The sequence below is a fragment of the Harpia harpyja genome, chromosome 10, assembly GCF_026419915.1.
Source record: "Harpia harpyja isolate bHarHar1 chromosome 10, bHarHar1 primary haplotype, whole genome shotgun sequence".
Taxonomy (NCBI): domain Eukaryota; kingdom Metazoa; phylum Chordata; class Aves; order Accipitriformes; family Accipitridae; genus Harpia; species Harpia harpyja.
Genome location: NC_068949.1, coordinates 27,582,008 through 27,654,096, shown reverse-complemented (window position 1 = coordinate 27,654,096; position 72,089 = coordinate 27,582,008). Strand labels below are relative to the sequence as shown.

The 72,089-nt window shown below is 38.3% G+C and overlaps 1 protein-coding gene across 11 annotated transcripts; it reads right to left on the bottom strand.

The window, feature by feature from the left end:
- Positions 1 to 29,337: 29,337 nt before the first annotated feature.
- On the bottom strand, positions 29,338 to 71,667 carry HECTD2 (HECT domain E3 ubiquitin protein ligase 2). 11 transcript variants are annotated; one of them, XM_052799356.1, is made up of 21 exons: positions 71,078 to 71,665; positions 65,670 to 65,799; positions 59,287 to 59,425; positions 56,704 to 56,806; positions 55,713 to 55,802; positions 55,050 to 55,114; positions 53,914 to 53,959; positions 52,695 to 52,804; positions 51,188 to 51,336; positions 49,520 to 49,643; positions 47,052 to 47,148; positions 46,040 to 46,147; positions 44,049 to 44,181; positions 39,703 to 39,791; positions 38,434 to 38,592; positions 37,905 to 37,979; positions 36,815 to 36,902; positions 36,452 to 36,558; positions 35,134 to 35,249; positions 34,354 to 34,497; positions 29,338 to 31,915 (listed from the first exon to the last, which is right to left on the bottom strand). In XM_052799356.1, exons 1-21 carry the CDS (start codon positions 71,303 to 71,305, stop codon positions 31,795 to 31,797), a joined length of 2,421 nt encoding a protein of 806 aa, XP_052655316.1. In that variant the 5' UTR covers positions 71,306 to 71,665; the 3' UTR covers positions 29,338 to 31,794. The 11 variants fall into 11 exon arrangements, 6 of the variants coding, with proteins under 6 accessions (XP_052655316.1, XP_052655317.1, XP_052655320.1 ...); XR_008236931.1 differs by lacking the exons at positions 29,338 to 31,915; positions 34,354 to 34,497; positions 35,134 to 35,249; ... (1 more) ...; positions 38,434 to 38,592; positions 39,703 to 39,791 and having other exon boundaries at positions 71,078 to 71,666; XR_008236933.1 differs by lacking the exons at positions 29,338 to 31,915; positions 34,354 to 34,497; positions 35,134 to 35,249; ... (1 more) ...; positions 38,434 to 38,592; positions 39,703 to 39,791 and having other exon boundaries at positions 36,848 to 36,902; positions 44,049 to 44,177; positions 71,078 to 71,666.
- Between the last annotated feature and the right edge of the window lie 422 nt (positions 71,668 to 72,089).

Sequence of the window (72,089 nt, the reverse complement as noted above, 5' to 3'; positions counted from 1 at the left end):
GAAAGGACCAGTGAGAGCAGCATTCAGGGAAGTACTTTTGTAGGACCCTGTGCTAGCCTCATTGCTTCTTGAGAAACGTCTTTTGGGGTAGTTCTCTGAAGAATTAATTATTCCACCCAGTGACTTGAATTTATCCCATATAGAGCAGATGTATTCAGAAAAAGTTGCAGTCAAAACCATAAGATGCCATCATTGATTTATGTGCAGAGCAGCAACAAATGAGCAATAAAGTTAAAAAGTAATAAGAGAGGTTTTAGCAGACGGGCAAAATGCCAAAATAAACATTCTGATAAAAACACAGATTCAGCAAACCACCAAACCCAGCACGTTCTTGGAAGTTTGGCTTTAGTTGGGTTAACTAAGTAAATTTGCTAAGAATGTTGTTAAACTATTATAATACTAAGGCACAGAACACGACCAAGGACAGTTCAACATAATCTGGATATCAGAATATCAGGATATCAGAGAGAAAATGCAGATCTTATTGTGGCTCAGTTACACTTTGCCCCCATCATGCAAGCTTAAAAATCCTTCTAGAAAAGCTGCCCTTTCCCACAATCTGTGTCACTAAAACTAGATGCAGCAATGGTATTTGTGCACCCAGAGCCCTCAGCTGCTGCTCCTCACATAGTGCCTTCATATTTTGTATGAAATTACTTTCATTTCAGGAAACTGGGCTCAAACTTGGGAAAAAAGTACAGTGCAAGTGTATAAAATACTGTGCTGTCTTAATGGGACATGGCAACTTGGCAAATAACTTCTCATTAACAAGGTTTTTGGTCAACTTGGTTCCCATTTTCTGCTGCAGGATAGGAAATGTTAGATAAATAATACTTTTGTTTTGGGGAATGTGGCCTCATTATAACTGGGGAATCCAGTGCCATTACTGCTAGTGGCTTGGGTGCAGATTCTGAAACTCAGCTGCTCCCTTATTTCCCATACCCCAGCTTTGAACCTGCTCACAGATGAGGGGAGTGGGTAACCCCTCCTTTTGATCAGAAAAGGACAGTCACAGGCTCTACTCTGTGGTAATAAAAAAAACTATTTTAAGGGGACAACACTGCTGCACAACCCATTGCAATCTGGAAATGAAATAGAAGGATTTTCAGCAGCATGTTTTTCTTGTATATACAGCCTGCGTACAGAAGTAACATTTAATTATATCTTTTTGGGTTAAGAACATCTGAAAATAGCCTCCAACTGCAATTATAACTCGTGGGTGGCAGATGTATTTCCAGAGATAATAATCTGTTCTGGGCAGAAAATGAGACTTACATGGCTCGAGACGAAGGTCAAATTTTAAAAACACTTCTAGAGAAATCATTTCTAGGATGATGGTTTCTCAACAGCTCTAAGTCAATACAAGTGCAAGGTGCCACCAAAAAATTCACCCCGCCCTCCTTCTTCACCTGTATGTTTCCTCCCTTCTCTTGGGCCTGTGTGACTGGACAGTGATAGGAGCAGGACACTCATCCAGTTGCAAAACAGACTCATTCGTTGCTGGGTTCAATTTTCAGCAGTCCAGGTTGGGATAATCCCAGACCAACAGTCTTAGTTACCAAAGTGCTTTCGAACCATGTATAATTCAAATACTTTTCTACTGCTGCAAATAAATAATTTGGTTTATATTGCAGCAGCAGCTCAGGAGGGTGGGAGCTCCGGTGTGTGAGCCACAAAACCGTGCGTGGTCTCTGTTGCCTACAGTTTGCAGCCTGAAGCCCTGTGCCCGCCGAGGGACTCTTGGTCTTGTGCAGAAACCCTCTGCATGATCGGGAGCAGGGCTGAAAGGACCTGTCTGTAGGCTTCCAGCTGTAATGCCTGGGCCTGAGCAAACTTTCCAGCATTAGAACTCAGGATGAATAGATAGTTATAAAAAAAATACGGCAGGCAACTCTTATGAGTAGCTTGAATCAGAAACAAAAGCTGAATGCTGTACGAACGGGGAAACTTTGGTCACAGGAAACCGTATAAGCGGTTTTCTCAAGTATATGTTTGTCGGCTATGGCTGCCTCAGTCTATCAAATCAATATTTTTTTAGTTAAGAGGGACTTATATAAACAGAGTGTAGTCTCTAAGGTGCTGTTTATGGTCTGTCTGGTATAAATATTTATGATCATTCTAAAATTAGTGATTTTTCTAAAGTGTGCTTTTGTTTAATATAGCTCATGACAGTTTCTATGGCAAATATACAGTTTTGTTTTTTTCGGACAGAAACAGAGGTAACATAGAAACCCACAGTAAACAGTGCTACAATGGTGGCTAATCAATGCAGGGTTGTTCTCGTTTAATACTAAGCCTGCTCCTTGAGCGCAGTCTATTCGCATTCAACCATAACTGGGAAGGCTTGAGCTTGGATATGGTGAGTGCTCCAAAATGCTTGGAGAAACAATAAACTTCCATGTGACATATTCTAGTTAAAGAGCTGCTGTTATGGCATAACTGTGTATGAAAATAAGATAAATAAACTAAATAATATACTTACGTGGAAACGGTTTTCCTGCGTGGAACCCTCTTTAGGCCGAGTGATCAGCTCTGTCTGTCTGTTTAAAAAAAAAGAGAAAAAAAATCTTAAAATTAATCATTCTGTGATGAGATGGTTAAAACTGGGCTGTCCTGAGACAGCTCTTAATGGGATTTAGGACTGGGTTTAATGTTAAGAGGTGCGCTGGCAGGGTAGGTGCTTCTGCAGCTGCAATTGTTGGGATTTTCCCCGGGCATTCTCAGTTCTGGCAGTCCAGGGTCCTGGCATTAGCATTATAGGGATAAAACAAAGCAGATATTCCATTTCCCTCAGAATTAAAAAGTTTTCATGTAATATGTCCACAGAATATACTCCAGCAAACACCCCCTCGACACAGGCTCTTTCCTTCCAGCTGTATATACTATACTTTGCTTCTCAGGTCTTTTTCATGACCATGTAATGCAAAAGGAACAGTAGCAGCTCTCTTAACAGGGACAAGAGGGACACAGGTTTTCCCTGAAGGATTTTGAAATATGGAGTTCATTTTGCATCTCCCTCTGCTTTAACACATTGCTGCTTTGTGCAGTTCTGGATCTTTCTGCATTTGTTTTTTTTGGATAGCAGTCCACACTGCTTAGTGAGCTGTAGGCTGGCTGAAATGATTGTCCGTCCTTAATAACTGCTCAGGTCAGAACATTTAAAAGCACCGTAGTTTGGTTTTCTTTCTAGTCTGTTTTTAAATGTCTTGGTAAAAACACACTCCAAATACTCTGACAGCAATAGCTTACATGTCCTTATGTACAAATCTAAAGGTACACCTAAATATCAATTAGAACCCAGAAATAGGGAATTTGCTGCCATATGTATGTGGGACTCGCAGACTGTACAATTCAGCACTTGTGTGGTAAAATTATATTGAAATTTCACCTGTTTCTTCTGTTCAATAGCGTCACCAATGTGTAAATACACCATTTGCAGGCTCATAGGTTTCACTATTTGGAAAACAGGCCCTTCTTTATTCTCTGTTTATTAACTATACATTCATAAAGCACCCTATAACTGTTTGAAAGTATATGTAACTCCTGACAAGCTGTGGTGGGTAAGATGCTTCCAGGTAACATAAGCATTGCAGTTTCTACTGCCAAAGTCAACAGCCATATCTCAAATGTGCTGAGAAGCAGCTCTTACCATTGGCTGTAGGGTTCCAGGTTAGGGTTTCAGTTCGCTGCAATAGAGAACATACCTTGCTCTAACGTTCAGCTGTGGCCGGAGTGCCTGGTTCTTAAAAGGTAACGCAGGATTGCTAAAATTAGTCGTGCAAATTTTTTTCTTGTCTTTCAGCCTGGTAGATTTTTTTTTTTCCCCCAAATAAATTACTGTTGGCATTGTTATTCTTACCTCCATCACAGTAGCAATGGAAAACTAGCTATAGATCCTAACTTTGCTTGAAATTTTACTGGTGACATGTACAATTGGTTTTCACAAGTCCATTTCTTAGTACTTTTCTCATTATTGCTGAATAAATTTTGTTACAGGATGTTTGGAAAAACTGGCAAATGTTTGCCAAACTGTCTGTAACAGACTATGAAATCTGTTGGGAGCTTTGCTGAAGTCATTAGAAAAGTTTATCTTTAATTACAATTCAAACATTGTAGATTGAACTATTTGACTATAAATAAACCACCTCGCAGCTTCCCAGCCTGATCTCAGCAATTGACCATCTGTCCCAAAGCCAAATGAATCACTTACGCTTTAGGTAATTGAGATTCATCTTGGGCCATTTTCTGCAGATAGCAATTACTAGATCATACAGACAAAGTTGCTGAGCTTATGGAAGCTCGGCTATAAAATGAATTCCCGCTCCCATCACCTTGTATTCTCTTTGCAGCTACTGGATCTAGTCCAGATTTTTTTTTTTTTATCCATGTGTGCTGCCGCAATACCATGCTGGACTGACTCTGGCCAGAAAGAACATTGCATTCTGCTCTTTTCCTCCTCTGGCAGATGCCTTGTGTACACAGCTAATTCAGTCCACCTTTTGCTAATTTGCTGGTTTTTTCATGCTGCCTTTTCCCTTCCTCGCCTTCCTTTTTAAAGCTCTTTCTCATTTTAATAACATCTGTACAATTTTCAAGTGTCTCTGAGTATAGTCATCTTCATCTCTTTCTTTTCCCTCTCATCTCTTGCAGCTATTCTTTTGCCATGAGCTGCATTTCCAATGTTTCTCTCTCCTTGCTTGTTAGCAAGCCCTGTCAACAGTGGCTGTTGCCACTGCGCTGCTGCTCAGCTCGTTCTGCAAAGGCTACTTGTTATTATGTGGATATTAGTCAGCCCTGGAGAGAAGGGCTGCATTGTGCTACGGGTAAGGTTGAACCCTGACCAAATAAATCAAGCTCCATTTTGCTTCCTTTTAGAGATCAATTTATTTTGCCGCAGCCTGCAGCAGAACCAAAGGAATCGAGTCTCAAGGCCATCAGAAGACATGGACATTTCTGGAGTTTGTCTGCATAAACTGGCTCAGATTATTTTCTTAAAATGGGGCAAACATCAGGAAGCCTCTTACAAACAGCAGCAAAAAATTATGCAAGTACAGAGAAAGCCCAGTTGAGAATTAGCTTTTACAGATTTGACTAGATGAGGATTGACTGTTGCCCAAAATCTTGAGAAATGGCTGGAACTGACAGCAGAATTGAAATCTCCCTCCTGGGACATCACAAAAGAAGCTGTGAAAGAAAAAGCTAGCAGCTACTCAGGGAGGTGGTAAGAAAGACATAGAAGTCATTCAGGCTTGAACAAAACACACTTCTTTTTTGGAGATGAGCTCTTGCTTTTTTAGACGCAGCTCTCACACCTGGCCATGTTCAGTGACTACCATTCAACGATCCTGGATGCTGTGCACTTCCCCTTTGCCCTTCTTTCATTTTATCCCTGGTACTGAATGTCACTGGGGAGGTTACCCAGGGAAATTATGTGTCAGTGGTTCTGCAAGCTCTGGGGAAAGAAATCGGGGAGGTAAGATGAAGAGTATTGGGCATCTCCTAAGAGCACCTAGGACTTCTGCCCCTGTTCCAGGCCTGAACCCTAAGAGCTGAAACATCGTTCCCTGTTACCACACTACTTTCCTTACCTTCTGAGTTGCCAGCCTTCCGATATTAGCATATAAAGCAATCGTTTATGTTACTTCTTGCATGCCTGGGTAAAACCTAGCTGCAAGAGCTGCCCTGGTAAGTCGTGGGAACAAGCCCTGCAGTCTGAAGACCACTCCTCTTGCTAAGCTGAGTTTCTAAATGAAGTACATCCCATCTGACAGTAAGGGCTTTCCTGACAGCTGACTAAATGAGCAGCATTGCAGCAGTTTCTATTAGGCTTTATAATGACTTCCAAGAAAGTTTCAGTTCCTTCATTTCCTCAAGATACAGGGACCACCACAGAAGCAAGTCTCATACTGAGGCTTTCAGGAGGGGAGAAAGAGTTGCCCCTTTCCTTCCCTTCCGATTCTGCTGTGGAATGAAAACCAAGGCACCAACTGCTCAGCGCCAGCCCAAATCCTAGTGAGCAGGCTCCTCAGCTGCCAGTGGATCCTTCTTGGCATGAAGGCAACATGGGGAGAGCGAAGCCCCTGGACTTGGGGAACCAAGATCAGAGTCTCACGCAAGTTTGGAGAAGGGCTGGAAACAGTATCAGTCCACTATTTACATGTGAGAGTGAGATTCCTGTCTGTAAAATCTGCCCTTCCTTTATGCCTGAATAAAAATATTGGGTGTTTTTGGGACCCAATATCCTTTTTGTTGTTACTGCAGGTATCATAAGAGACTGTATGCAACTCATGCAATTTTTTTTCAGCTAAGGCCTGCCAGCTTTGCTCAACTGTGAACTCCCAGGGACTCTTTTCTCTCTATTTGAGAATAATTCACTCCTACACACTTTTTCTCAAGCTACACGATCCTTTTCCCACATGACCATGTAAGCATATCCATGCCACGCAGCATTATATATAGGAACAGAGTACTAAGAGGAAGCACTGGAGTCTGCTGCTGCCTCCTGCAATAGAAAGAATGTGATCACATGGAGCGCATCTACTTACTCAGATCTGGTGTCAGAAGGATAATTCGTGTCCTCTCTGCAGAAGTAAAAATAAATAGGGTTCAGGCTGAGTTCAACAACCTAAGGTGGCATATTAGCAGCTCACAGTTTTCCTGGGAGATAAGGCTCTTTTCGAGTTCCCACTAACAGGAAAGCAGTCAGATAAAAGCCCAATGCATGGATGAGGGCACAGTGCTCACACTGAAGTGACTCATATTTTTTGGTCGTGACTTTTGTGTGCTTTTGTGAGCCATGACTACAGCATCTTTTAGCAGGATTGCCTTGAGTCACTGGCCTGTCTATTCAAGATATATAGATCTGTGGAACCTGAGCAAGTTTATAGAATAGACTGTTACTGGTCATGCGCTGCATTATGAATTGTAAAGTGCAACTGTGTGTAGAGTGTCAATTAATTTCTATTTTAATCTCTTTTTTAAATAACAAAGCTGTATTAATAAGTAGTAACCATCCCTTTGCCAGATCTGGCAAGTAAAATCTACTCTTAGTGTAGGAATACCAAATAAGAGTAGTAAACAACTGCAGATTATTATGAATTTCCAAATCCCTGACCAAATTAGGTCATCCAAACAGCGTCCCTTCATCCTCTGCCTCTTTTCCATTCCCACTCTTTTCCCTTGTTACACTGCGTAGGAACACAGGCTTCAGAGCAAAAGCAAGTTCGCTATGGTCCTCCACTCAAACCACTTTAGCAAATCTCAAACACAGAAACAATTTAAATTAATGTATGACAATTTATCATGAAGATGGAGAGCTGGCAACCCACTGCTACGATTCAATCTGCATGAGCTGACAAGCTGAATGATTAATGTACATTTGCAAATGGGAATGAATTTGTCCAAAATGGAAGAAGCCAGGTGGTAGTCACTGAAGGGGGAAGAAACAGATTCTAAAAAGAATTTGAGATCACAGGGAGTAATTAACTGAACATCATATCATTGTTTATAAATACCTGATGGTTGTGGTGAGGAGCAAAGAAGAATGAGCCAGACTCTTCTCTGTGCTGACAGGACTGTGACAGGACAACAGGCGGTAGGCAAAACCTGAAACACAGGAAATTCCCCTTAAACATAAGAAAAAACTTTTTCACCGTGGGGTAATCAAACGCTGGGACAGGTCACCCAGAGAGGTTTTGGAGTCTCCGTCCTTGGAGATATTCAAAGCCAGACTGGACAGAGTCCTGGGCAACCGGCCCTAGGTGGCCCTGCTTTGAGCAGGGAGCCTGGACAAGGTGACCTGCAGTGGTCCCTGCCAACATCCACCTCTCCGTGAGTCTGTGGGAAGTTGACTGTGGCTTTTCAGAACCTACATGGAGATCGCAAATGTGAGAATAGAAGGACCAGAAACTTACCCATGTGGCAAGATTCAAGAACTAGGAGCTGATACTAAATAATTTAAGTAAACTGCAAAGTTTTGACCACCTGACTTGCTGGAGGAAGTATAAGTGTAACCATGATGCCAAAGTTCAGTAATACTTGTAAATTTATGGGAAACATGCCCTCCTCTTTCCGACTACAGAGGATGATCAGGTGTCGTGGGCACAGAACTGAAGCTTACAAAGATCTTTTGGATTTTAAGGTAGCTTGAAACACGAGGGCACGTGCATGTGAGCGGTGCATTTCCTAGTTCGCTGTGTCACTGGGACAGCAGTAAGTGTATGTAACACGTTGCACATGAACAGAGTGCCTTAAGAGGCCTGCTTCACTTCAAATATTTATCTAGTAGATTGTATATCAATTAGGTCTATGCAGCCTTTTTGTCCATCTATAGTGTGCTGCAATCATTCATGTTACAGCACCCAGTTTGCTGCGTGTCCTGCTTCTGTGAAAAGCAGAATATCCTTCTCATCCCTCCCTTTGACTCTGGCAAATCTCAGAAGTGAAGGTGGTGCAGCTTGTCAGCATCTTCCATGGGATACCTGGGGGGTGACAGCCTGGGCTCCACACTGGCGTGCCGCAGACCAAGAGAGAGCTGGGGGATGTTTTTCGCAGCCTTCTGTCAGGCAGCCAGACCAAATCCCTTTAGACACAAAGAGGACATTTTTAGAATAACTAATGTTCAATCAGTGACAGGCCAGACAAAGTGATGTGTTTCAGAAAATTGCTGCTCAGGAAAGAAGACTGGAGATATCAGGGAAAGAAGATTCTCAGCTCTACAGAGCCATGTTAAATACATACTAAATCTTTCCAGAAAGAAAAGAAGTAAAACCAAGTTGGCTAAACCCACCAAGTACGTTTGACCTTTTTTCCCTATAAGCAAAATCTTAGACATGAGCTGAGGTCTCCCTCATGTGAAAAGAACAGAAAAGAACTTGTTTCCTCTGGTACATCATTCCTTTTGAGAGGTGGGGAAGATGATGTTTGTAACGTACATGATTCCAGCCTTCCATGCTCATCGATGTGGCCAGAGACCTGCCCCCAGATGGCAGATCCACCTCCCCACAGATGAAAACCTCTGCATTGCTAATGCTTTGGAGCACCCTGGAACAGACCTTTGAATCTGCAAGAATCAGGGCTCAGGAATGGCCAAATGCAGCTTACTTACCAGCCTCTCCCGCAACCTTTCACTCAATTTTCACTAACAGAAAACCAAACAAAAGTATCACACACACACACACACACACACACACACACACAAAAAGAGGAATATAAAGAACATTTCTCACTGTTACAATTGCCAAGAAAGTCTCAGATCCCCTCTTCCCAGCCCCCAAGCAGAAGTAACTGGGGAGGTTGCAGAAACCCCAGCGTGAGAGTGCAGAAAGGGTACAACTCACTCTCTCACATAAGCAAATTTCTAAATACCCAGTGAGGGTAAATTAAATGCCAACATTATTTGCTGGGACCGGTGCTTTGTTTATGTGATTCACCCGCAAAGTTCATTTTGTAAAAGAAGTGCAAACACCGCCATTTCTTTTTTTAAATCTGAGTCTGATGACTGGCAGAGGTCTGTACCAGCTTCTCAGGCTGCTGAACGGTGGGCCTGCCCAACACAGAGTTAAAAGAGTAGTTCACAACTTGTGAAACCCCCCCCCCTTTTTTTTTTTTTTTTTAAATTTTCATTCCTCCCATTTGTGGGCAAATAGAAGAAAAGAAAAGAAAGTAAAAAATATTGCTAATTTTTAAAGTTTGCTGATTTTCTAAAATGAACCAGCATAATGCTTAGCTAGCAATGGAGAAAAAAATCTTACAATCCATTAAAGATGAAACCACTCCAATTTTTTACTAAAAAAGCTGCTTTCAAAACCCAGGGGAGCGGAACTTTATTGATCAGCCTCCACGTGTTTACTAACATGCAGATGTCTAAAAATATGTATTTACCAATGACAGGTTACCCAAGTTTAATAGATCAGAAAGAAACTGTAATGTCAGTTAAAATTTAACAGTTGTCTTCTAACTTGTGTGGCTGCAGACTTTAAAGCCATGCCCAGAATAAAGTAGGAGTTCTCTATGGGACTAACCTGATTTGAGCGTGGTTAGAGGGTAACCTTTGAAGGACTGCCAATACAAATGATCCTTCTTGATAACGTCTGCCTTGAGCATGGTGAAATGTTTCTTGGATCCGCTTCACTAAATGTTTCTGTCCTCTTTGAGCACCTTTCATGTTAAAAAAAAAAAAACAAAACACAGAATTTTAGCAAAAAGTTTACCCTAATGATAAGTCTAGACTGTTGACCTAAAATGGGGATTGCCCAAGCCCTTTTATGTTTTACTAAATAAAGATATTTACTCTAGTATGATGTTAATTAATAACTGTCTGATGGGCTAATTTGGAGACCTCAGGATGGGACTGAACAATCGAAAGCAGAATCTTTTCTCATTTAGTCTGCATTTGCTGCCAAAATCAGTCTTTTAGACCTCTGCTTCAGCTCTCTTATGATGAATTTAGAGTGATGAAGGTTTTTTGCAAAAAGAGTTAGATTTGCTTGCTGGAGCTAGGATGTAAAGGCACTGGTATTCTCATTCTCCCTTTTTCTCCTTCCTTTCCCAATACAATAGTACCATTTTTTAGGTACGCATCTTATGCTGATAGTACCAGAGAGCACAGATGTAGACAGCTACAGCTATGCAACAGAGAATTTTCGTCCACACTGAGCTTTAAATGTCTGGTTTAGATAGTACGTTGTCAAATGGGAGCCTGAACGTGCACTCTATGTACCTTTCTTTGCAGCTGAGAAGGTGAAGGGAAACACTAGGTACATCTTTTCAGTCCATTTTTCTCGGTGTAGTTTGTGGCAGTGCACAGATTTGGGAAGGTTTCGTCTGGAAGCCCAGGGCAACCATTACCCTTCATTTGCAGCAGGATTTCCTAAACTTCTGAAGGCTGCTCCTCCTGCTTCAGGAAAAGGAGCAAGGTCCTGGCACTTGGTAGTTTTGCTGCGTGCTGCTGAAGCCCTGCATGCTTCCTCCCCATCCCCAGCCCACCTTGGATAACCCCGAGGTATGTCCCCACTGGTTTGTGCTTTGTTTTTTCCAAAACACTACCTCAGACTGTCCTTTCAAAAAATGAAGACCCCTGACAGTTTCTCTTTAATGCCGATATTTTAAGAGGTTACTTGTTGCCAGTGTTAATATCAGGATTCACCCCATCTACATACCTTGTGTATGACACAGATTTCTCCTGCTATCCTATTAGTGAAGTCTTACCACATTTAAATCCAATTATAATTAATTCAAAAGACATCCAGCAGTGGATAGCTTTTCTATGTTTTTAGAGGCTGGAGTATAAGTATCACAGGTTCCACTCTGTTTCTTTTTATGGTAATTAAGTGCTGATTTCATTCCCAGGACTGAAAGGATGAATGCTCCCCTCTAGCTCAGGTACAGGGCTCCTAGGCATCACCAAAATGTTACAGGGATGTCTGAAGCCCTGCAGTGAATTTCAGCCTCTGCTCCATGTTGGAGATGCCATGAAGCAAACTTCCAGCAGACCGAAGAACCTCTGCTTTCAGTAAAATTGCCCCTAACCACCAAAGCGTGTCAGCACACACACAGTGTTTCAATTCCACCTGCCCTGTTCAGTAACACATGTAAACTTGGATTTTGTGATATGACACTTAAAGAACTAATGTAGGCATGTGAGGAAATACTAATAAAGCCATAAGCCTTTGTTGTGGCCACTGCAGCATTCATGTTACTGCAGCAGAAAGCAGAGATGACTTTTCTGGTTATGGGAGAAATACAACAGATACACAAAATTGTGTGCCATATATGAACAACACAAAATGCTTAGGAAATGTGAGATTCTTCTTTTTCTTAATATATTTTAGAATACGTTCTCCCACTAATGTTTTTCTGAAACATACAGGACAACCCCGCTGCAGCTTAATAAGCCATTCCTTTACTCTGTGCTTTTTGTATTTCAACATGCTTTCCCAGATGCCACTCTCAGCTGCAAGAGATGGGCTGTTTCTACATTTAGCAAACAAAAATGTAACACTCTGCAGTTTAATGAACTAAAACCATGTCATGAACTAGAGGTCTTCCCTTCCTCTCCTGCCTCCCCAAGCAAGTGTTTCAATTGGCCTCTAAGCAAGTATTTAAAGTTCTTTAAAGGTAATATTGCCAAAAAAGCAATCAAAGTGGCTTTCATTCTATCTTCATACCTACTAGCTATTAAATATGGAAATGTCCTGGGACTCATTAACTGACAGGCAGTCCTATTGTCATTTCAGTGCCACAAGAATCTGTTTAGTTTTTCTAATCTCAAAGAACAGTAAAAAAAAAAAAGTCAGATTTTGTTTTGCAAGAATGTGTGTATGTTGTTTAAAACATTCATAGCAAATGCAGGAAAATATATAATTCTCACAGCTGATATATTAAAATTATTTTGATAAGAGCCATGAGGTCAGGTAGCCAGAGTTTTCCAGAAAGCTGGTATGTGAACAAATCGATGCACTTTCCAGGTACAGAAAACACAGACTCACTTGCAAACAGCTGAAGTGCTGCCTGGTGTTGCATACAACCCCGTTCATGTGATGCAACCACGCAGGTCTCATCCACCAACACTGGAACTGAAGCCAACCCTAGGTAGTTACTCTACATAGTAATTTTTCACTTTTACCACTAAATATTTATATCCCAGAGGTACACAGCTGTGGTATGAACTCAGACACAGAGAGGATCCACACCGCCACAAACACAAAACACAGAAGTTGAGTGATATGGCTCTTCCAAATGCAGCCCATCAATGCACCCCTGAATTTTGAAGGATGCCAGTCAGAATCTCTCTGTTGACTCTGAGTCTGATCAGAGCTCTTAGTCCTACCGGTTAAGTGAACAGAGGCAGCTGTTTGCCATCCAAGAGCAAATGCCTTACCTGATTCTTCCTGAGGTGTTAGGAATAAGAAAACTGTATGAGGTGTTTTTGTTTCCTTGGCCAAAATCCTCATCCTGCATAATTTGTATGGCTAGAAATTACTGTGTCTTATTCCAGTAACTTTGACTGGGATTAACTGACTGTGTTGAAAAGATAACATGTTGATAAGTCTTACGTTATCTAAACAAGCTATTTTGTATACTTTAATGCGAGGTAAATGGATATTGCTGAAAAAAAGGAAAAGACAGAACTTGGGCAAATGCTCAGCCATTTCAGGCAAAGAAAAGCCAGCTGGGAGTACCTGTGCCATACATTTGGTATCAAAACGTCCTTGCTTTCAGCAGGCGGATACACCTGATTCTGGGCTGAGCCAACCTGCTCACACATCGCTTCTGGTTCATGGTGTCTCTCTTTCCTTTCCCCTAGTCACCCAGGGTATGGAAAGCATAGAAATCTGGTGCAAACAGCCAATATGGAAAGTCTAGGTGAGCTCCTGCTAAGCAGGAGCTGCCCCCCGGAGCTGGACTCTTCCTTGGCCGCAGCTTTCCTCTTTTGAAGCAGCTTCACGATTTTCTTCCCCAAACATCCCCAAGCTTGCCTGCCCTTTGCTGCCTTTGCCCACATTGTTTTCCGGTTCTGTTAAACCCTCTTTCAGGAATTTTGTGACTACAGAGAGGGAATTTCAGTGGTGTTAACGATCCTAGCAGCAGTGCTGGGGCTGCAGCAAGTGGGATACCAGACAGCACAAACTTGACCGCACCTTACCAGTCGTCATTGAAGAGAAAGAAAGGCTGTTGCAGACAAAAGGCAACTTGGTAAAAACGAATGAGAGCAACACCCCAGCTCCTTGCTTTGACCCAGCAATAACGAAGGTTGAGGCCGGCTGGAAATTTGTGGTGGTGTTATGCTGACTCTTGCAGACTCAGGACATTATCCTATTTGCCCTCTGCAAAGCTTCCCATGAAGAAACAAAACAGCCTCCTGAGATAATGGTGGTTTATAGCAGAAAACCACCATCAAATAGAGAGAGATTGGCTGTACTTTCTTACTATACAAACTATGTACTTGCCTATGCTGACCTCTAAAATAAAAGAGGGCAAGGTAGTGCTTGCCATGAAGAAAGTGTTTCCAATCCAGAGGATTTTAATTCCTTACTTTGGCCAGTATATTATTTTGCTCTTACTTCCTGACTAATTTGTCTTGGATTTTAAAGGTGATTGTGAGTTATAAGAATGCATCCAGATTTTCAATGGACTTCAGCTTAGATAATATTGTGTAAAATATACCTGGAATAGGAAAATACCACAAAAAGAAGTTTTTGAAAGTACTACAGTCTTTAGAACTGATAAAAAAGAAAATCTAACACATGCCAGACAAATACGCATAGTATGTAATGATATGTGTCTTCCTTGTGTTACCCTGGTTTGGATTCATTCTAAGCGCACTGAAAAGAGTCTTTTCATGGGCACTGGGCTGGGACCACACTGATATTATCAGGATGGAAGAAGTAACAGTCTATTACTGTAAGCAGAGTATGCTGGTAACAAATACTGGTACTGCTTACATTACATTAACATTTCCCAATACTTTTTCTCACCTGTTTTTGTTGCTCCTTCTGCTTGACTGTACCTCCCCTTCCATCTATTGCATCTGACAAAGAGGGGGTAAACACTGAACTTCTGACCCTGGAGAAAAAAAAAACAATGTTTAGTGGTACTTGTCATTGCACAGAGTGGAAATCAAGGGTCATCGGGAGTCATTGCATATGGCTTAATAGTCACATACCATTTTGCACTTCTGTTTGTCCTAGGTAAAGAGAGAAGTCAGTAGCACAGAGATGTGTGCTCCAGCTTCCAGACTTGTTCTGCTAATGCAATGCTAATAGACCATGTCCTGGAGAAAACTCTTTGGGGAACAGGAACACCCTTCTGCTTAAATATGGTGAATATTTGGACAACGAATTATTCCATGGGTAAACAAAGTCTGCTGCTTATTTAAGAACACTTTTAAAAAAGCTGAATATGGATCAATCTTAGGGGAGAATGATCAAGAACAACATATTTCTTGGGATGAAAAGGGTGCTTCTCTAATACTTATTCAGCATCATTCTTTATTGACGCTATTGGCTTTCAACAACTGACTAGGAGTCATGGGTTTAGCACCCCTTAAGCACAAAAGCGTCAGTGCCACACTATTTTAAGAAACTGCAAAGGATGCCCAGAAACATAAATCTTGTTTCTTCATCTATGAAGACATAATTGGGAGTAGGCTGAGCTAGATGCAGAGAAATACGAAACAACCATATAAAGGCAAAGAAAGTCTATTGTAATCACTGGCTGAGCTAAATCTGTATTTGTAAGAAGTATGTCAACTCAGCCAACAGAAGTTGGCAGCTCTGTGTGCGCAGCTAGTTTTTCCAAAGGAAGGCCAAAGAAAAACTAAAGTGTGTTTATTCTGGCATCAAGACGCTCACCCTAGCTGAAAGCTCAGCTATGTTTGTTCTAAGTCCAGAATTATCTTCATTCTACTCAGTGTATTATCATTCCTTTTAGATACATATACATTCTTAAAACAAATAATAATTTGCATCCAGAGGTAATGTTTTTGAGGAAAGTTAACTCTGGTGAGGTTACTCAGCAAGCAACAGGGCAACTTCTGCAGTTCTCCACTGTCTGGTGTCCTTCAGTATCCAGAGCTTTTACTAAAACCCTGCATTGCTCCCACTTTCTCATATGGGGAAACGGAAGCCTAGGGAGATTATCTGATTTACAGTAGGGTCAATAGTTTCCAATCTTGTTGCAGCCTCAAGAGAGAAAATTGACAACATACCATAATTCCCAGGTAAAGGCTATTTACTTTCAAAACAGAGCAATAATGAAGCATACTGATGCTTACAAAATTAATGTCACGCACAAACTATGTAGCTCAGGGAATGAGTTGGCCGTACTAAATCCAAAAAGCAGAATAATCATGTTTACCTTATTAGAGAGAGAGATCTGTGGCTGCCTCCATTTATGCAGGCGTTGTCTGGAGGAGTTACCTGAGAGCTGCAATGAGATGGGCTTTGAGATGAGAAGAGCGTCACTGGAGCTTTGGGAAAGGCTATGGGAGAGTGACTGGAATATTGATGCGGTTGGGACAAATCCCTGGGGAAGGGACAAACCGAAAGGGTCCCCACGCTCTAGCGAGGGTGGATGGGTGCTGCTGTGTGGGGTCTGCGGGTGCTGGGCGTGACAACTGCACAAGGAGCTGTGGGTCTGCTCACCAGCTAAACAGGAACTGGAGCAGGTCCGTGGGATGCTGGTGAGGCTGCCTAAACCTGAGTTAGCATTAGCTGCGGTCCTGCCGGGTGCAGCTTAGTGCCCCCAGGCTTGGGTGGGCTGCTGCTGTGTCTGCCAGCTAGCAGGGAGGGATAGCGTGGAGCCACCGAGCCCTACCCGGAGCCACGCTCCATGTCCAACACGTCCTGTCTGCTCCCCATAGCCCGCAGGGCTGTGCCTGGGTGCCAACTGCTGCCTGCTCTAGGTCACGCAAAAGTCCCACAGAAATGCTAATAAGAAGTCTGCAGAATTTTATCAAGAATTATTACTTGTTCTTTCCACCCAGACCTGTATTTCTGCTAGAGAGTTCTGCAGCAAGCCTGAAAAGTCCAGTTATAAAGCATTAAATGACCATTTGGACCTTATGTAAAGACTGCCAGGGAAATGACTTCCGCAAATCAGCAATTTCATACTTGAATGAGAGAGTTCACCTTTAACTAAGTTCACTATTGTTGTTATAATTGAACAGTTCTATAAAACATATTATTTTGCTACCTTACAAATGCACTTCAGTGAAGTACTGCAAAATGGCAAAGATTATTACTTTTGTATCTTTAGAGGTTTGCCCAATAAACACACCTTAGAACATTTTTTTTTCCAGGCTACCCACATAACTGATATATCATGTAATGTGAATGCACATTGTCATAAGTGCATAACATAAGTTCCCACAAACATATTTTTTTGTCACAGCATGAAATGAGTTAAATTCAGAGCTAGATTTGTATCTTTATTCATATAAATGCCAGCTGCAGTAGAAGTATTAGAGACATTAGTAAGCAGTTGTCAGTCCCAAAATACCAGTGAATTTGATAGCCTACTCTGTAGGTTTTAAACAAATGGATGCTTTACCAGCTTTGGTTGACAGCCACATACAGTGTGTGGTTGCTGGAAAGAAGGACTTTGGCATCTCAGTGGTCCACAAGAGACTCCTCTCCCAGAGAAGGCAGACACACGAAAGGTATCACAGCCTGAATCTAAAGTACGGTATCATTTTGCAAATCATATTATCCAGACTTATCATGCATGTATCAGCTTTGAATTTAATCTCTGCATTAACTGACTTTCCCCCAGAGCATGTACCCTGCCAGGAAGATGTATTTTCATTACCTTCCTATTTGATTTTTATAATGCTAATCCTGAGGCAATCTTGAAAAAGCAGAACAGCAGTTAGATCCCCATCTGGGTTTTGCAGAAAGTTTGTGGAGGTTGGAAAAGGGCTTAGGAAAGGATAATTTAGCATCAGATACTTAGCTTTCAGATCAGATTTATTAGCAAGTCTGCTATGATGACCAGCCTTAGGGAAACAGGACAGGCTTTGCTAATGAAATCCTTGCGTAGTTATTGCTATATCCAAGACCTTATGATTTACATGAAATGCTGCCTCTTGCCATAGGCTGCTCAAGATGCTGACGCTTTGCTCTACAGCAGCAAATTGGCAACAGAGGGGTGAGCAGGCTCCTACAATGTGTTGTGGCTGATGTGGCAGATTAGCCATTTCCATTTGGTGGTTTTTTGTTTGGTTGTTTTTTTTTTTTTTTTTCTGGCACCTGATAGATGAGTTGGCTTTTGTATTCTTCTGAATCCTGTGGTCACTCATGGTCTTACTGAATGGGTAACAATACAGGACTTGGGAATAGACAGGGAAAGAAAAGAGTAATTACCATGTAATTTACCTTGTCTGACATTTTCCTCCTTATTTGTCTGCGCTTGCTCAGGAAGTCCTGCTGCTGCAGGAAGAAAAAGCATGTGAACCCTGGTGAGTGGGCTCAGCCAAATACACATCGCTCATGGGAGGCTCAGGAGTAGTTGCTGTCAGAGCCAAGGCCTAATGTGAATCTAAATTCAGAGAGCAAGAAATTTTAGGTAAAAAGAACATAAAATGGAGTTCGTTTCACTTTATTCCCCGTCTCTTTGTAAGCTGTTGTGCTAGCCTTTAAGAGAAGCATCTGCAATAAGCCGTGATGGTGGGAATATTGGAAAGGTGCTTCAAGAAAAGTCTGAAATAGCATTTTCATTTGCCTAAAGCGTGCCTGCTGATTGCCAAGTCACCCTAAGACACTACTCGCAGAGCCTTGTTACGAGGAGGGCAGGCTGATAGCCTTGGCACAAAAGGTTGTTCCCTCAGCTGCAAATCCGATCCAGCTGATGAGCAGGTTTTGGCTCCGTGCCGGAGCAGCGACAGTGGGTCACCTCTGTCCCTTCCCCTGCAGACGGTTGCCAGAAGACTCAGAGGAGCGCAGCAGCACTGCCAAGGGAGTCACCCGTGGGATGGGGACTGAAGGGACAGCCCTCTGCCAGGAGAATGCTCCTGCCGATGGCCCAGACCTCCTGCGGGGCCGGGGGGCAGAGCCCACAAACCTGTCTTTATACAGTGGGTGCCAGAGATACCGGGGTGCTCTGTACTATAAGCAGTCTGATGTCCGTAATGCACAAATCCCAACCTTCAGTGGAATCTCTACTGTGTTTCAAGAATGCATTAATTATACTTAAAAGATGAGGTAATTAGGCAGTGAATTGGTCTTAGATAATGGAAAAGAAAACATTTAACAGTGATTTAAAAATTTATAATGCAAGACTGCGTATGTTTCTGTAGATGAAATCCTTTTGGTTTTTAAGCACAGATTTTTTTTTTTTTTTCCATCTTAACTGTCAACACTCTTCTGAGCAAACACTCCTTCACACTAGAATGAGGATTTAATGTGGAGATAAAAGCTTGGGACGGATTCTTGCCCAGCCTGAACTCGCATCTTTAGGATGGCGGATGGCTCTGCTTATTTAAATAGCTGTCTTTCTGCTAACATGGTGAATCACAGCTTTTGGTGCTGACAACATAGGTGACCCGAGCAAGCTCCCCACATGAACTCCATGTCAACCTATCAACAGCATTTCTTGCCTTGGACAGAGTCAAAGTTCTTCAATGAGTTTAGAGGACAACTGGCAAACACCTTATCTCCTATTAAAAAAGAGGGGAAAAAAGAGCAACAAACTGAGTGATTAGTGGACAATTCAGAATAAATAAAAACAAATTAGACTGGAGAAGTTGTCTTTTTTTGTATTAGAAGTATTTACAAAATATGATTTTGATGAATTTAAAAGTGATGAGGTACACCAGTCCATGTTGAGATACCAATACAAACACGTACCTGCAGAAACTGCAAAGGTTACACATTCTGGACATTGATTTAGTTTATTAATTCAGCCTGATCATTCAAAAGTTTAAACATTCAAAGGTAGTCAACAGTTTTGGAAGATAGCGTTTGTATGGGAATTATTGCCCTGAAGTTTAGCGACTGGGTCTGTACACTGCAGCAGCGGCATCCTCAGGCTAACTGAGCAGAAGACAGCGATGCAGAGTTGGTGTTAGGAAATGGTCAAACTCACCTTGGGCAGAATTTCATCTGGAGACAAGGGAATTATATCAGAAAGTGATTAGGCACAATTTGAGCCCAAACATAGAACTGGAGCAGCTAATTTATGGTACTATTAATTCTTACTGAATAGGTTGTATGTAAAAAAGTTCAAATACATGCTGCATAAACACCCATAGGAAACAGGTGCACAATTGCTCATGCTGTTTTTCTTTTTTTGATGATTTTTCTCCTTAGTATATTCAGAACCACAGTGTTCCTGAAGCTGACTATAACCCCTACCCTCAGACTGGAGAGTTATAAGAGCATTTCAATCTATTTTACTTCTGTTGACAAAAATCAGTTCATTAAAGAATGAGAGGTCCCTTGAAAAAGATACATAATATTTGGTGTAGTAGTACTTCAAGGCAGGTGGGAAAACCTTCAGGAACACTATTTACCTTCTGATATCAGAAAACAAATACCTCCTCAATTAAAACTGATGGTATTTGTGTTTCAAGGGTATTCTAAGAAGTAACTTAATAATAAGGCAATTTAGGAATATTCAGAGGGCTTTAGGTGTTTCTGGTGTGCTCTATGCTTCGGTTATAAACAGTCACAAAACATCCAAGCACGATAAAGAGGGAAAATACTAGAAAATAAAGCTTCAAAAATGCATTTTCATCATGCAGATTGCAATTCTAATCACAAAGCTAGGATTTTCATAAATAAGGAAAAAATGAATGATCAAGTTGTTAAGTCTGGGAAACATATTTTGTAAACTAGTAAGCATATAAATAATTGTATTAAAGTCTTTGCCAATCAGGTTGTCAAACTGAAATTTCTATAGTCAAAACTTGAGTTCCGTGTTGAAAGCGTTTTTACAAGTTGGCAAATATGGGATTCATCCAAAGTCTGCTGAAATCAGTGAGCGTTTTCATGGGCTTGAATAAGGACTTCAACACGATATGCTTCATAATGCAAATGACACAGCATTCTCAACACCTATCTCTGCAAAACTGCTTGAGGCTTTATAATCAAAATGGATTATTTTCAGCTTAAAAGGCATGTTAAAAATTCGAAGTTTCATGGAAACTCCAAGTGCATATTTTCCAATATAGTATTCTTCAAAACTGTCTATATTTCATTTATCTACATGAAAGAAACAGCTAATAACTAGAACAGAGAACCAGAAGTCAGGAAATCCAGGTTGGGTGCAATCCTGTACACAATTTTGTGCAAAATGCTCTGTTGTTCTGTCATGAAAATAATTTCAAAATGCCATAGGCATGCTCTCCTCCAGCACTTGAAGTGTAAAGGTTTTTCTACTAACAAAATCTGCAAAAAACATACACCAAACTGAACAGTTAAACTTCTTTCTTTAGTTTTGTGCAATCCAGAACAGAGTTTTGCAGAAGAAACAGCCTAGAAAGCATTCATAAGTATCCACTGGCTGGTATGGCTTCTGCAAACACCTGCTAAGAAAATTACATTTACAAATCTCTCCATATGCTATAGAAGCGGAGATTTTAGGATGCCTTAAATTGCACTTGTTCACACAGAATTACTATCCACAGTGGGGGATGCAGACTGGAATATTGAAAAATAGCAGTAAGAAGTGGTGATAAGGTCTCTTGCTCTCACACAAGAAAATGTTCGCAAATAAACTGGCACCAGGAAATAAACCCCGCACCTGATGTGAAGGGCAACTGAGTCTGGGACCCAGAGGCTCCCTGCCTGCTCCGCTTAGTGGCTATCTAGCTCAAAGCCTGACTCTACACCAGTCCACCCAGAGAGAGGCAGTTTCCCCAGAGAAAAGAATCCCTCCGATAGTTCAGAGGCCAGGCAAGGCCTTGTTTGAACGTTTATGATGTTATATAAACAGCTAAATACAGCCCAAAGAATATAGTGTTGATATTACTATAAAACATGTCATTTTCTGAGTTCGATAATAAAAAAAGAAGTTAGCGCTATGTAATAACTGAACAATTTACTGTGATGGCTTTCACAGTATTCTCTGTCTTTTCAGCCAGTAAGGTCTTTCTGGCTTGTTATTTTTGCACATTGTTCAGGAAAATTTCATACTGAGACATGGAGAATGGTGGCACTTTAGTTATTAGACTTACCACGCTTTGCCGAATGCTTTCCCGTTCTCAGCCCCTTCTGTCCTCCTCTGAGGTCACGCCTGCCTTGTGAGCAGGAGGGAGGGTTTCAGGCACGACTCCGGAGCATGACTGATATTTTGGTTTAGTCACCAAACCAAAACATTTTCAGAAAACAAAGATTGAGATCAAAACAAGATTAAAGTGCAGTGGGAGCTATTTTATTTTCCTGAGGTGAGGAAGCAGAAGGCCCTGGTTCCCACTCAATCAGAAACGAAGCTTTTATTCCACTTGGAGACGTTTAACAAGAGTAACCACAGAAGTTAAAAGCTAGAGCTCATACAGCATTCACGATGGTGGGAGAACACAGCTCGCTCTGACCGACCCGGTGTGCTCACCTCCAGTACGAGGGGGCCAGGCTCCATCTGCCCAATGCAAACCACAGATTTAGGACCTCATGGGCTACAGGCAACACAAGTTCCAATCCTGCCCTCAGAAGACCCGAATGCCAATTCTCCCTATCAGCAGTAGATGCTCTGACTACCTGAGTGTTGAATGGAAAGGATTGAAAGGCATGACCCCTCCCTCACTTTGTAAATTGAATGTCTCTCCCCACAAAACGCATGAGCTGAAATTAGCAGTTATATTTTATCAGCAATTTTGGATCAAACCAACCTCAGGTAGGTTCTGAAGGCACAAGGGGGAATGCTATAGGTTTGAATAGCTATAAGAATACAAAACCCTGTAGCTGTATTTTATGGATGCTCTATTTATAAAATGTAGTTTCTGATGTATATTAGTTTATCTTGCTGCAAAAATCAGACACCTTTGCTATAAAACTAAGTTATCAGTGAAATAAGCACTTATACTACTGGCTAGAGGTAATACTGAAGGTAGGGAGTAGTTACAAACTAGAACATTGCCCTAGAGTTACCTCTTGTTTTTTAATTCCCTTCAGCCAAAGGCATCCTGTGCTCTGCTTGTGGGCAGTCTGGGAACCCCACCAACAAAACCACCAAAACAAAAAAATCCCCCCAAACCCCACCCTTCAATACGCAAAAATAAATAAACCTTTTTTCATTATACACAAGCTGCCAATGTGTGGTTCAGTGTTTTCTGTGGTTCTCTCTTGACAATCTGCCTATGCTAAAAAAGTAGTTGAGGGAGACTGGAAAGGCTGTTACTCATTTTTACAAGCTATAATGGACATATAATGCCCAGAATGTACCATATGTTAAGATAATATGACATCTTTCTTTAGCTGCTTTGGACTAGTAATTTCAATAATTGTGATGAAGCTCTGATCTAAGCAATACACTTCCACATTCTTTTTATATCACTGCTTTTAGGTTTGATAAGCTATGTGAAAAATTGTTTGGTATTACTGACTAACAAAAAGCTCTAAGATAGTGTTTGCTGCAGATGTTTTGTCTTTTAATCTGCTATAATTAAGACAAATGAAACTATGATATCAACACTGCACACTTCCAAAACTGCCTTGATTTATAAAGCTTGATAAAAAGTCACCAACCACATGGCTGACAACCCGGTAGTTGTATCTGATCCGTCCAAAACACAAGAATCTCCTGCTTCTTGGTTTTCTCCTTTGACCCCCGAGCTGAAAAGACACTGGGGTGCAAATTGAGTGAAGTCATCACACAGACACCTACAGGCACCTAATTAAAGAAGAATGCTAGTTGCAGAAATTTAGCACATCAGGATTTTGCATTTACGACATTCTCAGGACAGCCGTACGTCCACATACTAAAAAGCATGAACAAGTGAAACCTAAAAAAGGCAGATAGATTTATTTTTTTCTCCATAATTATTTTCTTCAAAAGAAATGACTCGTATTTGACCTACTAATCCTATCAATTTGGTAATAAACCTACATTTCAAATTTCTTTGCTCACCTCCGCTTACCAATTTCTAGCAAAACTTGTTTGAACAAGGTTGGAAAATCAACCACGGAATACAGAGGCAAGATGTTCAGTGAGCTTCAGCTGGGATCTAGCCTTCATTGACTGGCTGACATTAACAAGTGGTAATGACTCCAAGGCGAAAAACTGAGAAGCATTCAGAGAGCTGAAGCAAAGGGCAGCTGCCTCTGCGAACAGGCAGCCAGCTTTGCTACGCCCCTGGCACGGTGCTGCTAAATAAAGTGTGCTAAATAAGCCCCAGGCAGCAGCCCCCGCCATGGCTCTGCTGCAGCAGCAGTCTGTGGCACTAGCTGAGCAAACACCAAGATCTCCCATTAGCACTGGAATCAGGCTTGGTTAAAAATGGGTCCATCTAGGCAGACTTGAGATAGATGTTGTTCAGTCTTTAGCTTTCTAAAGATTGTCAAATCGGGCGGGATTTCATATGGTCCAAGACAAGTCTTGGCTTCTTGCTCAAGTGGAGCTCAACTGCTCAATTTAAATCTGAATTCTGACAATCTGAAAGCATGTGAAACCCATCACTAGTAGAAATTAGGTAAGCATGGGCTATGACAAGATCAATAGGAAAAAAGCAAACATCCCCAAGGTAATTAAAATAATAAGCTAATCCCTAGAAAAGGAAGAGGAGGTAAAATTACAATGACTGCTCTGAAACTCGTAGTGTTATCCCACAGGGATTTTTCTCCCAGACAGGTTGTCTTCGGCATGTAGCCTCTGTGTAGCTCCTCAGTAATGAGAGATGAAGCATAGCAACTCTCTATGCTTCCTCCCTGTTACCACCTCGAAGCATTGTTTTTAATCAGTTGTTTTTTTTTTTTTTTGAAGAGGCAAAGACACATTTACAAGTTGCACCCTAGACACACAACTCCCCATTATCCTTTCTTGGCAACTTTATCTATGTGTTCTTCATTAATATTAGAATCACTTTGATTTATGAAAATGTGCTGCAAATACAGGATTGACATTGCATGTAGCTAGGATAAGGACTGACAAGAGAGCTAGCCAAATAATTCATCCATGTAAGTGACAACTCAGTTCTAAAGTGTCTGTTAAATTCCCCTAAATTACACTATGTCCTGAGAAAATACAAAATAAAAACTGAGGTCTCGTAAAAAAAACAGGAGAAAAAAATTTGTCACAAATAGCCTAAGGGATGATTTCCTAATCTAGGGAAATTCAGAGTGAATGCTTCCATTTCTTTATCATTCTACAATTACATATCTGTTCTATTATGAATGACAGTAGATCTTGGAACATAGTGAAAGGCAGTATCACTATGCAAAGAACTGCAGCTATAAGTAATGACAGAAATTAGCCAGGGATTGGTTGTGCTGCATGAAAGGAGTAATTTCTTCTTCAGTGTACACCTACAAGTATGAAAATGCTAACTGAATGCATGATTAAGCATAGCATCTGTGCTTATGTCCTATATAATTAATAAGTTCTACTAATAAAGTAAGCAACAAATAAATTGAGAAGAAACTCAAGGGCAAAAGATAAATCAAGAATACCTTTGCACCATAAAATATAAAAGCCTTGATGCATCAGTTGGTGCCCCAGAGACAAGGAAGGGAAACCCAGGAAGTTAATTTTTTCTTCTAAACAACTAATGATATGAAAAACGATGCAAGAAATGACACCTTCAGATTCACAATTGCAGTGTACCCACTGCAAACAGTCACAAATGAAAAACATAACAACAGCTAGGACATGGGGATGGGAAATCAAGCAAAGAGCTCAAAAAATTCCAACACTATCACTTTAATATAAAAACTTAGTTCTATTGCATCTCTCACATTTTGGTTAAATGCTTACACTAGTTTACACAAAAAAACAGGGAGTAAGGAACAGAAGACACAGCTGTCAGCATAGCTGAGTTGATGCTGCCTGAACAGCTATGATTATAGGATGATGTTTAACTCTTAAAATCAAATATAGGAAAATAAAACTGGGTCTTCTAAACTAACTTCATTGAGATTTTAGTTCTGTACCTGTGAGTTCTTGGCCAACATCATAGACTATTGAAGAAAGAGGGTTCACTTTTTGAAAGGAAGAATTCATGGGTATTGAATATTTCAGTGTAAGAAATACATTTTAAAAAATCTGTAAGCATGTGAAACCCAGCACCAGTAGAAACTGGGCAAGCATGGGCTAGGAGATGATCAACAGGATGAAAGCAAACATCCCCTAGGTAATTCAAACACAGCTTGCTTGTAACACCCCAGGAGATTTCAGCCCCTATCTGGCAACTAATAGAGCAAAGTAAGAAATTATTAACTTGGAATCCTCTTCACAGATTTATAGTCACCTCCAGTAGCACAGGCTACTGCAAAGAGAGTTTTCACCTTCCAGAATGTGCCATTTGAGATAATTGCTTAATGCATTTCAATCAATACACAGAAATAGGATATTGAATAGATTCTGAATCCTAAAACAAAACCACCCAAACGAAAATACAATGAGGTTGTTTATATGCAACAGAAACAAATTATGTTATTACTTTAAAAGCTTCAGTTTGAACGAATACCAAGTGCTTTCCATGCTTGGGAAAACTTTTCTTTCACTGTAAAAATTGCCACAAAAGTTAGAATTCCAAAAGAAAAGTGCTGCAGAACATTTTATTGATTTCAGTACAATTAGACAATGCAGTAAGCACTATACAGAGGCACACATGGGAAAATATTACAGTTTACTCAAGTTTTAGCTTTATCTAACATGGTGATTAAATTAAAAATAATTTCAGCTCTTAAACTCTCTATTATTCTCTAGAATCATTAAACCTCATCAGTTAAGGGAATAAAACTAGATTTCTGCAACTCAAAAGCAATTCTATAGAACTACTGTATAAGAAAGTAGATTTTCCTCTTCCACTACTAACCAAATTTTTCCTGTGCTCATCTCTATTTTACATAGGTCATTTATCTGCCATATTTAATCAATTTTTCTACTAATGAAGGGAAATGTTTAAGAATCAGTATGATGCATTTAGTTTCACAGAACATGTCTTATCAGGGAATTTTAAAATCTGAGTGGGATACTCCTCCATCTTGGAATCCAGAAAGATTTGGGAAAAGATCCCTCTGTAAAGTAGATGCGTGAGATGACAAAATTAAGTGCCTTCTCTGCTCACAGTGGCATATGTTACTGGCCCATCTACCCATTCCTTCCTACTAATCAAGGCCAACTATTAAAACCCCCAGGCAGTACACATGCTACCACCACAGTCCTTGAAAATGTGGTGTGTGAGGTTACATAAAATCACTACAAGACAACCAAAATCAAGACTCACATGTTTGAGTTTAAACCACACTGTTTTCAAAATGACTGTGCTTTGGCTACTTTATATCCGGCTGGATTGACGTTCCAGGGGACAGAACACAGTTCCCGCCCTTTGCTACTGACAAGAAACGAATAGCAAAATAAATGAATATTCTAGCTCTCTGCTACAGCAAAGAGGTTGAATGTATATAAACTCACTCATTGACAAGATGGTTTGAATTAACTTACACGTAGTTACAAATAGTTCTGTTCTGATAATGCCTACAGAGGCCAGCAGAGGCTGGATTGTTATTATCCATAGTGTGGTGGCAGCCAGAGATGCTAGCGTAAAGATACTAAGGACTCTGTGAGAACAGATGCATTTCTCCCGGTTAATATGAAAGCATGCTATAGAGTTAAATCACCATATAAACAAGAAGCCCGTAAACTAAACCTGACCATCATACATCTACATAATCTAGGAACAACTCTCATGGGAAGAAAATAGTGCATCAGAAAGTAAAAACCTATTCATCACTCACTACAAATATCAAATAATAAAAATTGATGCCAAAAAGAAAAACGGTAAATGAAGCCTTGCTGTGGTAGAATATAAAACTCCTGAAACATGCAACAAAACCCTTAATGTATATGTCCTATTCTTACACGTATAGGTATTATTTAACATTTAACCCTGCAGAATAAACCAGAACTGAACTTATGTTAGGTGCTGCCCAACTTATGTGAACTTCTCCCACCCTTCCAGAATTTAACGAGCAACTACTCTACCAGATCCTCAGAGACATCTCTCCATCTTCCTTGACCTCAGACTTCTTTCCTAAACATAGTTCATAAAACAAATTATTTTTGAATCAAATATTCTACATTCTACAGTTATGAATACACTAACTGTATCAAACTATAATAACCCTTGCCATACCTGTTCCCGTGTTATATTTTACATAAAGCCATTGCAGTTTAAAGACTTTAATACGAATTTAATTAACAATTTGAAAGGTGCAGATCTCTGGGGGCCCATTTGTTCTCATTAATTTAACAACAAAACCCACCTGACTACGAATTAGAACATTTCTAACACAAGTGAAACAGCTGTAGCAGTCCAAGCCATCCTGTTGTTATTTTCCTAGACACTATGAATCTTTAAAAGTGCAAGGAACTTCAACAACACTTACAACAGCACAGATCCTGAAGAAAAAAAAAAATCCAAATAGAATGGAAAATTACTTGACCCAAACAAAAAAAGAAATTTTATTGGAAAAGAACTAGGTGCTCTAGAAGGAAAAACACGTGCTCTTACAATCTGCCAGTCAGGACATGAAAACAAAGGCTTTGAGGGACCTTTAAGATATTTCAGTTTTTTCAGGGAAGGATTCTGATAGAACATTAAATACCACAGCTATGAAAAATAACAACAGATTCAGCATTTGCTTTTGGAGCAAGTCAAGCAGTACCACTACCAACTACAACTACAGAGAAGGAATCTCACCACTTTTGGCCAAAAAATCAAAAGGAAATACTGCATTTCAATTTTAAGCCCCAGCACTAGCCATCTGATCCCTAGTTGGAGCAGGACAAAGCAAGCTAGGTTTTCTAACCTCTTTCTAAATATCAGTGTTGAGCTATTGACTATTCAGAGATCAGTAACAATCAATCTCCTCTCTTTGAGTCTTTGGCAGAGTCTCTCGCTGATCCCAATAACACATTAGGGAACTCTCCATGGAAAGAGAAGACTTTTTGAAAACCCAATGCTAGACAGAAGCAACTGCTTCTTCCTTCTCCACATACTTGCTAGAAGCCAATTTATATTCGCTGATTTTGTGAATCTGAAATTATTTGTGATATACATTTATAACTTTTTTCTTCATTATTGTATTTACAATATCTACTGTTAGTTAAGAGGAAAGTCTGACATCTAATTAAGTGGTTTCAATCCTCATCTTTGCTGCCACCTGTAGGTAATTTGAGTGGTACAAAGGAGACAAGAAGCAAGTTGGAATCTGGTCAGGTATTAGTCCTGTGATCAGGACCTGTGTCCAGGAGAAAGCATGATGTTCTTGTTACCTGCCCCTCCCAATTTTAATGTTAAAATTAGTCAGAAAAAGATAAAACATACAACAGCTTGGCTTTGTCTTTCCTTGTACCTCCAAGTAATCTTGCAACTGAGGAAATAAAAAAATAAGGAAAATTAAGTTCAGGATCCATGCTATTTTACAGCATTATTACACCATGGCATGCACTAGAACACCTGTAATTTTGACTATAAACATGGAATATACTGCTGGGTGCATGTCTGGTAGTTGAAACTCAGTTTCTTTTTCAGTGAGCCATGCAATGTTTTAGCGAAACTGTTACTGTAAAGAAAACTTTTCAAAAGAAAAATAAGACAAAAGCAGATAAGTTGATCATATTCTTAAACCCATTATGATCAGTTTTCAAAATCTGAAATTAAACAAGTCAAGACAGAAATTGAAATATTTGATTTAATGACTGCACAATTTTAATACATAAAAATAGATACTTAGTAATGAACAAGTTTATACAAACCAGATTTCCTTTGTACGGTACAAAACAATGATGGAGATAAAAAAAGATTTGCTGGATTACAGGGCAAGACAAAAGAACAACAAAACATCATTGAGGAAAAGTTCTAAAATGGTCAGAGGCTTATTTCATAAATACAGTGCAATGCTTTCATTTAACAAATACAAAATTTACTGTTTAATTTATCAACATCAGGAAATATAAAATGTCATTGAATGACAATCTTATTTAAAAACTGATGCAAATACAATAGCCTTTTTAGAATTCTGAGGTAATATTACACAGTAAATCAAAAAAGCTTCAATAAATAAAACTAAACCCAAGGCAAAGTGCAATTCAGTCAAAATAAGAAGATAAAGCTTTTATTTTAACAATAATAGATAAATAGTTATTAAAAGTGGGCTTAAGCCATAAAAAAATATTTTGGCTAATTTGCCGTGTTTTCATTCAGATAAACTGTGTAGCTACTTATTCCTAAGACAACCTTCCACAAATCCAATTTTAGAAAAGGGAACGGGGGGCGGTGTTTGCTTCCTGATTTCTTACCTACATCCACATTCAGCTGCTAGAAATTTGACATTGCATGAAGCTATCTTGTTCATTCAGTGCAATGGTGAAAGTTTAATTTCTTAACATCTGAAATCCTGTAAATTAAGATTTATTTTAAAATCTCCATTTGGGAGAAACAATGTAAAATGCACAGGTTCGAAATGCTGCTTTTAACACTCTCTATGCTAACCTAGTTTTGTTCCAGGCTGAAATAAATGGAAATTTTATTACAGGTTTCAAGGAGAGCACAATGAATACAGTGCCAAATATTTTAAAATATCCTACTATTTATCTCTGCTTTACTAAAACAGTAAAATCACCAGTACCTTCTCTAGGAAATAGAATAAAATAAAATTTACACTTAGCTAGTGAAGAAAATCCACAACACCTTTGAAACTATGGATTAGGCAGATTAATTTGTTCACCATGTGTAAATCTGTTGGTTGTATGTAAATAATACAGACAGGGAAAACAAGAATAATATAATATTTTACTTGTATTGCAAATAAGTAATTGAGTACAGACACTACAAGATATTCAAGCATCCATGCCCCAGTAGAAGTCAATGGGGAAAGCTGACAGATGCCAAAGTGTCTTGAACAATCTGGGCCTCATTCAGCTGAAAGAAAAATCTATAGAACACACAGTAGCTATTCATCTTAAAAAAATACTATACTGTATGCTGATAAATTCTTTCCATACAATGAATAAAACCCAGACTTGTAATTACATCTGCATTTTAGAACAAATTTCTTTTCCAGCTGCTAATTTACTAACTCAGGGCAGGCATACCAAGAATTCTTTTCATGTAGTTCATGCAGTGAAAACCACAAAACATTGTCTTTAAATGCTGGCCTTCAAGTTAACCAAACCTTCAACTTTCTTCTGAAATGTTACTGTATTCACTTTTGTCACAGCTTACTTAAGACTTTCAACAAAGTTGCTGGCAAAAAAGATAGCATGATACAGTGTATCAGTTCTCCATGTGTTGTGGATTTAATTCTTTTCCTGAAATATTTCACCATACGTGGAATTTATTTTCAATATCTAGTTTTGTTTACTATAACGCTACAGTAGATCTGGTTAGTTTGCTGTCAAAGAATGAACATACAAGTTGCTTAATACCTGTAGTTTGAACTTGAATCCCCTCAAGCTGAAAAAAGTACCTTTTAACACTCTTGTACAGTCAAGTGTAAAAGCTGAATATAGAACATCTAAAACCTCTTATTCATAAAAAATAATTTTTTAGCAGTAAATGGCACTATCAAAACCCTATTTGTTCACAGGCAGTTATTTACATGCTTCTGAGACAGCCTGTTTCGTCGAGAATGAAAACCAGAATATTAAAACTGCATACATTTTATAAAGACTAAAATTCCTATTTGCCTTTGTGAAAATATGGCTACATGCTGTATGTTATATTTTTTCTATTATTCAGGTTAATTGAAAACATTCTACCACTGGGATCAGCTAATAAAGAAATATTCTGTATATTATCTCCCAGTGGGATACCTGTGATGTAAAGGAATTATGATTAATGATAAAGTGCTATTAAGAAAAAACAGAAACAAACTATAACTTAGAAATTAGTTGGGTTGTGTTTATCAAATAGACTAGCTTTTTGTATGAAGAAAGCTACTTTCTGTGACAAAGCAAGCAGTAAACATATTGCCATTCAGGAAAAAACATATAATTCATATTTAATTAAAAAAAAAAAAAAAATTTAAGTTGGCTAAGACTGGCACAGTATCAACAGACATAACAAAAAGCTTAAAGGCACAATTAGAAGAGAGTGAATGCTACATAAAAATGCTGTTCTTGAAGTATTTCATTTTATTCTAGACCAAAACCCTCTGCATTTGAAATTCCAATGATCAACTTTTGCTTCAGTTCCTTCTTGTTCTTGTAAGGAGGGAGACAAAGCTGGTTGAAGCAGGTATGGGCCACAGGTAACCTAAAATAATTTAAAAAAACCCCAACAAAACACATTTAATAATACAATAGAAGCAGAACACTGCCAACTGCCTACACATTTTCAGTTAAACATTACTTAAATAAGAAAACCTGTAAAAGGAACATTTATCCTAATGATGTTGTTGGTTCAAGTTCTGTTGAACACATAACACCACTGTTGGTCATATGCACCTCAGGTGAATTTGTTTGCCTGCAACTCCCTCCCCGCCTTTCTTTTTTTGTTAAGTTGGAAACATCTCCTTCCAGGTTTTGTAAACTCCAGGTACCACATGACTTCAAAACCAGTTTTTCTCTAAATACAAAATGTGGATATAATCAGAATCCACAACATAAAGAAGGAAGGTGGGTCCTGCAGTAGGTATAGAGACACCTAGATGAACCACAGTTACTGTAAGGATACAGAACTCAGTAAAAATACATCCTTACATATGCCTCAGTGCAGAGCACTGAGGAGCTGACTGAAGCCCTGGAAAAACAACAGTTCACAAGTTTTGGTCTTAGCCATACCCACACTTTCAGTTGCAAGTTTCTTCTGAGAGTTGAGTTTAAGTATATATTGCAAGTACCTCTTCGAATTGCCTGACTGAAACAGTGGAAACTCTGCTCCTTAATAGAACGGAGTAGTTTGATGAGAACTGTTCTTCAGTAGCGGAAGCCCTTGTTTTGCCACTAGTATGAGATGCCACTAACACCCTGCCTCACAGCCACAGGCAATAAGAAGCTACAGGATCTTCTTGCCCTTTATGATCTCAAGTGACACGCAGGACAGCACTGAGGATATAGACTTGTCCTACAACTGATTACTTTGCGGGGAGAGAGGAGAAAGACAATGAGCTGAAGCTCAACCTGACATTTGGAATTAACCCAACACACTGAAAAATTTCTAAAACTTGGACACTTAAAAGTTAAATTTTAGTATGTGACTCAAAAGCTCCCTAGTTCTGTTTTCACTGAAGCCCTTAGTCTTTTGAATGGCAGCAGCTTGGCCTTTGGTCATTAGCAAACATTCTTGAAAGGGGGTGGAATCCCCCCAGATCTGGAAACTCAAGCTACTTCTCCCTTCCCCACCCTTTAAACAAGTAAAGATCCATTAATCAGACTGGAGTCATGTACTTCAGAATTTGGAAAGTTGGGAAACAAGATATTAATTTGGCAATTTTCATTGCTATTATATTTTTTGATCCTATTGTGTGGGCAATGCAATGCCAGCATGTCTACGTTCATCTCTGCACAGGCAGTCTGACTGCAACAATTATCTTGCAAAACACAAACCTACATAATTTTAAAACGCACACTATTTAAAAATACATTTTCCACTTTTAAGAAAATGAACAATTTACAGGAGAATGAACTTAAACAGAGATTCAACATTGACTGATTTTTCTTCATTTTTCATCAGATCCTAATGTTCCTTTGACATGTTACAGGAACCAGTTATTAGCTCATTGAATAAAGTGTTAGAAATACCACGGGAATTAGATAAACCAAATTTAAAAAAAAACCCCAAATTAATTTTGTTTACGCATTTAATTCAGCTCTCCACAGAAAACCCAACAAAATTTTGACTTTAAAAATATAGTTCCATTTAGGCATTTTGATTACCCTAAATGTCTGAGAATCTAGGTCAAGCCAGTAATTACTGCTTAGCAGCAAGCTTCAGAGCAGTAAGCTTTTCTATACAGCTTTCCAAATTATTTAAACTGACTTTCTCCAATCTTGAGAAGGAAAATACTAGCTGGAAGGTATGTGGAATTTCTCAAGTCAATTCAATACAAAATAAAACACCACCAGAAACATAAGAACTTGGCATGAACAACTTAACCTTCACAATGAAATTACAAGGCTGCTTTGTTCCTATTTCTTCTGAGCAACCTCTGTATCAGCCATACACTTACTCACCAGAGACCCTAAAGGAATGCTACATCTTCTCAGCCATACATGTTAAAATTCTTATTTAGACCATCAGGAAAGAACATAAGCATTTTCTGCAACTGCAGGGGCTGCTATACATGACAGACTCAACGAATTCAGAAAAAATCGTGGCGATTCACGGTATATTTTCATTAGCTCAGCTGTCGTGTTAGGAACAATTAAACAAATAATTTATTTGAATTGAAAACATGTAAGAAATCTCTATAAGGAATTCCTGGCCTCAAATGTAAACATTTACTGGAGAATCAATTTTGTATTAGATGGTCACCTGCAAAATTTATGCAATCAATTAATGGGTATAATCACATTTTGAAGACAAACTAAAGGAGTCCATTCAGTTTCTTTCTTATACATTAGTTTCCTCCTCTTTAAAAAGATATGCAAGAGTGATAAGGGCTCTCATGAAATAATTTAACAAAAATTTTTAATAATCCAGAAAACTGCTTAACATAACAAAAAAATTTAAAACCCCAGAAAACTACTTACCAATTAGTGGATGTTTCACTCTTTGAAATCTTGAAATTCAAATCAGCCATTCCTCCCACAGGTACTCTATCACTTCCTGTGGCAAAATGTAGCAGCTTCTTTTGAAGGTCAAGAGAAAATCCAAGTACTACATCCCAAAAGTATCTGTGTTCCGGGCAGAGGGAGAAGAAAATGGTGTAAGATGCAATATCACGACAAAACAGTACAAGGATAATAATACAACTGCAAGTACTACATAATGAATATTACTTACTGAGAATTTAATTAATGTAATATATAGGACATCAGTAGTATCCTAATTTGCAAGGTTAAATAAATTCCTAAGGACTTGACAACTACAATGTTTTGTGAATTTTCGAATGATGTCTTGTCAAATGATGCCCAAACCCACTTTTCTATAAAAATATAAATGCCTTCTACTCCCTAATATAAATATCCTTAGTATCAAATAGAATTGGAAGAGAAAAAGCATGTTTAGAAGATTGGATAATAAAAATAAAGACTCAGATTTCACTACACAGGATTTCAGGCTACTCTTTTTAAGCTATCTCCATTTCAATCTGATCATAACCTTTTAAAGGTATTCAGAAACAGGATCTAACTAAAAGGATCTAACTCTTTCTACTTAGAGATAATTTAATAGTGCCTTTGTCTTATTTGGAAATACTTTTTTAAAACTTCAATCATTCTCAGATTATCCTTAAAGAGATTAATCCCAACAGTCTACCATTCTATGATGTTTTTAAACTCGGTAATTAGAATGAAAAAAATTAAGCCTACCGTATAGTAAGATCAGTCTTTTGGTAGCCCTCATATTGGGTACTTCGCTGTAAAGCGGACATATCCAGTTCAGGACTGCCACAGACAAGAATTTCAACCTCTTCTGGACGAAGTAGCTGCCAGAAATTAAGGATAAAATATTTCATTTTTTTTAAAGATGAGAAATGATGCTACTAGATTCAAATTAAATGTTTCTCTTGGCATTATAGAAAAACTAACAGAATATCATTCAATATAAATCTATAACCTAGATACATACTGTTTTATAGAAAAACGAATTCCTCATACTTTGAAGAATCTCTTACTACTATATATAGTAAAAAGCAAATCACTGGATAACATCATATTTTAGTGTATTTCTTTCATTCCTCACTTCTTTTTCATTCTTGCATTTATTACATTGACTTGCTTGTCATCTGATTAGATTACAAATGGGACAGGAAGAAAATTAAGTTTGTATGTATGGAATTTGGAGGGAGGGTTTTGATCTCAATTTTGGTTACAACTTCCATTTCATTTACACTGAAAAGTCCCAGTGGAGGCTGATGAGTAGCAGTGGCTGACAGAACTTGACTCTTAGTTGTACACACTGCTGTGCAAAGCAAATACATAGAACAATAAACTGTTTTAACAACTGCTAAACTTACACCTGCAGAACCTACTTATTCATTTACTACAACATCATTAAATTGCATGAAAGTATGTCACAGCATTTCAATGGATTTTTCATCTCCTTCCAGAACCTTCCTTGCAGTTAGTCACATCTCACTTTGCTGCAAGTCTGTCATACTTGGCTAATCTCACAGGAATGAAGAAAATCTCATGCAAATTATAATTGCCTCTTCTTTCTCTTCTTACTGCACATGGGATGATGTAAATTACAAAAGGCATTCCAACAGCCAAACAGGACTGAATATGGAAGAATGTTTAATCTCAACCTCATTGAGTGTTCTTCCTGCAAAAAGTAATAGGTTTTCAGGAGTCATTCAAGAGCATACAGACATAGTTGCTCTGCTGCTCATAACTGTAGGGCATACAGAGAATCCTTGTAAACATTCACACAAGAGCCTGAGAAGTGTCTGTGAATGCATACTGATAAACCTAACTTGTGGAGCTTTATTTATCTGTTTTCAGTGGAACGCTACAGAGCACAGCTGATTACCTGCTTAATTTCTTCTGCTTATGTTGGATTAATCAACTACATTGATTAATCAAGATTCTTCACAAATCCTAAGATCATCCAGAGTAATTTGTTTAATTTAGATAAGTCATTGTCACGTATTTGAAACAGAAGAGTTATGTTTCATTTTATTCTTACCAGTAATGCATATGAAGCACAGACACTATGAAATCCATAATAGAAAGCTGCAAATTGTTTGTAAATTGATTTGTTGAGAAGAAAATCAACATAGAGCTGCACATATTCTAAAAAAGAAAAACATTTTATTTTGTTACATCATAATAATTTTAAATAATCATTTGTTGTGCTCTCTCAAATTGTACTGAACTAAGAAAAATGAATGCATTTCATTCTAGATGCTATTAAATTGGTGGGCATAACAGAAAGGATTACAGTAATTTAATTTGCACATTTTGTTAAAGAAAACCTAGGTTTATAAGAAGGAAAAAAGGGGCAAACTTAAATCTACCAAATATGTGTAGTTAATACGTATTGAAGTACCTTTCCTATTCTGATTTGTGACTGGAATTTTATCTCCATTTGGCTTTAAGTTGTAAGATTTTATAACACCAAATTCTTCCTGAAAAACCTGGAGAAAAAGAGGAGTCAAGTCAATACTGGAAAATACATTCATATACTCACAAATTACAAAGCTTGTATTTATTATTTCATGTATTTCCCCTGTCTCTCTCTTTAGCACATCCTGTAATCCTGAGGGTTGTGGGGTTTTTAAAAGTTAAATACCACAATTTTCAACAAATTGCTCAAGAAATTGGTATTCAAAGTAGAAAAACTAACCCTTTTACACAGTGGTACATCAAACTGACCTGCAGGCTCTGGAGCCACAGAGTTTTTCATAGAAAAGAACAATTTAGGAGCATCAAATACAATTAAGAAGGTTTTGTTCCACTGTAGCTCACCTAGGAACTCTAAAGTACCTGCTTCACAAAAATTCTCATATGGTCTGACAATAATGTAATTCAAAGCTGAGGAAAAAAAGGTCAATACTAGTCCAATACACATCCATAAACCAGCATGAAATTTTACCAACTAGTATGTGTTCTAAAACAATGAATAAATGAAAAAGGCTTTCTTCATTGAAGTAGCAGTTAGACATACAGGTCAGGCAAAACTACCGTAACCTGAACAAGCTATTGTTCAAGTGCGATTTCCTGGACAAAGCATATAAAATAACCAGAGTAAGCTTTGACTAGCATCTGGGTTAGACAGAAAAGGGACTGTTTTGCAGCCAGATGAATTCCACAAACCAGGTCACCAATTGCAAGGTGATGGTTGTCAGAGCAAGCAAAGAGCTGGAAATGCACTGGTGGATGGCCATGCGACCCTGGCAGCCAGTATTCAGATCCATCTACACTGCCAGAGGACAACGGCTTAAAGCCCCATAATGGAGCCAGTCTCTGTAAGCCCTGATGCCCCAGGACTAGACTGGTCTTGAAGCAAGCTTTAATGGCCATGCAGTTATATTCCAAACAATCAGCAATCACACAGTAGTAGGCCACTCCGTTGCAGAAACATTGGTAAAAATTACTGAACGAGTTTGAGAATCACTTATAGTTGTGTATTTAATGACCTGAAAGGTTGAGTAAAAATCCTCTTCGACATTGCCTTCATAGGATAGAAGTTCACTTAGTCCATGAGCCAGTTCCTACAAAATGAGTAAAAACTCTTTAGAAAATCTACAAAACTAAGTGATGTACTTTGCAAGGACATGCCAGAATCATTACTTTATATAGAAAGTATCTTGGAAAAAGCTGTATGTTCAGAACGAGTCCACAAAGAAAAACTCACTGCTTAATTAATATGTGTGTATATATATTTATTTATTTTTATTTCAGTATAAACGGTTACATTTTTCTTTTTACTACGGAAAATGTGTCTAGAATGCTCATATCGGATTTTGGTATTGTAACTTCAAATAGATCAACAATAATTCTGCCATGCTAGAAAACATGGACAATTTCTGTTTTCAACAGAAGGAGACTTTATCAACCTGTGCTGAAAAAAAGGCTGTTTTGAAACAGTTTATAATTCAAGCATTAAATATAAATAAAACAGGTTTTAAATCAGTAATTTAGCCTTTTAAAAAACATAATACTTACGGGCATAATCTGAAACAGGTCACCTAATGTGACATCACAGATGCCTACAAGTGTGTTGTGATCACAGGGAACAATGGGAGGACTCAATAATTTCTTGTAACAGCAAGGTGGGAAACGAATATCCAATGTGATGCTATTATATACAGCAAGTCCCATAAGCTATACGTGTCAAATGTTAAGGGCAAACCCCACACATCCTTATTACAGATAGTATTTTAAGTAACTTGGAAAAAATATTTTAAGACTTTACTCAGCATACTCCAATACATGCTAAACAAACAGAAGCAATGGAAATTTAAGTTTTTTTGACTGATAATTTTAAATGCAGTTTTTTAAAAGTAGTAGTTAAAATGGTCATATGATGCACATTGACAGAATACTTGAGAATCTTCACCATAATATTCTACACAAGCATTCCTAGAATAAATTGTTCCAAAGTATTGTTATGAAAAAAGTTTTTAAAGATAATTGTAGATACATATTTTTAATCCAAAAATTCTAGAGAGACTTCAATATAGCAATTTTTCTTTTAAATAAATCTAAAAGCATAAAGACAACCTGTACTGGCACTACAGCTCATCAGCTAGCACATTTAAGTGTATCTCGTGAAAGAAATTTGAAATTATACCAAAAATCAGAAGAATCCAGTTCACAATTCAGCTTCTCACTAGAATAGAATAGTTCAGTTGGAAGAGACCTACGACAATCATCTGGTCCAACTGCAATCAGTAAAATGGGGACATCATCATCTCATCTTAGTGGAGTTATAAGCATATATTATCATTAATCATTTTTCTGAGGACTTCATAAATGAGCACAACAGAAAACCTAGGAAATAAACTTATGCTCAAAATAGCATGTGGCTTCCATTCAGTTAAAAAAAAAAAAAAACAACACCCCACTGATCAATGGGGACTTAAAGTATTAATGCATACGGGCTCATTTATGTTTACTGAATGAAACTCAGAGGTGTAAGGGTGTACGTAGATAAAAATTTACAACTTATTTACAACTTATACACAGAGAGTTGCATGTTTAATCTTAATTCTAGTATTTTGACTGTAAAATGCACCACATACCCACATACCACCATTTTCTTCCTATTTTTAGTTCACTAGCTTGAATGACATTCTTTTTATACATTTAAAAATGGAACACACTTGTATATACAACATCTGAACGAGCTTTAATCAATGCTTTATTTCATGCCCGTACCAACTCATTGAATGGCTGTTTGTTTAGCACTGTCTAGTGGACATAAAAGGATACAGCTCCAACCAATCGGAATTCAGAATAGTTATCGCACTTAAAGCTGCTGAACCAATGGCAGTGCGAGTCCTTGTGGTAGGTGAACATGCCTGCAGGACAGGAACAGTGGCCTTTACAAAGCCTGAGCTTCAATAGAAAGTCATACAAAACCTCACCTTTCTCACATATGCACCCTTAAAAGTGCTGCTAGGAGCGCCCGTATCTCCATGGTTGTTCTCAGCCCCATCTTCCCACCCACAGCAGGAGCCTGCAGGTGCTTGGGCAAGGACCACCAAGGGCAGTGCCAAGCTCGAAGCAGGCCCAAGCTCACCAGCCCTCTTGGGTGCTGGTGCAATGTGTTCTTCAGTGCCTCCAGTCGTGGATATTCTGCACTGTCTCAGTGCAATCTGTTTCTTCACCGTACTTCATCATCTGTACAACCAGAAACATGAACTGTCTAACAAAAAGTTTTCTTGCTGCAATGTAAACCCATTTCTTCCTCCCCTCCTGGGTCAACAGCAGATGACAATCTTTAAAAATGCTGGCACGAATCCCATGACACAAATACCATAAGCTTCACCTTCTTTGAATAGAAAACTGTAAAAGGTTTATCTTATATACACACACTAGCAGCCAAGGGGTATGTTCCATATTTTCAGTCAAAAAATTGTATCAGTGAAGTTAAAAAAATCCCCAAACCACAAATACTCTAAAAAAGTCACTCACTGGTCTAAATGACATCTAGATCCTACTGATATCATGACTATAGACTAGTTTGACTGCTATTTGCGTCAGGTATGGATCATTCTGTTTTAAAGAGTGATAGAAAGTAAAAACCTATGTAATGAAGTCACATAACAGCTTTAAGATGCCTAGGAAGTATTGGTCAGAGAAGCAAGACACTCTAGTTAAGCGTGCACTAACACTGAAATTAACTTCAGCAATACAGAAGTAAATTGGATAAAACATGATGACTGGTTTCAATTTGTTGGGATTGAATGGGCCAACAATTATTGTTTCCACAGTCAGTGTACAAACCAAAGCACTAAATAGGTCGAAGGACTTCTTGTATGTGGTAGCTCACCATATCTCTGTTTGAAGATGAAGTTGGGGAAAAATAATATTTAAATGAAAAATCAGTCTCCTTTGGATTAAAAAAAGAATAAAAATTCAACTGATGTCTCAGGGACATCTAGTTCTTATGAAAATGCATAGGTAAAACTCTGCCTTCATATTTCCCCCCCTCCCCCTCCTGAACAATCTAACTTTATCTTTTGAACTTTAGCTCAAAAAGGTGCTCATCACAAAAGGTTTAGACAGTGCCTTTACCAGAAGCAACAGAACAGTTGCATCTAAGGCAGAGCAAGGTTCACATACTGAAAGATAGCAGTGATGCTGAAACAAAATAGCTCTCTGTCCTGGTTGCGGGTGGCATGGAGTTAATTTTCTTCCTAGTAGCTGGTATAGTGTTATGTCTTGGATTCAGTATGAGAAGAATGTTGATAACACACTGATGTTTTCAGTTGTTGCTAAGTAGTGTTTAGACTAAGTCAAGGATTTTTCAGCTTCTCATGCCCAGCCAGCAAAAGAAGGCTGGAGGGGCACAAGAAGTTGGGAGGGGACACAGCCAGGGCGGCTGACCAAAGAGGTATTCCATACCATGTGATGTCATGCCCAGTATATAAGCTGGGTGGAGTTGGCCTGGGGGGATCTCTGCTCAGGAACTAACTGGGCATCTGTCAGCAAGTGGTGAGAAATTGCATTGTGCATCACTTGTTTTGTATATTCCAATCCTTTTATTATTATTGTCATTTTATTATTGTTATTATCATCATTATTAATTTCTTCCTTTCTGTTCTATTAAACTGTTCTTATCTCAGCCCATGAGTTTTACCTTTTTCCTTCTGATTCTCTCCCCCATCCCACTGGGTGGCGGGGGAAAATGACTGAGTGGCTGTAGGGTGCTTAGTTGCTGGCTGGGGTTAAACCACGACAGTCTCAAATCCCATTTATTAATTGTCCACACTGAGATGAAGAAAGCATCGTAACACATATAGAAGGGCAGACAACTGAGTTAACCGGGAGTTCTTTAATTTCAGGGGTTAAATCTGCAGGATCAGCTAACCTGGAAAGGGTAATAACAGTGATGTTTTCCTGTTTTTCCTTCCAGGCTTCTGATATATATTATTTGCAACTTAAACATTAAAGACAGCAGAGTATACAGTCCCCTTCCAAGGGACAAGAACATTTCTGAACTCCTCCCAACTTGGCTGATAGTCATATCAATGAAAGAATTTACTTTAAAGCGAGGAAGCCTGCCAGAGCTGGTGAAAAAAAAATTACTCTTGAATGTTTCCAAACTCATCAGTTACCAAGCTCTGCTGACAACACATTTTTACTAACAGAACTGTCAAACTTACAGAACACTTTCTCCACAATACTTTGTTTCCTATTAAGGTTGTTATCACCAAATGTCATGTCTCCACACAGACCCCTTTTTACTAGAAAAAGGGCTGTAGGCAAATAATGATCTCAGCAGATTTGAGGACATATTTATGACTTAAAACTCTTGACCTTTAGAAGGAGTCCTATAAACAACAGAGGACCATGCATTTAAGTGACATGAACACTTCCAGGCAAAGACAGACAAGCTCTTGCATTCTACCAATAACTATCAAGTGTTATGCTGAAGTCCCTGGAAATCAATGCTTCTAATTTAAAAGCCAGCCTGGGAACACTTTAACCCATTATAACATCAGTAATGTATCCACACACAGCTGAGGAAAGCTCACTTATTTGAGAAACATTAGAGTGGTGGAAAAAACTCACCTAGATCCATCTACAGCAAAAAAAAGCTTGAACTGCTTGTTTATGAATGCTCATTTATGTCTTCCAATCTCCTGTTTACTCAAAAAAATCTTCCCTTTTTTCCCTCTTGGGCCTGCAAATATCATTATGGGCTCACAGGTCCTGGTAACAGCAGAGGCAGGCTATTTCATTCAGTCTCACATCTGCTACTGTCTCTGCACCTCACTGAAAGACCTTTCTCTCCTGAGAGCATCTCAGACCACTTTAAGAATACCGGCCACACAGATACTCCAAACAGAATATATGATGACAAAGATTAAAGTAAGAACTAACCTCTACCTATACTAATCACATGAACAGTGCTAGAACTTGCAGACAGTATCAGTGTCTGTCAGTGCATCAATGCAACTATCAGTGCAAATGGAAACCACTGATATGCAGGAGGCCAGAGTCAGCAGTTTGCCAGAACTGAGCACAGTAACAGCATCCAACTGTAGCTACTTATGAAAACCAGGAAAACTCCCTAAACTAGCAATATGAAGACAGCTGAGGGCAGTGTAAAAACAGAAAATGCAGCATGAGAAGAAAGAGGCAAGGATGGCAGGTGACATATATTTGGCCTTATCTCCACTTGAATATTTGCTAGATCATCTACTTCAGAGGCTGCTATGTTCCTATTTTGGAGCAGGAATCTCATATTCCAATTGCAACCAAACAACATAAAGCTACATGGAAGAAACTTGTACTTAAATCCAAACACATGGATTCACACATGTACGTGTGTGAATTCTAGAAAATTTCCAAGAGCAGACAAGTGTCAGTGTTTCAATGGCTTGCATAGCTTTTGCTTATTCTTCTTAGCTTGTTAGTAGGTCTAGCAATTTGCTAACACTCATAGAAAACTCTTATGAGTTTTCTACTCATAAAAGAAATAGAAACAACCTTTTCAAAGGCCCTATTCCATTTGAATTATAACAGATATAAATTATCCTTGTCCTACTCCAAGATCCTGTCTCTGGATAGAGATGGAAACACTGTAACAACACAGATATATCAGAGGAAGAACTTCTAGGAAAATCTACTGCTAGTCTTGAATCCCCCTGCTTCATATCCAATATGCTTACTAGCCTAGGTATACTAACAAACCATAAACATTGAGCCTCCAGCTTCTGAAACAAGTTTTAGCATGACTGAAGCCTTAATAAGCTGAATCCTGATTTTAATTCTAAACCTTTCCATTTATCAGAGATTTGTTGACCCTCTAATTTTGCCATACTACTGAAATAAAATCTCAGTTTTTCAGCAATGCTTGAACCTCCTTGTCAAGAGCCAGTATCTTCAAAGCTCTTCAAGTACTTCCCACTCTCTTCCACCTTTCTCTATGCCAAAACTTCTTCTCATCTATATACAATTCTAACTTGCCTGCTTTTGTTTTTACATCAGTTAGTAACTGGTCTGCCTAATACTAGATTAATGAAGAATTCTTATGCATCACTGTTTTGATAATTTAAAATGAACAAATTTTCATGTTGTACTTAAGAACATTTATGAGGACTCACCATAATCTGGGTGAAAAATCTGGCGAATCAGAAGAAGAAACCATTCTTTTGTCAGGCCACCCATATCAAGACCAGCTTCCCCTACAAATGTGACTTTCAACTTCTTTTTCAGATCTGCCCTCTTCCTTGCTAGCTATTGCAAAACAGGTAGGGAAGAAGAAAAAGGAGATTTAACATATTTTTGCTACCTCTAGCCATAGAGAACACGTCTCTGTCTCTACCACTCTTGCTTTGTTTAAACTAGTAATTTGCTTCATTTCCTACTAATAGGTCAAAACTACATTAAAACAATGATTGAATTGCAGAAGCAAAACAATCATGACTACTTGACATCATCAACCACCTTGCATATGGTGCCACTCTCTAGGATTGAAAAGAAGTTAGGTGGTACGCAAACAGACTTTTAATAAGCTACTAGATACAATGAACTGAGACTGTCTGAAATATTTTGGACTTATATAATTTTTACCTCATTCTGCCAGGAAAAAATGATAGATTAAAAAAAAGAATTAGATATCCTTTAGAGATATTTAGAAATAAGGAGGTAGCTAAAACTTTCAATATTTGGACACCGTTCTGTTCAGCATAAGATACCTGCCAGCAAGTATCAGCTGTTTTGTAAAACTGTTTTTTTAGATAACGGTAACAAGCTCTTTTCATTCCTTTGTCCTAAGAGACAGCATTTCATCCAGGTATGCAAAAGACCTGCAAAGAATTAGATTACAGCCTTTCACAATCAGCAGTGATCTGTCAGATCAAGTCCCTGTACAATTTTTCTTTAAATCATTAATTACTAGCCAGGTCCAGAGAAAGTGTTTAAACCAGTCAGGAAAATGCATGTGCTAAAATAATTTCTATGTTGTTAGCTGCTCAAGTAAATTCCTGTTGCACAAATTTTGTAACTATTTGTATTATTTGATACAAACTACCTATTAGCTGAATTGATTTTCCCTTGCAAATTAATTTTTTAAAATTTGAAATACAAGTAACACATCTTTCCTCTACCTTCTATTTCCCACACTTTTGAGAATATGGATAATATTATACATTCTTACTCATCCCTGAGATGGGCAGAAGAAAACATCAGAAATAAATAGGAGAATATTTTGGCTATCAGAACTCTTGAAGTTGCTCTTGGTTATTTCAGTGTGGTAAAAAAACCCCTACAATGCCTGAAAGAAAGCAGTATTACCACTCATATTTCTTCTATCTTAGGAGAGAAGGCCGAAATGGACAGGCTTTAATCTAGGAAAAAAAAAGTTTAAACTTATATTTTCTGAACATGAGTAATCAGAATTTGTTTTGTCTTGTTTTCACTACTTGGACTTATTTTTCAACATCATCAGCCTGTTTTTAGTGTTGAGAAAGAGTAGGGAACAAGATTTCATTAAATAAAGTTAATTAGCAAGGTTCAGTGGATACTGAAGAATTGCCTACTTTAATGGACACATCTGTTTCATTTCTAAAAAAGGAAAAGTTACACTTAATGATGTGATGAATTAGTTAAAATCAAGATAAGAACTTAAGAAAAGAAAGCCTAAAATAATTCTTATAGGACGGAGAAGTTAGTGAAGGAAAAGAATAAAAGTATTCCAAGAATTAGAACAGAACAAACTCATTAGTGATTAGTCACTTACTATTCATGCTCCTATCATGGAACCAAGTTCTACATAACCTGATAATTATGCACTCTATTCTTAAGACAAAAATGGCAGACACAAATACATACCGCGTGGCATGCGAACATGTATGTTTATTATGGGCCTAGCTATGGAGCAGTATGAGGGCAGAAAATAAAGTTCAGAATGTCTAACCCAATCCATTCTGCAGCACTGCTATTGTGACAGTATTTCAGTTCTTTTTATTTAGTATTATACAGTTATATTCCCAATCTCTTAGTGCAGACAGATTTAAATATGACTTACCAAACTGAAATCTAAGTGCAATAGCTATTCTGCAGCAACACACCATTTAATTAGATTTTTTGTTACCTCATCAAGTGAATCACTAACAAGGTGCGTCCTCCTCACTTTCACATTTAGGAACAACATATTCATGTCAGGTTTCTGTCTGCGAGAGACTTTATCCACAAGGCTTTGCTAGTTGAATGAAAAAGAAACATCATACATGCAGTATCTTTATTTAAAAAACAAAGTGCCACACTTGTTAAATGTAAAAAGTCCTTAGTGTCTTGCATTAAAGACATTACCCTAATATGATAGCTGCTTCAATATCTTCTAAGAGATGGAGAGCAATTTCTTTTCTACTGCAGACAGCATTTACAGCATATTCGAACTAACTTATCAGTAAGTTCAACAAGAAGACAGCAATTGTGCAGCAACCTTTTAAACTCCCCAAATAGTTAAAAACATACCCATAAGATTCTGGAGACTGCCTTGTGCTTTACTTAGCTATTCACAAGACGCATCCAGCAAGACAGGAATGGATAGCTGGTGGTGCTGTCACATTGAGCACTGAGGAAACCAGTTATCACCTAGCACCTGAAGAAAATTACCGCTGGGGGAGGCAGACAATGCCTCTTTCAAAACAGAAGAGGCCACCCAGAAGCAGTACCTCTTCTGTGACTTGTGAGCATACAGTTGCATTTTGGTCTTCCATGACAACATATCTTCACAGAATAAAATAGGAAACAGTCCAAAATTCTCATGGAATTTTTCTTCCTTAATTATCTTGTTAATTTAACATGCTAGCACATTACGCTGGTTTCTCAAAAAAGAAAAAAAAGTAAAAATTACTGTAACTCTTTTTCCACAACACTGGAATTTATAAGCATCCTGAAACTAAGCACATTAAAATAAAAAATATTGAGAGAATCCAGCATGGACATTTGTAGACTAATAAAAGTAAAATGGCTCAAGTTCTTTTTCAGGGTAGTCTGAAATGCTAGTAGTTGTGATGAAAGGCTGTATGTAATATCAATCTAACAAAAACTTACAAAATACCAATGGATGAGACACAAACATTTACCACTAAATGACTTACCCGTGCAATACTTATCATCTGTTGTTCTGAGTCCCTTTGAATAATAACTTTTTTTGCTGCTATAGAAATAATAAATGGGTATTGACAGAAAGAAAACCTAACAGTAAGAGAAAAGAAGAGAAAATATTTCCTTTTTAGCACCTAGCATATTATTGTCTTTTTAAGAATATAGGAATGAATCTTTGCATTATCATTCAGTAGTTACCTTCCCTCCACTGACAGTAATTTGCAAATAGCTGCTGGGTTTTTTGTGTTGTATACATAGATACTCAATTCAGTTATTTGCAAATACTACTAGAAATTGTAATTAGTAATAATACTTACCCTCAATAAAGCTCCTTTTTATTGTTTATCATTATCAACAGACCAAATAAAAACCAGTCATCTTCTGCTTTAAATACTAAAACTTAATGGTTACACTGAATTAAAGAAAATGATAATATCTTTTTATTAAATACAAGAAAAACAGCTCAGTGCAGCATTCTTAGGTACACAGTAGAAATACTTCTGGTTTGGCTTATTTGCTGCAGAATTGATTTTCAAAGGAACTGATTTTCCACAGGTCCTTCAGATCTAACCCGGGGTTACAAGTGTGTAGGACTTCTAAAATATCAGATCACAGCCACATTCCACTGCAATAAAATAATACAAATAATTTTGAAAACCTTCAGAAATAATCAAGGTAAAAGATTTTTTTGTTACTGGTTATTTTGCTAAGTTTTTTGTTGATTTAGCTCACGCATCACCTAGCAGTTCATAATGAAATACCCAGACCTTCAGACTCTATGTGTGTATCTTCAATCCAGACTGCATGTGCACCCTGAATCCTAATCCTGCCTGTGAGAAGCTCTGGATTCTAATGTCTCTAGGAAAGAAAGGAAAATGAGGAAAAATATTCTCACTTGGTCTCCTGGAAATCCTAATCCAAAATGTTTTGCCAAGGAGTGTTGACTTACTTCAAAGAATTATGTATTTCAAAATATTTCACATGGAAGGTAAACCAGGACTTGCTCCTACTTGGCCTTCTTAGTTCTATGCATATAGTCTTGATTGTGATTTTTTGTTGGATTTTTTTTGTTGTTGTTGTTCGTTTGGTTTTTTTAAGGGCAACAACACAGAGTTAAAAGATGTAAAATTGAAAGAAAGTGTGGTTGTCACAAAGTAAAAGAATTAAATTTACTTTAAGAATAATACAGCTAGTCTGCACTTCAGCTACTCCAGAAATTGTATCAAGCAAACTTTGTTTTGATATATATTGAATTCCCAGTGTCCCAGCTAAGTGAAAAGAACTGGAACAGGTGGAAATCTCACAGCTCTCTTATAAGTTTGAATGATGTAGGTGCCAAAACAGCCAGATGGTGCCAATGAAAAAAAACCAAAAAACAAAAAAGACAATTTGAAGCTCAGCAGTACTCAGATTCCAATGCTTTGACTGAGACTATGCAAAGCCTACTATACATTTATTGCTATCATATGTCATGGGTTTTGGTGGGTTTTTTGGTTTTGTTTGGATTTTTTTTTGTTTGTTTGTTTGTTTTTAGTTCCTTCCCAAGTAGAATATCAGGTATCAGACAGAAGCCTAACCTAAAATACCTGCTTTGGTGGAGCAAATTACACTCTCCAAGTTTTCCTCAACTGCTGCTAAAGGCAAGGAAAATTGCACATGCAATAAACAAAAAGCTACATTTGGATTGCTGATGTCTTAAATTAGCTAACTGAAAAGTCTTGAAATATGGGGAAATTTTAATTGATCTTGTGATTCAAGCTGTAAAGACTGAGTGATACATACTGATATGCTGAAAAATACAGCTATACAAAATAACATTTTAATTAAGAAAACGTTAATAAGATTTTAAACTTTAGCAGAAAGATGAAATGCCTGTTTCTTTAGATGTTTCTAAATCATACTGCTAGCTGACTCTCACAAGAAGAGAAATACCTTTGCAAGCTTTGAGTCTGTAAAGATTTAACTTCTGTGTTTATTTTCATGTAACAGAAATAGTACAATTGATTTCACTGGAACAAATATGATCGGAGCCACATATATACAGGTAATTAGATACATTTTCATCATCAAGTGGGAAGTATGCACATAACACCACTTTCTATGAATATATTGGAGGTTAAAATATGTTTGTAATAAAACACAATTAGAAGTCTATGCCAATAAATAAAACACTCGTATTATTATCATCTATATTTTACATCTTTTCTCCAGTTTGCAAAGGAAGAATGAGGTTTATTACAGTCAATCTCGCATCCATGCAGTAGCAAGTGTAGCAAGTAGTAGCTATCCTATGTTTTTCCAATAAAATACAGTATTTAATGTGGCTATATATACCCACATAAAGGGTATGTATACCATATATACACACACTATATATACACTATATATGACAGATATACACAGTGTAGATACACTGCTTTGAAATACTACTTAACAAGAAACAACCAGTTATTCCTCTTACCTGTGAGAATTTCCATAACATTGCCAGTTATGATATTCTTCCATAAGATCAATATGATCAAGTGTAGAATTATAGAAATCCGTATATGAAATAAGAGGAGGACTGACCAGACTATTTGCAGCATCTACAAAAAACCCACAAAAGTCTTAAAATACTGCCTGGATTCAGCACATCTGTTTTCTAGGTATCCTGAGCACCAGTGACCTCAGAAACTTTAAGCCAAATCAGCTACTAATAACTTTGTCTCAGTTTTAGCTACAACTAGAATTACAGCTATAACATAACACCATATGACATCGTATTAATTGCTGTAGGAAATAGTAAACCCCTAGTTCAGCCCATTTACGATAAGAGAACCTCCATTTGACTCTAGCCCACTTAATGATATACACTAAGTTAAGGTTTCATGGATAAAGAATGCAATGTTCTGCTAAAATCAATGAAAAAGCAGTTTGATAGATGGATTTCTTAAACACCTTCATTTAATTTCAAATATAACTATGCATATAACATCTACATGCTTTCCAGTTAACAATTATCTTTTTGATAATGACTGTTTGAGTTGGATGCCTGTTTGCAAAAGGGATGGAGAGGGAGGGGCACAAAACACAGTATGCAAAGGCACACCTATTTCCTCAGGTAACTACTATACCATCTAGATTCACCAGCACAAAAATTAAGTACTTGACCAAGTGAAGAAAATCAATTCACATTTAAGCTGCCTATGTCATTATGTAATATTCACATAACGTCAAATAGCTAATAAGTTTTCTCTATTTGCACTTAAATGTAATTTAATTTTGATCAAAGTAGTGTATTTTGAATTACTAAATATCCCTTTTCCGAGAATTAAGGAATTAGCAACTCTTTCACAGATGACTAGACAACACATGTCTTGGTTTTAGATACAGTTGAGCTTATGTGACTAAAATGTTGCTCTGGACAGGCAGGGCTGTATAGAATGCTTTTAAATAAAAGTATTAAGTTGACAGTGAAATGAAAACATCCTTATTCCAATCTTAATTCTCCCTTGGTGGTTTTCTCCTAGAAAGGAGAAAGGGTTTTTACCCCTCAAGAAAAGGGGACTGACCTTAAGCCTCCCATTTCAATAGTAAATGTTCTAATCATTAAGCTATTGGGCATGAGTCAAAGAGGTTTGCATTTGCAATGGTTCAATTTGCTGTGCTCTATGTTGAACTGGACAGGGATTTACTTTAAGCTGTAGTTCTGGACTCAAGAGGCATATGCACTGCCTACCTTCTCTTAGATGCGAAATACCTCTGTGGGAGGTAAGCCAGGTACAGAAGAAATCCTGGTAATTACACATTTAAAACAGTTTCTTTTATAAATCTAAGGGAAACCTTAACCATTGGTTACTTCTGTGGGTTTTTGTTTGAACGATCTTCAGTTGTTGTTACAGGAAAATGATGCATAGCAATTATCCTCTACTGGAAAGCAAGTATGAAGACTTGCCAATAAAAGATGTTTTTTGTTGCTTACTACTTTTCAGCATTTTATTGTAGTTCATACTGTGCCACCATCATTGTCAGTCTCTCCCAGAAGAGGAGAACTATCCCCCCCCCCGACCCATGTGTATAATACACACACAAATGTACATATATATAAATACACATACATATGCATACACAGTTCAAGAAAAATACCTACTAAATAAAGCCAGGACTTTGGTTGCTGATGGAATCCACCAGGTACATTTCACCATAGGTGGAAACTCTTCAGGTTTTGCAGGAAAGAGGCGTAAAGAAATAAATTGCAGTAACCTGTCCACCAGCTGCTTGAACCTCCTCTGTGAAATCCTAAAACAAACATGCTGCAGTTACTCTCATGTGATCACTGTCCACACTAGAGTTTATATTATCAGATTTCAATGTTATTTTTTAAAAAACATGCTTTTGCCCTATACATAAAAACAAAATTCTAAATATGAATTTTGAAGAAGCATGCTTTTAAATATTGGCACACAGCAATGCTCTTCAGTGCACGCCTAACTATGCTTTTTGGTATCTGTGATATAAAAAAAAAAAAAATGCAATAGAATCATTACTTGTTCTTGACTTTTAGTAAACAAAAAGAAAACAAAAATCCTTAGCTATTTCACTCCACAATCTGAATACTGAGGAATCCTGAATTTTTTGTTTTGAGATACTTTGTCCTATTGAATAAAGAGTGGAAAGTACTTCATACACCCGTGACAAGAGCACATTTTAAATTATGTGCTGTACAACTTCCATAATATCACAACAAAACACATATGTGTAGAAACATTAATGCATCCTTTCCTAAAGAGCTCTCCTATTTTAATGGTTTAGATTTCTAATACATGTTTTAAGAATAAAACCATCAATACGCCTATTGCATCCTTAACCAAGAGGCTAAACCTTATTTGTAAACACTGATTCAAATGAAATCATATATTACCACGATTTTAAGCAAATCTAGACATATTACAAGGTGGGGGAGGGAAATATAATTTCTATCCTTGCAGAGAAGAAAATCCTTTATTAACAGATTCCCTAGGAGATAAGATAATTGTGAATATGGCCATTCAAACTTTTTTTTTTTTACCCCAGACTGAACTTTTTGTACAGTCATTATAAGGAAGGTAACATGCATACCAACATAAAAGCCGCTCTTTGGGCAGTTATAGCCATACGACCTTATTAGTGAGGTGCTCTTAGAGTTATTTCAATTAATTAAAATCTAATGCCCTAACTACACTCTCTCACACCTCTATTACACTACAAAGTAGGGACTCTTTTTCATTTGTGGTTTTTATACAATAGAGTAAAGTTACAGTATCTTTTGCAAATTATGCAAGATAAATGTTTATTTAAACAAAGATCATAAAGATGTTTGTATTAATAATACTGTTTAAACATGTATCTAAAAAATTTACATACATAAGTTATTTTGCAATTAAGGCTTTTTTGCATAAAGATATTCATTTTTATACATTATATACAGTTTGCATCTATAAATCAGTATCACTTAGTGGACTATCTCCAAATGTACTTTGAAAACAACAAAAACAATCTCTTTAGTCAATTAAATTAACTTTCATATAATTTATAAAACAGTCAACATCAATGGAAACACAGTAACAATTGTAATCCTAAAAATGGAATTTTTAGTTTTATTTTTTTATTTTTTTTACTTTTTAGACCAGTGCACTAGGAAATGATGGTCAGCTTCTGTTAAGGCTGCTATCTGTCTTAGCAAGTGAGCATAGATGACATAAGTAGAAGTGTTACTAAATTGAGGATTCTGAAAAAGATTAAAAAAATGTGTTAGGTTAATAAACTGCATAAATGGAAAAAAGTCATTAGGATTTTTTTCTTATGCTTGTTGCCAATACAATTACGCAGGAAAGGAATTTACAAAATTGCTGTGACAGTGGTAAAACTATGAAAAAAAAAAAGAATTGCAACTTCTACTCAAATAAAAAAATACATAACTTCTATATTGTAAAAGTATGGGGTTTTTTGTTTCAAAAGAAAGCCCGCAGGTAATAAAGACAGTACTCAGTATTTTTTCTGGATTATCATTTACTGTGTAGCACATAAATTACACTCCTCTGAGTGATGTGCTTTCCATCTCAGTAATAAAGATTCTCATAGCTTCTGTCTCCCTGCACATCAATCCAAACTTATTTTCCCTCTTACATATGAGTTCACACATTCCCACTTTTCAGCAGGATATATTCCTTATAATTCACAGCTAGTATACCACCCCAGACAAGAAAACTATTGCCTCAAAAACCTAAATTTCCATCCAATCTTCTCAAATAACAGCAAAAACCTCTCCTTGTATGGAGAGGTGTTATCTACACTGGCAAAATTTAAAGGGGAAATTTGCTATAAATGCAAATCAACTATAGCAGCAAAGGTAATAGGTTAACACAGACAGAAATCAGACAATGTAGCCAGTCAGATAGACTGGAGAGAGTCTACCAGATAAAATGCAACACTGAAGAAAGTTACAGCAATATCAAAAAGTGCATATACTGAAACTTTCTGGAAAGATCAGAGTTACAGCATACCAATAAAGCAAATCTGGGAATAAGGAAGAAATAAGAACAAATAAGCTGGTAAAACATTTGTTCTTTCAACCCACAAAATGATAGGAAACAATTACACGTCTGTTAGTTCTTAGTTTTAATCTATGCAACCTTTCCCCATCAACTACCTTCCATTAAGCTCCCATTCCCATCATGCATACCCTACACTTCCCCCATAATTTAATACGTTCTTATAACGGGAAATTAAATGTGAAGTATTGCAGCTATACAAAGTATCTTGTTTGCATAGTATACTGGTTTATAGATTATAAGTTAAGCAGACATATACTTAAATAAAAATACTGTATTTTCTTACCTGTAAAAGTATACAGTATGCTCTAAGATCATCTTTTGTTCGTGGTCTATGAATGAATGAAATAATAAGCAAAACTAATATATCATCATAAAGTATACATGTATACATCATAAAGGCATATTAAGAGTAATGAAATCATGCACCCTATGATTTAACTTTGCTTCGCCAATACATATAGAATACCAAATTTAAAGATCTTCACTGCTCTCAGAAACTGAAAAGGACACTTAAAGATTCTGACTACTCTCTAAAGGCAGTAGGCTATTTTAGCATCTGTCTTTTGTGGTGTAACACAAGAGAGAAGGAAAAAACAAAGTCAGAATTGAAGAGTAAGAGGTGTTCCAAAGAGGGAAGTCCATGCTGCTGTCTATCTCGGGTGACACCACAGAAGAGTCTATTTGCCCCATTTTTGGTATTGCCTGCCAGAATTCTCCATACACTTCTACCACTGCAGCCTCTGTACTTCTTGCTGTTTATCTGCTTCAAAGCTTTTACATAACCACAAATACACATGCAGCAACAGCACAGAAAAGGTAGTATAAGGTGGAGAAAGCAACAGCCAAGGCCTGTCACAGGTGAGTCCCAACAAGGCACTGTCTCTTGCTCTATCTTTTTGTGAATCAAACTATGCATTCTTACTTCTATTACTTCTTGCTAAATGTCATCTCCAAACCTCCTGCCTTTGGGTTATCCCCTTCTGCATCCTGCACTGCCCTTTCTATGCTGTTGCCACAGATGAACGGTACTGTGAAGTAAACTTCTGATCAAGGAATTATCTAGGTTAAAACATCCTACTTGCTGTTGGGCTGTGGGCAGGGAGAATATGATTTACTCTAGATAAATTCCTTAATTCACCTCGCAGTTCAGATGCCCGAAAGATTGCCCTGGCAACAAGCAGCTGAGATTTTGTGGGGGGATCTAAGGCTGGGTGTGGGTCTGCCTCTCAGAGGTTCAATGTCAGCTTACACAGTTCAGAATACATTTCAGCAGATTTGCCTGCCAAAAGGAGACATGTTCTTATGAGTCAAGTAAGTTGTATCAGAACATTTTCTTTCTTTGGCTAAAACAATAAAGACAAAACATATATCAGTTCTAAGTGCTGGCACAGCACTAATGCAAACATTAGTTATAATTACCCTTTCCATTCTTGTAGCAGACCATTAATTATTCCTTTTAGGACTGATTTCTGAACATCTTGAGGCTATGAAAAAAGGAGAAGAAAATTGTATCGGATGTAATTATACATACTCTATACAAGATATTGTACAAACACGCAAGTTTGCTTTGCTCATGATTCAAGCCAGCTAAGAAATCTTTGCGTTATGATGCTGACCTCCTAAGTATCTTTCCTTGCAGACTATTAGCTGAGGCCTGGAGTTGTGCTAACAGTGGCTTTCAACGCTTTAAACAACTTAAAAACTGTAAATACAACTTCTAAATTACTCCTGTCCTTTGTTTACTAGGCATAGTACCTACTTTTTGCTACCCCCATCGTCCCATTTTCCTTACTTCCCACCATACAGTGTCCCATCACAGTCATATCTTGCAAGTGGTCTTTGAGATCTACCACAGCACAAACTGTGCATTACTAGTAGCAAAAATTTCCTCCTCTTTTACTAGAGCAGTTTTCATCATTCTATGGCAATTCTCATGGGACCATTTTAAGTATGTTTTGAGAGATTCTTCAGAAATCATGCCTATCTGAGAAAAACTTTTGGTATAAATTGCTTTTTAGCATATTCCTTTGCTGAAATAATTGTTACAATGTTTTAAAACATGAATTCTTTTCTTCTACTTACAGTATTTAATAAGGCATCATAGACAACATTCACAAATTTTGCATTGATTCCAGAGTCCTCAATGGTATTAAATGGAGGATTGGTATCTTTCTGTAAGTTAGATAATACAGGAAGCATTTTGGTTTTGAAATGTTTTGAATATTTTAGCTATCTTTGAAAAAAAAAAAAGTTTAACAGCAAGTGTAAACAAAACACATACAGGTACAACTATTTATTTTCCTTATCGAAACATAAGAATCTAAGTTGCTTTTATTAATATGTGAAAGATGAAGCTAAACAACAGTAATCGTACACACTGTTGTTATCCTTGTAACTCCATTACGTTGTTGTGCTATTTTAAAAATGTAAGAGAGTTTCAAATAATGAATTACATCAAATTTTCATCTTCCATCTTTGTTGTCCATCATCATCAGACAAGAGCAACAAAATCATAAGCAATCAATATGTAAGTAACTAAAAGTCACAGGTTATTTTATCTAGGTTCATATTAAATATCATGAGCACAGTTTGCTCTGTAATAGGCAGGAAATATTAATTTAGCATGAATTCAGAAAGTTTTCACACAAAAATATGATCTTTCCCAAGGAAAACTGAGTATGCCATCCCAACACAAGAACAGCTATACTACTTGAGCCCATATCACACATTTTTTTAGGGACAGGGAACTTCTGTTTCCGGATTTGCCTGGGTCTCTGTATTAGCTACATTAGCTTGCACGTTTTTAAACTGTAGTTTGTGTAGAAAGTACCTACGCAGTCATAGTGTCACAAAAAGAACTACGTACTGGCATTTTGAAGTTCCACATACACTTGAAATATAGTTGCTTAAACTGGAATCAATAAATCAATGCAATAACAGATTGTTGACCAAAGGCAGGTGAGATCATGACAAAACAAGTAACCAGCTGCAAGCCTTTAACTGATGTTTTTGTAAACACTTTGAAGATACAAAGAACTGTAAGTACTAAATAGTATTATGAATTATTTTCTACCTTAAATGCAGCATTTATCTCCAGGAAAGAATCAAATGTTGTAGAATAAAAATCATGTACAGCTTTCCAATCTCCTGATGACTTAGCCTTTTCCACATCATCCCTAGAAAGAATATTTTAAAATATTGGTAATACAAGGGTTCAGTCTTCCCAACCACTTAGACTTTAGACTGCACTGTAACTCTAAGCTTTCCTCACTAAGCACACTTAGAAGACAGACAAGTATAATATCAGTATCTTTCTAACATCTTCCTTGTCATTTTAAGATCATGGTATTACAAGGGAACAAAAGCATAGTTTGTGTTTGATACACCTGAGCAATGTCTCTTATTCAAAATGTTAATTCATGGTGTCACAGTTCAGTATGTTAAGACAAATAATTAGCAGAACAGAATTACGCTGATGATACACTGACATGATAAAATTTCTGAGACTAATCTATTTAAGTATGCAGGCTCCTAAACTAGTCAAATTCATTATTATTTGTACAAAATTTTATTTCTGTTCAAATTTTTCAAATAAAACTTAATCTTTGTATGCAACTGTACACATTCCTTAAGGGGACAACAAAATCTATGGATTTACTCTTAAAGTCCTTTTAAGTATTGCACCTTAAAGAAAGTATCTGTATATGAAATTTTGTGCAATATCATACCTTTAAAACAAACAAAAAAACCCCAGCCAACCATTGAAGCAGAATTTTATTTTAGCTGTCTACTATGCTCATGATACAAATCCCAGTTTGCTCCACCCCAGATAATTTCTTTGTACTAGATATTTAAAAAAAAGTTATCAGTGGGACATACCAAAAATGCTAATGACTTTTTAATACTTTACTTGAAAGAATAAAATTCTTGTTAATTACATAATTAGGCAGCAGTCAATAGGTACAAAATTCTGAATATGGAAAAAATTTCAGCTCTTCAGATCACCTGAATACCAGCAAAGGATCACCTCTTGTCAAATTCTCCTCTATACCTGTTTCCTTTTCCACCACATACACACACTGCCTAATCAAAAAGCATTCCTTTTCCTCACTGAATGCACAAAATCTTAAACACTGAAAAAAGCAATGAAGATTATATGCTCATACATCTCTTGGAGCAACTGTGATTTTTTTTTTTTTCCATCTGTTTGAAAAATAGAAGAATTGGGCTTCTTCCTAGGAACAGTTCACCCCATTTCCTGACCAAGATTATCCTACTGTAAAACACTCGAGGGTATTACAGCAGCATAATGCTGCTCTGTGGGTGCTAAAGCTAAAAAAAAAACCCCAAACCAAAAAAACCCCAAAACCCAACAACAAAACCCCAAACATAAAACCCCACAACTTTCAAAGAATTAGTAAATACCACTCTCAGAACACATCCACACTAAAGAAACACTCTGCCAATATATATGTTCACAAATTGCAGGCAGAATCCTCTAGTATAGACACACCCTATGCCATTAGTTTTTCAACAAAGTTATGCCATTTCCTGAAATGACAGTGTCAACGTCACAATTTTTGGGAACATAGCTATGTTAAGTAGAGAAAAAAATGTTCCCTATTTCCTTGTGCCCACAGTGAACCAAGCAAAGCTGGCAAAACTTTGTGGTGTAGACCTGACATCAGGAAAACAGGCTATACGAGTTAAAAACAATTCAGGTGGTTTCCCTGGGAACTTCTGCTAGCCTGGCTAAGCTGATCAAGCATCATGTGCCAAGTATCATAACAGTGCTGGAAGAAATCTAAGGCAGATACATTTTTGCTTAAGGGTCTGTGCTGATCTGGAAAAACAGAAGTGGAACACAAGACAGTATTTTACATCAATTCTACTTCTAGCTAAATCAGTGTTACAGGGCAGCAACATAAATATTGTCTGCACAGACTCTTTAATCTTGAAACTCTTCTTACTTAGACAAACAAAGCATAGTGTCTCTCACAGAGAAGTGCTAGAATAGTTTACACTTACACTGCTTAAAATTGTGGTCACATAAGCAGCAAGGATACATGAAAAAAGAATTAAGTTTTTGCCATAAAACTAATATTGAGAATTAACTCTCTTTAACATAATGCATGAAGAAAGGTCATCTGCACTTTTAGCCAAAGTTAGAAATAGCGCAATCCACATAAACACCACTCCAGGTCCTCAAATATGATGTTACACATTTAAGTGCCTGATGTGCAGTGTATCACATAAGTCTGAGAATGCCAGTACCTCAATGGACAGGACACACCATAATTGGCAGTACAAAAAAAATACCTAAGACTGAAAGGGATTTTCCAGCCTACAATAAATCATATATATTTTTTTCCAAAACTAAACATCCACTGAATGTCAGGAACTGAATTTCTAACTCTGAAGTACAAGCTTTGCCATTTCTTGAACAGAACAACACTTCAAGCTAGAGAAAGTATTTTGATAATTTTCACAGTAACAAAGTTATGAATCCCACCATCACAAGTCAGACTAACTACTTGTCAGTCTTCCTGAACTGTTTCCTCATTTGAGATTAACAAAATCAAATGTATGAATTAGGACAAAATGAAGAAAGTCCAAAGAAAGAAAGTACATTTTTAGAGACACCAGTGTAACTTACTGAAAATCTTTCACAGTTTTGGTTCGGATGGGAAGGGAAGGTTCAGGAAGAATTGGTGCTTTCAGTTCTTGGGGTAGTGTATCTATAGAGATGCGCTGCTTTTGTCGTACATCGAGGCAAATAGGTGGTAGGTCTCTCACTTATTTAAAAAAAAGTAAAGAACAATAAATACAATGCAATCATATACATAAACACTTAGCTAGTAAAATACAGACATAGGAACTACGGAAAAAAAAAAGAAAATGCACACTGCTTGATTCTACATCTTTGAACCTCTACTCATCCAAGTACTTTTCTTACCACATGCTCATCCCAGACATGATGGAAACTTCAACTAATTGAAGGGAAATAAAATCCTAGAAACAAAAACCATGTCCTGAGTTCGTAACTATGTCTCTGTGAAGAAAGTGTTCCCTCCTGCCAATGGAGGAAGAAAATTGTCCGGTCTGTCTCCCATCTAAGGCCTTCTGAAATAAGGAAGTCTTTACTATTTTATAAATGAGCTCCTGGACCAAGTTGCAAACAAATGATTTGCCTATTACAAAAACAAAGAAAGAAAACAAGGCCAGATTTTTACAACTGAATTGCTGACATGCTGCTAGGAAAGAAAAAAAAAAAAAAAGAAAAAAAAAGAAAACTGGTGACCTGTAGTCCAACTCATTATTAGGGAAAATAGCAAAATACTGTACTTACATAAGATGCGCTGGTATTACACCAGTAACATGCACTGGTATACATAAAGCAGTACTCACTTCACACAAGAAAACCTCAAGTTCATATATAGTTTCATTTTTAGAAATGAGTGCTGCAGAATTTTCGTTAAATCTATTTGTAGCTGTAGATGCTCAACCTTCTGAACATTAAGCCTAGTGCCTTCTAAAGTCAGATGCATAAAGTGCTTATTCTGAACATCACATCTACCTGAACCTATGAGCAACTCAAGCTAAGCAAGTTAGAATATAATTACAAAAAAAAAAAAAAGTCAAAGGATATCACGGAATTAGAGTTACCCAGAGTGATCCTGCTATATTTGCTGTTTGAAAGACAAACCAAGCAGTCCATGACTGGTAGCTATTAGTCACGAATAGTACTGTTGTCCATTATTGTAATTACAGTATCTACTGTAAATATTGTAGTATACAAACCGCAACACCGGTGTTCCCTACACCTAAGAAAAATCTCAAGCACAACCACACCAAAGTCCAACTATTTTCTGACATACAGGGACAAGTCTTCAGTCAGTTTTTCTACACTGTGATATATAATTTTAGCTAGAGCAGACACTGGATCATCTACAGCCTCCTAAAAGAATCTCTCCAATAAATTAAATGGGAAATGCAAGTTTTCTGTCTTGCAGAGAATTACTGCTGAAACAGTAGCATCTGTAAACATTTCTTCTCAGTAAATTTGGCTGCCTATTCTAAGTACAAATAGCAGTGCTTTAACAAGGTCTTTCTATTCTACTCCTTACTTTCTATTTGATCTGAGAACATTGTATTGAGTTTATGTAGCAAGGTTTTGGCAGCAGGGCGGCTGCAAGGGTGGCCTCCGTGACAGGAGAGATGGGGCTGCCTCTATGTCAGACACAGTCAGCTCCAAAACAGACCCACCACTGGCCAAAGCTGAGCCCATTGGTGACACTGGTAGCACCTCTATGGCAATATAAGAAAGGGTTAAAAACACTGCACAAAAGCTGAGAGGAGGAATTGAGAGAGAAACACACACCCCCCTCACCCTGCAGACACCCAGGTCAGTGGCGCTTCAGGCACTGGAGCACAGATTCCCCTGCAGCCCATGGTGAAGACCATGGTGAAGAAGGTTGTCCCCCTGCAGCCCATGGAGGACCACAGTGGAGCAGATATCCACCTGCAGCCCATGGAGAGCCCATGCCCAAGCAGACTGTTGGCAGGAACTGTGGCCCATGGGGAACTTGTGCTGGAGCAGTCTGTTCCTAAAGGACTGGACCCCGTGGAAAGAGCCCACATTGGAGCAGTTCTTGAAAAACTTCAACTCATGGGAAGAACCCATGTTGGAGAAGTTTGTGAAAGACTATCCCATAGGAGAGACCCCATGCTGGAGCAGGGAACAGCATGAGGAGGAAGGAGTAGCAGAAATGAAGTTTTATGAGCTGACTACAATCCCCATTCCTCACCCCCCTAAGCCACCTGGGGGAAAGGAGGTAGAAGAGTGGGGAACAAAGGAGTGAAATTGAGCCTGGGAAGAAGGGGGGGCAGTGGGAAGGTGTTTTGAGTTTTGTTTTTGTTTAACAGGCAATAAATTAATATTCTCAAGTCAAGTCTATTTTGCCTGTGATGGCACTTGAAAGGTGGACTCCCTGTCTTTATCTCAACCCATGAGCTTTTTCATCTTATTTTCTCCCCATGTTCTGTTGAGGAAGGGGAGTGATAGAACAGCTTGGTGGGCATCTGACAGCCAGCCAAGGTAAACCCACCAAGAACATGAAAAAAATATTCCAATGCAGTATACACAAACATCCATTCTACTGACAGTGTCTTCTCAAATATCCTTGAAATGCTTTTTTATTCTGATCTATACTGCATGTTTTAAAAAGCATTTATATGAATTATGATGTAAGTTTGTGATAAAAGACACTATATAAAAATGTCCTCAAAAGTCAAACATATTAAACCAAAATCCTCTATGAATTGCCTAAGAACCCTCTAAGCCTCTTCCAAGAGTTGCTGTTTTTTAAAATTAACTAAACATCAAAGTAGTATCACTACTCCGCTGCCTACTCCATTTATCACAGCAGGGGAATAGATGCTAACAAAATCCCCCAAACCCAAAGGCAGATTCTTTTCACTCATGCTAATGACAGAGACACTGTCATTGTGACTTAACTCAGCCACCATTCATCAGACAATAATAAATCTGAGTGCCCTCAACCCCCTGACTATGGCATCAATTATAGATATGGAGCCTTGCCCACTCTCACAGCTGGAATTTAAAGCTATTAAAGAGAAGAGTAGTATTTAAAAAACAAAGTGGACACATAGATACTAAATTAATTCAAGCCAAGGTACCAAACAATCCCACCATGCAAGTGTTCCGCTATTGCACATCATTCTCTGAAAGCAGGATGCACTGACCTAAAAGAAACTAAGACTATGTCTTATTTTTGTACTCTGAGAAAGACAAGTAATTTTCATATAGCACTCATTCTGTCTTCTCAATTTTAAATGGATTAAACATTGAATTATAACCAGCCGAAGACACTGAAATGCGGAAAATATTCTCTCCACATCTGTAGAAGAGACAGCTGCTGACAGAAGCTGTTTCTCATTTCAGTAAATTGAAACTGCAGGTGCTAAGCTGGTAACTTGCACCCTTTCAGTGATGCAAACCTGCAGCTTAAAATAGATATACTAAAACTGTGTTTTAATAATATGTTTAATAAATACTGTCAACTTCAGTGTGTGTCTTGCCATAATTCAAGTTTATTTGTAAATAGATTTATTTGCTCATCTGACATTCAAAAATATTAATTAATATTTGTCACTTGACTTCCATTGAGGAGAAACTTGATACTTTATATATTGAGTTGATAAGCAGCAATAACACAATACTACAAGACAAGAAAAAGCAATCATTTCTGGCTGTTTCCCCAGTTACATCAAGTAAAAAGACTCAGCAATGCATGACTGATCATGCATTGATCAAATGATCAAAAACTTTGAGGAAGAAAATCTCATTGATACAAAACAGAATTGACTAGTACAAGGAAATTTAGGGTGAATGAATTTTGAACAGCAGTTATTTTCATGGTGACCAACACAGCTACTGGCAGATGAAAATTTTCAAAGTAGGTAAAGCAAACAAATCTTACTTGTATTTGTAAAATTTTAGAAGAGCTAGAACAATCCAGTTCATACATTTCATACCAGATCACTGTTGCATTAGAAGACTTGTTATATAAATTCAATCTCTGTGGCAGCCACATAGCAAACAAACATCACCCTAGCTTTCACACTGAATTGACCAGGATTACCTTTTCCATGCTTTTGTTTTTCAATGAAATTAACATTCTTTGAACTCAAGCCTACAGTACTACCAGTATATGCATATATATATACACATATTCAGAGAGATAGCATGTGTATAGATAAACTGAAAAAAATGCACCAACCAAGCATCATTCCTGAATTCCAGAGTAAGCAAAAGAACCATTTTTAACTGAGAAGTTTCAGTGATTATTTTTTCCACAGAATACACATACCTCCTCAAAAAATTTTGAGTACACCTTGGACTGTTAGTAAAAATAATCTGGTTTTATATATGCAGGTTACCCCGACCCTGAAACTACCAGAACATCTGCATAATTTTCCACATTGAGTTCTATTTCAAGAATATATCCTTGACTATAATAAATATTGCCATGCATTAGTATGGTGAAAATTAACAACTAAGTACTTATGAGGCAGTAATTACAACCAGGGCAGTATCATGTGCAGCAAGAACTGAGGGCACTTCAAGAGAGAGGCATTTAGAGTTTACTATTCTTGTCAGGTACAAAAAAAAAAAAGTGGGGGAAGGGGGCAGATTTCTTCTGTTTAGTGAAATGAACTCTGCAAAAGGGTACTATATTTTTCACATTGCTTGGCCCAATACTAGATTTAATTTTACTTTGTCCTAAATTTTATTAAGCAGCAGACTTTCATAAGATAAGATTGTATTAAGCAACTATTCAGAAAGAAGCTGGACAGGAAACAATTAACGCTTAAATAATGAAAGACAGTAGCTTGGAGTCTACAAGTCAACTGCACGCATGTTTGTTAAAAACACTAGCAGCTGAGTAGTTAATATTGACAAGAGGTCACTTTTAGCTTCTGAGGAAAATAATGCTATCTGAGAAAGGCAAAACATTTTCTTTCTCTGAGGACTTTCGGATTCCAACAATATTGCAATTGTTTACATGCAATTTATATACAAAGACTTTTCTTTAAAAATATATAGGTGACAGCAACGGCCACCCGAAGGTTGTTCTTCCAGCTTTGTTAGCTTGACCTTACAGTACTTTGTAAAAACCAGCAGAGCTCTCACCTGCTTTGCAGCATCTTCTTTTTGCCTTACGCCAAGTATTGCCCTCAAGAACACCACTCTGGTAAGTTATGCAGCAGTGGGAGAATTCTTCACTGGCCATCTCCAGCCACCTTGGTTTTCTTTGTGCAGTACAAAGTGACTTGAGGAAAGCACAAAATCCTGCCCAAGCCATCATTTACACATAATTGCCTTTTGTGTTCCAGCGATTACCCCCCCTCCTTTTTTATTTTTAAGTAGAAAGCACCTCCTTACTCCATAAAAAAAAAGTGCTTTAAAAAAAAAAAAAAAAAAAAAGGAGTCTGGTATTGACTTTTTCTTCTGCAGTATAGCTAGCAAGGATACAAAGATTATTTTAGTAAGGATCCAATCCTGCAAGGTATAAGCCACCTTTTTCTGTACAACTTTGAAACTGACAATACCTGCCCATAGTTCTGTTTCACACTCACACTACTGAAATCTCTTAATTAATGCAGTCTCTTTCTTTCTAGCCTCGAATTCACTGAGTGCTATAAAGACTTAGAGAACCACAGAATAATAAGGCTGAAAGGGACCTGCTCAGAGGCAAGATCAATACAAACCTGACAAATTTTGTACAGCCTTTTATCAAAAGTCCCAAATTACTGAAATTCCATATCCTAGCCCCAAAAATCTAATAAAAATTTCAGGTCTAACCACAATGTCATCTCATCAGGTTTCATGATTCTAGTCTACCATACTGAATACACAGCTCTGCTTTCTATCTTTTCATCAATTATCGCTACCTCATCATACCACAACGACCTTCCTTCGGGCCTTTCAGACTCTTCAGAACTTACCAGTCTTTGCTTGTGAATTTTATTTTGTGTCATCACTGGCCTTCATCTTCACTGAAAAACAGCAGCTCTCAGCAACTGTTTCCCTTAAAAGCCCTATGCTTGCCTCATCCCTGCCATCCTTCAGATGGCGACAGAAAAATCTTCTGCACAAAGTTCTGACACAGTTTCTAGAGAAACTGCCATCTGACTGCAGTTAGACAAACAGTATCTGCAGATGGACTACTGAATCTTCTTTAAAACTCAAGATGATTATTTCATCCTCCAGGACTATTTGTTTTTCTTATCCAACTTGTCTCTGTGACATAACCTCTACAGAGGATGGACTATCATATATATATATATATATATGTATATGTATATCACTGCCTGTACAATGTACTGCACAGCATAATTTAATGAAACCTAGATTTCTAGATTTTCTGGCACTACCACAATACAAATATTGGCAGAACACTGAGCACCTTCTTAAATTGGTAACTAAGTAACACAGGGCTTTTATTCTCTTACCATTTTTGATATTGGGTATAACAAGTTGCGTAGGCGAATTTCTGTTTCCGATGCCTTCTTTCTTTTGGTTGATAGTTGTGATGAAATTGCTGAAAGTGGAAAACTGATTTTTGGCTCCTCTCTCCAACCCCTGTAATTAAGATGACAGCATGCTATAAAGGGCTAATACATTACTGAAAGAGTAATCTTACTCATGACGTATTACACAGAATACTTAAATACCTTTTATCTTTAAATCAGAGTGGTAATACCTAAATAAGACATAAATAATGATTCTGCAAGTTTGTTTCAAATTGAATCAGGAGAGATACCATGAACTTCCTTTCTATTACATTCAAAACCTCAAGTATTAATTTGCAGGATATGAAGATATCCTTGGATTGCTGTGAGGAAAACACAATAAGATTAGAATGCTTTCAACATTATTCTAACTTTCTGTATCCTAATTTCTAACTACTTTTCTATTCCTCACTACATCCAGCTCAGTTTAAACAGATGACAGTGCCACATATTCCTTTTTCCAAATAACCCTAATGTACTGAAGTAGTTTAGACAAATTTCCCACTATTTGAAATGTGGGGCCAAAAATTCTCTGTGAGCTAACCTGATAATAAAATTTAAATACTGGCTACCTGGGTAAAAACCACTAATGATTGATAATCATCAGCACCAGCTGCCACTGAAGAAAGGCTAGCTAATAAACATTGGTTAATACAGCGTTAAAAAAACCTGCTTGAGTACCTGTATGTGCTGCCGCCAAGGAATCTGCACAAGCCCTTGCTAAGAAGTGTTGAGCGCTAATGTGTTTTAACAGTGAACAGAAGTGAAATCACACAACAGACTTCCAAAGGATTGTGCCAATCGGTCTGTTTGAGTGCTATTAGATATAGTTATTTACTCTGGAGAATTTGCAAAGCATAGGTGGGTTAAGGGGCTTGCCCAAGATGACAGAAGTCACATGATGGAGATTTTAATTTCCATCTCAGCTCCAAGTCATCAGTTGATATCAGGCAAAGGTAGATCAACTCAAAAAAAAAATATACACACACTCCCCGCATATTGTGATTTTCAGCCTCACATTAACCTAAAGATTCATTTACTTGATATCTGGTATCTGTGCTCGTGGTTAGAAAAAAAATGTTTTCATGCAAATCAAAACTGTAATTCCCCAAATGAGAATAACAATTCTAGAATAATTAATGTAATATCCTATCAATTTTTTTAAATCCATACATTTCCCTTTCCCCTTAAGAGTAGTAAATTTGGATTAAGACATGCAGCCAGAGTTCCGAGGAAAGAACTTCACTTCCACCACAACATCCTGAAATACCACCAGGAGGGCAATAACACAGCCCATAAACCTGCCATGCCGCAGTGTACACAAGCTGGTACACTGCCAGGAATATTAAGTAACTGTGGCACAAACAGCCATTTTTCCATGGCTTCTAACTCAGCAAATCATAAATTTGAACAATCAGCATGACTTCTGGCTTTAAAAATACCAAGTTTCAATTTCTAGCTTCAAATTCCTTGTATGCAGCAAACATTCAAAAATAAAATGTAATTACCATTAAAATTTTCACATTAACTTTTTCTTTTATTCTATAATCTTTGAAATATCATTAAGATGCTTAAAAATCACCTGGCACATGACTGGAGAAAAACAGACCCTGAACAAACATGCCAAGACATGACTGACTGAAAAAAGGACTTTTAAACAAATCCAGATCTGAGGTTAATCTGCTGTGTCACAAAACGTATGCTCTAGGTAGAAAACCTCTGGAGCTTGGACTAGTCTAATTATGATTAATAGGGAATAGATATCATAGATAGTTGAGAAGAGGAGCTTTTATGAAACAGACTGTTTGACTGACTCAGCTTTCTAGGTTTTACTCCAGCCATGCCACTGAAATAGTATAGTTGAACAGTTATTTAAAAATGTTGTTCTTAATGCCACCTCAGAAAGAACAAAAATTGCATGTGCTATTTAACTCCATGATCCTGCACCAAGTGCAGTTCCAACAAGATTAAACAAACGTATGGACAAAGGCTTTACTGTAAAGCCCTGGAGGAATACTGGGAAACTACATGCTCATTAATAAGGATCTCTGACATCTCCTGGGAGAGTAATCTAGGACAAGTGTATAGCACTATGTCATACTTACAAAATTTTGTAGGAGGTCAGTGAGCCTCTAGAGCCTAAGACTCTGCACGCATACTGCCATCAGAAAACTGAACCCCCACATAAAGAATGAGTATGCTTAGAGGGAGTAAGTGGTTCAAAGTAATCTTTAATCCTCTTTTTTAAGAGCATATTAATAACTCGCAACTCTGATGGCTTCTTAGTGGAAGTTTTCCAAAGCATTAAGCCCTCCATAAGACTGGAGAGGTACTAACATTATACTTTATAAATCTATGTTTTTCATTATTGAAGTTAAATTAGATGGTGAAAATAAGTCAGACTGCAAAGAGCATGTACAGAGTGCTTTCTGTGAAGAGGCAAAAGACCATCTAGAAGAGTTTCTTGAAAATCCTACTCCTCAGCCCTAACATAACTCACTCAAGACCTATACGTACATGGCAAGCAAAGGCCAGTGAGAAGTAAAAGGTTTTCTTCCCTGTGCAAGAAGACATGGAGGACACTCAGGTTACCTAAAGGTAGCTGTCAATGCAACAGCCTACGCAAGAAATAGGGTTTTCCCTTCTATTTGTATCTTGAAAGGTGTAACATAGGACTGGTTTTGCTTTACAGAAGCCTCTACTTGTTCTTGCTTACTAGGGGGCAAGTTATTTAGCTTCCCACAAGTTCCTTTTCAGAATCTGAATACTGGCCTCCAAACCATTACCCCTTATGCATTATTTCTAATCACCATCTGGTCCATAAGAAAAGCCTGAACTCCTTGCGGGATCATGTTAATTTATTCATGGGCTAATTTAATCTCCACAATTTTCCTTAGAAATAAAAGCCAAAAAGAAAAAAAAGTAACCATTCTTCCACAATTCCACATGGCCCTTGGCTAGGAAAAGCCACAATATGAATGACAATAGAGATAGTCACATAATCCCTTTATTCCAATTTGCAACCAGCTTAAACTCCACATCAGACATCTTTCATGCACATGCTCTTAGGAGAAAAAGGATACCGTGGTTATCTATTGACTTACTAAAATTCTGACCTTTTCGACAGCTACTGTGGAAAATGGAAACTGTTTAAAGGATGTGTCACACCTTCACGTTGCCTTTGAGGAAGCTCTAGTCATGCCACATCAGTTGCACAAACCTATGGTGGGTCTTTAGTGCACTGAAGAAAATGTCAATTACACAAAATCTGGAGAGATGTTTGAGACAAGGATATCTGAGGTTCACTTCATACAGAAACAAGGTATAGTATCTATATCACCATAGTCATCATATAATGGCTACAAATTTAGAAATAATAGGCAGAGAGAATATGAAAATTAAGGTCACCTGGAGTATCACTGTATTTGTATCAGGCATGTGTTTTTAAATGAAGGGAATTTTAATGGGAAAAAATCATAAATAAGCAAAGACTTTTTTTAAAAGACAATAATTTCTCCCTTTTGTTATCATATATTACAAACTCTTCCCCAGTTTAATGAGGAGGAAGCTGAGAACATATTTCTCTCTTTAAAAGTGTTTGAGAGGTTTTGATTAAGTAACACTCATTTTTTGATGTTCAAGCAGAACTTTTAATACAAGAACTTGTATTAAAGTCATGCCATATATGATGAATCTCAGAACATACTGCAAAGCCCTGGAATTAGACGTGTAGGTTGGTCACAACTAGGGCTTAGCAGACCAACAGTCCAATACCTTCTTTGCAGCAACTCAGAAAGGTCTTGCAGAAGCATACCTGCATTCCCTATTTGGTATATTTGGATCAAAAACTGCATTCTGTTACAAACAGAGAAATGCAGGGCTATGGAAATGTCTATTACATCTGTCCACAAAACTCCCTCTCTGTAACATACTATTAAAACCCATATGCAGCTCTTTGTAAATTCAAAAAGTCCCACACGCATTTGACAAGCAATCACACCTAGCCACAGGTCTAAGCTCCTCTGTAGCAGGTCAGCTTAGACAACTTCACGCCTGTGGGCAACAGTTCAAAGGTACATGGAGGATGCCCAGCTACAATCAAGTTCTGATTCCTTAAGGCAGTGGGATTTCTACATGGCTGCCCAGTTGCACATGTTCTTCATTAGCTGAGCTAACCCTGACACGTTTTAGAACAGCACTTGTATCTTTACACTAAGGGACTGGCATTTGCCATTCAGTCTGAAGTGGAGTTTTCAAAGGTAAAAATAACTCCTGGGCACTTGTCCATTACAGACTTCTCCCACCAAATCTGTACTTGAATCACAAGAACAAACACATTCTTCCACATTCAGACAGATTTGCAAAGCTGAAAGTCTTTCAGTAGAACATTGTAGGCAAAACACAAAATTGGCAGAATTGCTCAAAGGAGTTTGTAGTTTGCCTACAACTACTTCGTTTAACATTACAATTATTTCATGACAGTCATAAACATTAGACGTTCAATCTTTTAAACTCAAATTATGTAAAATGATAATTTCTAGTAAGCCAGATACTTATCAGAACTGTTGAATTAAAATGTCACAACTGTATTAGTTACTACAGAACTGATAAAATTTTTGCTCTGTTGTTGGACTGACGTAGCTTACAGCAAGCTTTAACATTGAGCTGTGTAAGATATTCAACTCATGCCAGGAAAATTTTGTTTCATAATATTATATGGTCAGCAGAAAGAAAATCGTAACTCCAGTAAAATTAAGAATCTCAAATGAGGTTTCTGAAATGAAATCATTCTCGCAAATATCCTTCTCACAGTTTTTTTTTATCCATGTTAACTCATTCATCACTTATCGAAATGTTTTGTCATCTTTGCATCAACACAAAGTAAAAACCGCAAAAGACCTTTTAAGAAAAAGTTAAAAATACAGAAGTATTTTTCAGCTAGCTCTCCTGCTATTAAGTGTGGTAAGAGCTGAAACCCTCCACCCCCGAAAACCCTTAACGAACATTCACAATGCTGCAAACCCTCAGTCATGACTAACCCAAAAGAGCAGACCGTTGTAAAATGTTAAAGAACTATAAGTAGATGGAGAATTTATAGCTTCATTATGTCACTGCTTACAGCTGCACTTGTTATTTTTAAGAAACTTGAATGAAAGCCTCTCAACGGAAAAGAACATGAAAGAAAACGAACGCGACGCTTCCCCACCGCCACGAAAAAAACCGGCAAACATAGCAAATGACAGCGGGGACCGCAAAGACGGTCCCGCTCCCCGGGGCCGGGGCCCGGCGGGCGGCAGCCCGGGCGCTGACGGGTCGCCCGGCCCCGCCGGCGGCCGCGGGAGACCTACCCCGGCAGCCGCGCTGGATGCCGACGGGATGGGCGGCAGTTTCTCTCGCTCCTTTTCTTTCTCCCCTTCTTCCTCCTCTTCTTCCTCATCCTCGCCGCCCTCCTCGGCCGACGGGGGCGCCGCGCCGCCCTGGTTCAGCTCCGCGCCCGGCGGGAGCCCCGGGCCGGGGCCGGGGCCCGGGGGGAGGTCGGCGGCTGCCGTGGCCGCCGGCGGGCTCTGCAGCGACATGGCCCCGCTCCCGGCCGCCCCGCGCCTCTCACCTCACGGCAGCCCCTCAGCTCCCGCCGGCACCCGAGCCCCCGCGCCCTCTTCTTCTCCTCCCTCCCGCCGCCCCCAAGCGCCACCGAGGAGCCCCCGCGGGCACCCCCAGTGCCGCCGCTCCGCTCCGCTCCGCGCGGGGCCGCCGCGGCAATGCAGCAGCCGGGCTGCTCCCGGGCGCTCAGACACCCCCGCACGGCGGGGCGGAGCGCAGGCCTGCCGCCCCCGCCGCGGCCCCGGCGAGGAGGGGGAGCGCGGGACGCGGCGGAGCGGAGGCGGCCGGCGCCGCCGGGCCCCGCTGCCCTGGCGCCCCCTCAGCCACCGCGCCACCTACAGGCCGCGGGCAGGAAGAGGGGCAGCCGCCGCCGCCGCCGCCGCCATGTTGTTTATAGGCGGCTCATAGAAACGCGCTTGGCGACCGGGGGCGCCGCGCGGGGGCAGCGGAGGACACGGCTACGGAGACTCCGTACTGCAGGAATCGCCGCCGGGCCGGCCCGGCGGCGCCGGGCGTACGGGAATCGGGGCTGCCCCCCGCGCTCGGCGCAGTCGCGCTGGCGAGGGGCGAGCGCTGCGCCGCGGCCGCGCCCCCGCGGCGCCTTCGCTCGCCGGGGCGGGGGGCAGCGCCGGGTCCCGGGGGTGGCGGGGAAGCCCGGCGGCAGCACCACCTCCCGCGCCCCCGTGAAGCGGTGCCTCCGCCGGCCGGCACCTCCCGCTTCCCAGCGAAGTCGTGCCCCGCCCCGCGCGCGGAGCGGCT

Bases quoted from the DNA above. Each gene is read 5' to 3' on its own strand.
- HECTD2 (XM_052799356.1), bottom strand. From the start codon at position 71,305: ATGTCGCTGCAGAGCCCGCCGGCGGCCACGGCAGCCGCCGACCTCCCC. The intron at 55,115-55,712 runs GTAAGTAGAAGA...CTTTTTTCATAG, and splicing joins ATGATGCCTTATTAAATACT to CCTCAAGATGTTCAGAAATC. The intron at 38,593-39,702 runs GTATCCTTTTAT...TGACACGTATAG, and splicing joins AATTCCGATTGGTTGGAGCT to CTTATGGGACTTGCTGTATA.